Source organism: Cucumis melo, chromosome 11 (assembly GCF_025177605.1).
Source record: "Cucumis melo cultivar AY chromosome 11, USDA_Cmelo_AY_1.0, whole genome shotgun sequence".
NCBI classification, from domain to species: Eukaryota; Viridiplantae; Streptophyta; class Magnoliopsida; order Cucurbitales; family Cucurbitaceae; genus Cucumis; species Cucumis melo.
The window spans coordinates 18691788-18761287 of record NC_066867.1 but is presented as its reverse complement, the minus strand read 5'-3'; the positions used below and the strand labels follow the sequence as shown (position 1 = coordinate 18761287).

Genomic DNA, 69500 nt, shown 5'->3' with positions numbered 1-69500 from the left:
CTCTAAATGAGCTCCCAACCAATTTAGAGCCTATAACGACAACCCTAATTTAACAAACTTGCTCTTAACCTTCTTAAACGAGGAAGGAGAAACTTAAACTTACTTGGATCTAGCATCAAGCTTTACTCTTTCTCTTTAGCTTAAACTCGCCAATACCCTTAATTTCTTGGATTTCTCTTGACCAAACACCCCTAGCTGGAGCTTGCCCAAACTACCCTCTTGCTTGACTCCAACACTTGCAAACAAATCTCGACTTCTCTCTACTTCTTCTATCTACTTTGCTCTTGAAGTGGAAATGGTGAGAAATGAGAGAAATGAGGGTCTTTTGTACTTAAAATGCCTCATTGTGTTCAAAAAACGCTAACCTTGCGCAATAAGAATTTCCAGAGATCTGTCAGGCACGCGTTTTTAAGTGATCTCAACCGAGATCTGTACTTTTCTTGGCCGAAGATCATGTTCGAGAACCCTAATTTCACTTTTCTGCCTCTAGTTTCATCCGAACACAACATTTAGATGGCTTGAGATATATCTTTAAAACCTTTCTATTTTTCATCTCGATCTTCCACTACCCCGAGATGGTTTGAGAGCACTTCTTTAAACCTTATTCTTTTTCATCTAGTCTACCACAGCCCCAAGATGGTGTCACACCCCATCTTGAGATTACGATGTGAAGCCCACCGACATACTCTTTCTAATGATACCTGTCAACCTTGTTTAACTTGAACTTAAAACTACCTCTTATAAAGGCATTGCAGAAAACCCTTCAAACTTAAAACATGAAACTTTGGAATAACTCATGCATCCCACCAATGGACAACCTATTTTGAAAAGAAGTCTTGTATAGGCATATGTAATGTACGGGGTCTCAGAAACACAACGGGTACTCATTAGTCTATTATAAACTCTAAGCCAATCTTAAAACTAAATTAATTACAAACCATCATGCATTTCAAGAAATGAGTCATACTCAAAATCTAAATAAAGACTCTAGCAGTGTAGGCAGATCTAATACTAGCACTAGAACCACGATCTCTACCTGTGAGGAATTTAAAACATGGAAAGGGTGAGTTATAAAGCCCCGTGAGTGAAAACTTCTAAAACAAAACATGAAAATGAAAACCTTGTGCAAAATATAAACAAACTTAGCAAAGCAATTTTCTTTTCAAACTTAGCTTTCAACTTTCACTTTCCTTTCTATCTTTCTTGCTATACTTTGAGCTCTTTGTATCTATGGGATAGAACTCTAGGCATGGAAGCCCTATCCCTTGATACATTACCTACAAGATGAAACTCTAAGTGCCAGTAGTACCTTATCTCGCTATAGCTGACGTGAGATGGAAAATCAAGGAGTTCGTAAAGGCCTTCATCTCTTACCTAGTATATGTGATGGAAACTCTAAGCATCTACTGGATACCCTCATCACACAACCTCTGTGCACAGGACAATCTCCCCCATAGGATTGTTATCATATTAAGACATCTCGGTATAGGTGTAGAAATATTTAAGAATCTCATCTTAAAACTTTAACTTACTTAAGTTAGCATGCCTATGAAAAACTCTTGCATTAAACAAGTCTCAAGTCTAGCTTTGTTTTAAATGATCTCTTTTCTCAAATATTTATAGAAACTTAGCATTCGAACACATTCTCACAATCTTATGTTTTAAGAAACATTTCTTAATTTGAATGCTTTAAACCTTTAACTACATTGTGCTTTCTCATAATGAAACTCATGCTTGGTAAATAATTTTATAAATCTAGCACGTTCAAATGCTTAATTAAACTCAAAACATGTTTTAAAACATAAATTCTTAAATCATGCTCAGAAATTCATTTTGAATTCATTTTAGTCACTCACTACTTTTGGCTAGGTCCTTCGCTTATAGATTTGCCCTATTTCGCCTTGCTTTGAAAATAACAAGAAAACTCAAGTAAGTTTTATGTTCCAACTAAAGGAAACTTCTTCAACTTCATACCTTTTGCCTTTTCCACTCAAGAGAACTCTTTTTTGACTAACCTTGATCTCTTTGGACTCTTGGATGGTCTTAGCTCGCTCAAGACCGTTTCTACAAGTTTGCCCTAGCTCAAAATGAGTTCTTGTACAGATTTAGAGTTCAACTCAACATTCAAATCTAGCAACTTGCTCTAGAGCTTCCTAAATAATTAAGATGAGGCTTGAACTTACTTGAATTTAAACTTCAAGCTTTAACTTTTCATCTTTAGCTTAAACTCACCAAACCCTTGCTTTTCTAGAAAATTCTTGATAGGAAACTCTACGCCGAAACTCAATCGAACACCCTGCTTGCCTTGGCTTCAACTCTTCCGAGAGCTCAACCTCTCTTAAACTCTTCTCTTTACTTTGCTCTTGAAGTGAAATGGTGCAAAAATGAGAGAAATCGAGGTTTGTGAGTTTTAAAATGAACTCTACATCTGATCACGCGATAGAAATTTTTGAAAAATATGTATGTCACGTGATTTTAGTTGAGATCGGCTCGGGATCAACCAAGCACAGCCTGGATGGCCTGAGAACCTTAAAAATTTCCTTCTCTAATTCCAATCTGGTTAAACTCGAGCCTGAGATAGCCCAAGATTTTCTTTCTGCCTTTTTTATCTTTTAATTTCAGCTTGCCACAGCCCCGAGATGCTTCAAGATTTGCTCTCTATCTTTTCTGTATTTTCTCTCGGTCAAACAAGGCTCGATTCTCACTTTTGCCCTGAGACTTCTTTGCTCTTAGCCCGGGACTCTTAGCAAAACTCTTAGCTTATCTTCTCAACTTTCTAACAAACAAATGAGATGGAAGATACGGGTATTATAGATGGTCCTACCTTAGCAACAAGATTTGCTCTCTACTTTCCATCTTGTCGAGATTCTTACTCCAAAGCTTAATAGGGCTGAGTCTTAACGCCTCTGTCTTGAGGTTCCACCTTCGGTCACTTGCTTTACTTCAATCTGCCTCAGGGTGTTATCCCGAGATCGTTGACTTAGCCTAAGACTCTCGGACAAATTCTTAGCTTATCTTCTCTACTTTTCAGCAAGCAAATGGGATAGAAGATATGAGTATTACAAAATCTAACCAATAAAAATAGACCATAAAATTCTTTCTAGAGTTTTAAACAACCTTTTGGCTACATCCTCAACTCTAAAATGGCGAAAATACCAATACAATTCTTGAATGTCTTAATAAGGAAGCAATGACATTAAAAGAAGACCAATGTTCTTGCTTTCAACTTCAATGGACATATAGCATAATTTGAGCTGAAAAAATTATAATTGGTCACTAGATTAAAAGGGCGCAAATTTTCAGAATTAAATCTAGGAGAAAAAAAGATAATGGTTTGAAAAATGTAATTTTCCCTCTTTACGACTTTATAATAAGAAGAGATATACAGAGAACTTTCAAAGCATTATACATTGAGGAAGACTCATTGAAAGAAAAATTAGTTTATCTCTATATCTTATAAGCCGTTTTAATTCCCAAACAATAACACAACCACATCAATCTCCAACATCTAGACATATTGGATCATGAAGAAACCTTTAAAGACTATCCATGAGAAAGATTATCCTACATCCTAACATATCAATTCTTCAAGAAGTATCATATAGCGACAAGGATGTTGTGTACAACTTGTTTGAAATTGTGTTCCAGACTTATGTGTAAACTTTATACTTTTCTCTTCATCATGTGTCATTGATTCAAGATCATTGTATGTAAAATGCTCCTTTTGAATCTCTTCATTACATACTTCTAAGCCCTTTATTGTGTGCAAGTTTTTCTATTGCTTACCCAAGAGTAAGTGAAACAATAGGTTCATCTAGGTGATCTAGAGTCGAACACAGGGAATTGATGTCAAAGCGTAGTTCTAAGTTTTACTAGGCGTTTAGGCAGTATAAAAGAATAGCTATACAATATAATAAGTGTAAGTTTAGACTATATACACTATCTACACTAGAGAATCTGTAAAGAAGGTTAAGATGGATGCAAGATGGAATAATGAACTAACTTGCATAAAAGAAGGGTGAAGGAAATCTATACATTACCAGGCGAATAAGCAATAAACAACCCTTGATGCAATATAACTTAATTAACGTGCTTATGATTAAGATGCGCTCCTCTCGAAGTCGTTAAACGCCATACAATGGCCACCTTTCGGGGTTCAAATGACCAAATCGCATTAAACAAGTTGTATCTAGAATGTTGCACTCGTAAGACTTATAGAGCTTCACGTTTAAGGGTGGAACCTCTCGACGCCTAATATCCAAACTTGTTCTCCTTTTGGGATACAAATAATGGAATTTATCTCGCTAAAGGTGGAGTTTGTTTCCAAAATTCTTCTTGCACGCGTTAACTATATCCTTGCTACTTGGCCCTCTCAGGTAGTTGGCAACATGTACTGGCCAAGTGATGAAAATAGTTCAACTAACGTGAAAGAAATACAAGCTGACTTTCTTATTAAGAACTTATCATAAGACTTAAACTACAAATAACACAAAGATGGGTAAACAATAAAGAGATGAATGGATTGAGAAGGTAACCATATACATTGTATTAAAGAATATAGGTATACGACAACTGTACAATATGAACAAATACAAAAATGGAAAGAATAGGGATGCCATTACAAGTTAGAGGGAAAATGGGGATAAGATCTTCCTTACTCAAGCTTAAGCTCTCACTCATAGACTAACTGGAAAAAAGAAAGGAAGACCTTACAGACGGTGGAAAGACTACTCCTTTCCACCACTCTCTAGGGTTAGGCCCTTGTAGGCACAAACTTGGGTCCATTCATACCTCTTTTTCTTGATGGTGATGGGATCCTTTGTATAGGCAAATTTAGGCAGAAACTCTATTCTTCTGAGCATGTCAGCGTTGAAAGCTACCTTTATGCTAGCCACGTCAGCTACATTTACCACTTTTTTCTATTAGCGAACCTTTTCTCACCTACTAATATGGACTTCTCGCCTAATCTTCTCGTGAGCTCCTCTGCGATTCGCCAGCTTCTTCTTTTTGTCATAATCCTACGTTTAGACTCTGAAAATAGGGTGAAACAGGCATGAAAGCTTATGTAAAGTGTATTTCCATATATTTATGAATTTACAACATAAGCTATGCATTTTGACACATTTCTTATGCATTTTGGTCACATTATTCTACCTAAAAGGCTATAATAACTTGTATTTTTACAAGTATCATGTACCTTCAAGGATTTCCCCTAGCTTTAGCCTATTGGGCTTTTGAGACAATATCGAGGCTTTCCAATTTAGATGTTGGGTTTGGAAGAGCTTGGAATTCAAGGACCAACAATCGTGACATGGGAATGTTGGGTTTGGAAGAGTTTGGAATTCAAGGACCAAATGTTTTTCCACTTTCCAGGAAGAGATCGTGATCCAAGAGCCTGACCATTGTCTCTAGTCTACTATGTAAAGTTGTTGATAGTTTTTGCTGCGGTTGGTTAGTACTTAGGTTCACTCTTGTGTTGTATATAAGTTTAGGATTAAGCTCATTTGTTTAGTTTTAGTTTCATTTAGTTTAGAAGTATAATCTGTAATTAATGGTGTTTAACCTTAACTATTTTGAGCTTTATGTAATAAAATTTGTTTAATTTGTGTTATCATGTCAATCCACTGCATAAGTTAATTTACTCAAAGTTGTCTAACATTACAAAAGGTTCAGTAGTCAGGGTCCACTAGTGTTGTTCAGAAGGGGATCGACATCGGTTAACTTCACGTCGTCTCTTGGGTCGAGAGTAGTGACTCGAGAGGGAGTGTGATAAGATTAACTGTTTACTTTTATGGTTTGTTGCCAACGTCCAAGCGGCTAAGGAAGCTCCTATTTGGATCAAAGGACAAGAAAGTTTAAAAAGAGAAAGAAAAAATGTGCTTGGATGTTGAGGAAGCCTTCAAACAGTTTGATTTTACAAACAATGAAGACGTCGTAAAAGTTGCCTTGACCTTCTTTATCAAAACTGTGATGATGATTCTGAAGATGTTTATAAAAGACCATGGTAAGCTCTTATCATGTTTCATGATTATAGTGCTTCTAAATGGAAGGGAATGGAAAGCTGGTCTGACAAAGGTAGATAACGACGGTGTTTGGCTGCAAAAGAATAGGATTTCAGAACATTACTACTTGATTATGTTATCAAGTTCCGTGATTCTGAAGCTTATATATGGAATGAAATGGAAAGTTGGTTTGACAAAGGCAGATAATATTTACATATAATAACATCTAAATGTGTAGGTTAAAGGACGTTGGTTTGACAAAAGCTTACAGTGTTTGTAAAGCTTTGAACATTTCTTTGTTTTATACTTTAATAATTTGTAAGTCTCTTTCTACTCTAGTTTGAAGTTTCTTATTAAATATGATCTTCTTGCTTAAAAACTATTTCCAATTTTAATTTTAGGGTCTCAGATAGACAGCGATGAAATACTATCATTGTTTAGCCTTTTATGTCCTACACGATTGTCTAGAATATATAACAAGATCGTTTAGATTTAATAACACAATCATTTAGATTTGGTTGGAAGATCGTTTAGATTTATTTGAAGTTCATTAAGATGTAGTTACAAGATAATTTTTAATTAGCTACATGATCGTTTAAGCTTTATAAGAAGTTCTTTTCAGTATAATAACACAATCCTTTAGATTTATTAACATGATCGTTTTGATATTATTAGCAGATCCTTTAGATCTAATTACAATATTGTTTATTCAACTAAACAATCTTTTATGGTATACTACAGGTTGTTTAGATTCAACAACACGATCATTTAGTTGTTATTAGAAGATCATTTACATGTAATAACAAGATCGTTTAGATAAAATTTAAGATCGGTTTGACTAAACTACACAATCGTTCAACGTATATTACAAGATCATGTAGATTATTACATGATCGTTTAGGTTATTAAATGATCATTTACAACTATTGTTTATAAAAACATGCTGACAAGTTAATAAAAGTGATTTGACAGTTTAAGAACACGTGAACTAACGTTTTTGCCCCTTTGGTACAAAAGACCCAAATTCTTATCGTTTTCTTCATCTTCGCTCACTTTATTTCAAACCCGTACTGTCGTTGCGCTTTTTCTCTCAAACGTTTCTAATTCCCTTAAACTTTTTCTCTTAAATTCTTAAACGTTTCCACTTCTGTCTTCAATATCAAAGGTATGTTTGTGCAACACTACTTTTTTGTTGATTATTAATATTATGATTGATTTTGTTTTATCATATTATCCTTCATCTTCTTTATATATTAAACATTTTTGTCTTCATTTTCATGTTAAAATAAAATAAAAATAGGTTTTTTAGTCGACTTATGATCTACGCATGTCTGTTTAATGTATCTGTTACATGCAGTTACTTTTTGGATTAAACGATCTATTATTTTACATGAATGATATCTTAACCTAGGCTAAGCAATCATTTAGATGTGTCTAAACGATCAAGCACATATTCTAGGGTTTTGTGGTTTACAGTTTATTTTTAGGGTTTATGATTTAGGGGCTGTTTGGGGGGGCAATTTAACACTGTGGGGTTAGGTTTACTTAACCCTAACCCCTGTTTGGTATTAGGATTATGGAAACCCTAGTTTTAGGGTTTCCATAACACCCGTATTATCCTCAAACCCCCCATTCTCATCTGCCCCCTAAACCCGATTTCTCTTCTTCGTTTTTTCCCTTCAACCCGTGTTAACCCCTCCTTAAATCCGTGTTGTAACTCCCTTCCATCCATCTTCTTCCTCCCAATTTTTGTTCTTTCTTCTTCTCCCCCTACTCCTCCATTGCCGGTTTCATTTTTTAGCTCAAAAATCCATCCCCCTTCGATCGAAAACTCCTTCGCTTCATGACTCTGAATCCATCTCTACATCTCTCAAAGCCTCTCTCAATCTGCAAAAGTCGAACTCGTTTTGTTGAAGAGAAGATGGACGACATGCATAGACGCCAAGTCTATTGAGCCAAGCAAGGAAGAAAACGATCACTCCGAAGATGATGATTCCTCCTATGAGGGTTCCGATTCCGATGAGTTTAATGAGGTGATTCTTTCCCTTAATGCTTAACCCTTCTTCTTGTTCCTCCTCTTTTCTTAACTTTAATCTCTTCTTCAATCTCTCTGTTTTTCATTATCTTCTTCTTCTTCAAACTTTCCACTCAGTTTTTTTTTTTTTTTGGTATATGGTGGTGTTGTTCTTGTTGTAATGGCAATTCGTAAAGATATGGATAATTATAAGCATATTAAAGGAGCTGTGATCTCGTTATTCTTATAAATCAAGATTCCGTTACTCTTGTCTCTGTTTCTAAGCACTGTAATCATAGTGATGAAGATGTTAAGATAGGCTCTTCGTGGTTCACATTCCATATCTCTTCTTCCTATTCATAATGCCAATCCCTTAACCACTCTTGTTTCTTCTAAAATCGATGAACCCAATTTTCATCTTCTGTTAGACCTATTGTCCGATCTTTCGACCAATGCCATCGTCTTGTTTCGCTTGATGTGTTTCGCGGTATCACTGTTGCGGTAAGCATTTTCTTTTTTCTTACCCACGATTGCTTTTGTTTTACTTCTTTGTTTTGATTTTTTTTTTTGTTAATTCTTTTCTACTCCATGTTGGTGTTTTTTAATTGAACGGAATGATTTTGTTTTTGTTTATGTTATCATCGAATGAGATTTCTCATAATAGCATGGGTTGGATGAAAGAACATTGGTCTTATTGTGGACTTGTTTTACTATTTTTTTTATAAAACCCTTATAAAAGGGTTTTATAAAGAAAATACGGATTCCATTTTGGTTGTTGTTACCTGCTTGGTTGGCTTACATTGTGGACATATCATTGTACATTTCAAAGTGAGTGAGATGCTCCAGCTAAGGCTAATTGTTATGAGTTGTTATGTTGTGCAATTGGTAGCTGAGGCTAATTGGGGTTCCATCGTGAAGGGCTCTATGCTTTTGAATATATATGCTTCTGAGTAGCCTGGCTGGGATTCAAGAGGGAAAGGATGCGATTATGGAAGAGGGTGGAATTGTTGCGCTTCTAGAAGCAATTGAAGATGGGTCGGTGAAATGGAAAGAATTTGCAGTGTTGACACTCTTGCAATTGTGTGTTGAGAGTGTGAGAAATCGAGGGTTACTCGTCAGGTGGAATTCCCCCTTTAGTTGCACTTTCTCATACTGGAAGCGTTCGAGCAAAGCATAAGGTGATTACCAGAAACTGATTAGTCGTTAATTATTACACGATTTTTTGTTAGCTGATTCTATAAAATAAACACCTTGATGAAAAATTGTTAATTTTTGCAGAAACGCTTCTGGGGTATCTAAGATAACTAAGACAAGTTGCATCCTCATCAAGTCCTTAACAATTGGACTGAGATTGTTTTTGTTTAGGAGGTAATTGTATTATTAAGAAGTGGTATCGTGTATAGGGAGTGGTTTTTTTATGGTTTGTACAGCGTGGTTGAGAATGTTGGAAGAATGAAGATTGTAGAATGAAGTTAGTGCAGTTAGTAAAGCCAAAAGGCTGACGGTTAGAGAAGAAGTTGTATGATTTTTAACTAGGTTCTGGGATATCCTTTTTAATGACATTCCAATTTACTAAATAGTGTAATATCACTTGGTTTGATTTTCTGGGTTTGATTTGATGAAATTCTGATTGGTGGTTGTGTGTCTTGTATGGGTGAAGAACCCAAATTCTATGGAACTCATCGTCTTTCTTGTAGCTCTATGTGAAGTATATTGAAGTTTTGAAATTTACGTAATTTAATTTTCATATTTTGGTTCATTTTGGTTGATTCTATTCTGCTTATTATTGATTGATTAAAGTTTAAATGATAGTTGATCTTGAAATAGAGAATTGTTGTTGCTAATCTTAATTAATTAAGAGAAAAAAATTGAATTGGTATGCCTAATTAGACTCATTGAAGTCCGTTTATTCTTATTTTTGACCTGAAGTATATTTTTCTTTTTAGTTGATTAATAATGTTTTCATTATATATTTACAAAAAAGAAAAAAGATTTAGGGAGGACTAATAATCAAAATGAATACACATAAGAAAATCAATGAAAATGATCAATATGTGACGAATTATAATGTAATTAGAATGTAATTGAAATTGGTATAATATTAGACTCAAAACGTTCGATTCAAACATGAATTTTGAATTGCAATGCATTCCAATCTCATTACAATGTCCAAACATCCTCTAAATTTTTGTCCAAGAAAAAAAAAAGAAAAATTGCCAAAAAAGACATAATCATTATATGGAAGTCTAAGAAACATTCCTTCAATGTTTGAATGAAGTGTTACCTATCTTGAAAAGATATATATTATTATCTTATCTAAAAAAGAAAAGAAATATACATTATTAGTTTCCATATAAACATGTACAATTTGTCAACAAATTATTTGCAATAAGAGGTGTTTGACGCTTTCGTAAAAAAATATGCAATAATAATTTTTTCTCATATTTAAAATGTCATTTAAGAAAAAATTTACTACATAAAACAAAAAAAAAAAATTAATAACCTAACCCACATAACACTTTTCCCAAATAAATTTTATCATAAATTCCACATAAACCTACCCACCTAACCCTTCGCCCAAACACATCTTATCATAAAATCCACATTAACTCTTCCCACTTAACCCTTCCCCCAAACACATATTATCATAAAACTACATTTCTAAACCCTTCCCCCAAACAAGGGTTATGATAAAACTAGTTTTTTCATAACACTAGTTTTATCATAACACTAACCCTTCCTTAAATCAACCCTTCCCCCAAACACACCCTTAGTGTTTTCTAAACGATTGTGCACATAGCTAAAATATTCTATGTTCATTGTTTTTAGCATGATTGTACCTGTGGAGAAATACTTTCCTGCCACTGTATTGTATCAAGTCCACAAGATTGACAATGTTATTAAGGAGAAACTGACCAAGGAACAGTTGGAAATATTCCATAAAACAATTTTTGGTCAATTGTCGAATGTAGACATGGTCTTCAATGGCGAGTCAATTACCACTTGATCTGTCATTTTCTCTCGAGGGAGATACCTGAATAAGGTAAGCCAATGGAAATGTGTTTTTCTATTTTGGGGAAGAAAATCTACACCTAAAGAGAGTTCAACAACATAACCGATTTGTGGCCAACCAGTGTAATACTTGATAAAAATTATAAAGGTAAGCGGCTACGGGAAGCTCCTATTTGGACCAAAGGACAAGAAGGTCTAGAAGGAGAAGGAAAAAATATGCTTGGAAGTTGAGGAAGCCTTCAAACAGTTTGATTTTACAAACGATGAATATGCTGTGAAGGTTGTTTTGGCTCTCTTTATTGAAACTATGATGGTTGGAAAGGACAAGAAAACACAGTATGATAGGATATGTTTGAAAGATTGATAACCAAGAGATTTTTAAGAATTATGATTGGTCAATCTTTTTCTTCACTCGTTTGCTTCACAGTTTGAAGAAAATTCTACGGGGAAAGAAGGATGCATATAAGTTAAAGAAGGCAAGTAATCCTAAAGCAATCGTATTCTATAACATCAAGGACCACGTGCTTTCCTTTCATGTGATTTTTATTTATTTATATATTTTAGTTAGATGCAAACTAAACATTAACATTAACGTACTAGTTTATCTGCTATATGTGTGGGCTTAGAAACACTCTCAACATTAAGTGAGTACCTAACCACAAAAACAAGAAAGGGAACAATCCCTAGAATATTGAGGTGGAGTTGTACACAAGCTCCATCCTACAAAGTGGTGGACAACAAAATATTCTAGAACAACAAAGTAAGTGTAAATTCTTAGCGATTGTGTATACATGTGGCACGATTGTGCATCATTGATGCATGATCATTTACCGGTTATGCACGATAGTGTACTAGTTGTGCATGATAGTGTACCTTTATGCACATTCGTGTATCACATGGTACACAATCGTGTATCTTGTGGTAAACAATCGTTTTCTTAAGTAATTTTTTTTTCTGTTTTTCTTTTTAGTTTTAGTTTAAGATTAGCTTAATGTATTAACAACTGGTTAATTATATCATTGTAGACTGTTATTGTATCTAAACCGAAGCTATAATCCCAAGAGAAAGCTTTTATGGAGAGCCGAATTCGAGGGGGCAATAACATAGATATTAAAGAGGATGAGTTGAGAGCAGATTATAAAAACAATGACACCGATACTCCTGCTGATAGGATAAATCAATTATCTGATCACAAATGACTTGAATAATATATAATCATCTTCACTTCCACCACTTCAGTCCAATCCAAATGTTGATGGTTCCTTATTCTATGCTACGATCACCATAAACAACAAAAGAATAAAAATGGTTGACCACCATGTATCTGTACCAACCACTAACAAAAAACGTTCCAACAACAATCGAAAGGATGATAGTAAACATGGCAAGTCAGAACACAGTCAAAATCTTATAAACAACTAAAGCATGAGATTAGGGAAATTCATAAGGGCGTGTCTACATTAACTTCCTTAGTTTGTAAGATGGATGACATAATTAGAAAGCAGACATTGAAGTTGTCCGAAATCAAGCAGATGCTCTAGAGTTTGGTTTAAGTAAAATCTGATTTCAAAAAATATTTTGTTTGTTAATTGTTTAGATAAATGATCATATATGTGAGATAAGCAATTTTTTATATTTTCTTACACGATCGCTTATCTCAACTAGACAATCGTTTACTATTTACACACATGATCGTTCAGATGTTGTACACTATCGTTTGCTTACTTTTACATGAATTTTTACTAACATTTTATTTTCTTTTTCTTTTTCTTTAATTATCGGAATCAGAATCAGAATCAAGGGAATGATGATATTAATCACATGGATGAAGGTCATCATGATAATGTTGATCATTAAAATCTGGACAAGAATGATGACTATGACATTAACAAAGAACCTCCAACCGAAACTCAAGAAGAACATATCATCATTGATGAGGGTTAATCTATTCAAGGGTCACATCCGGGCCAGGTGAGAGGCAAGCGAGGGTGTGGTAGCTTTGGTTGGGTCAAGAATCGGGTTCTGACTGGGTTTACGGTTGGCTCTCTGGTCTGAAGGAGTTTTCTAGGCATGTGCTTCTTCTTTATCAAATTTCTAACTTTCTCTCTCCCGATTAATGCAAATACAAACTAAATTCAACTTTAACGACTCTAATAAAATTACAGACCCTTAATAAAATTAATACAACCACAAACATGGGCCAATTACAATAATTAATACAAATAATACTTAATTTAGGGCCAAAACTATAATTTATTCATTTTAGTTCAATCACACAATTTATCAAATAAATCAAAAGACCCACAATTTGCAATTGACTAAAATTAGCATGCTCTAATACCACATAAAGGAACATGAGACACTTACAACGAAAATAATAGGATCTATTTTACCCTAATTGCAACTAAGTAATTAACATGCTTCAAAACTACCGTAATTAAACGAAATTAGGGTTAAAGGAAAACATGCCTTTGCTGCTTCCAAATTCCTCGATATATCCGAACACGAACCTTACCACTAAAGTTTATCCGCTATTCTTCGAACTTAGAACCGGGTTGTGGGACCCGATAGGTGAAGAAAATTGAGAGAGATAGAGAATTGGAGGTGGAGTTTAGAGTTGAGATTTGAAAGAGAAATTTAGTTTATATTTAATTTGTAACTCAAAATTAAAAAAAAAAAAAAAAAAAAAAAAAAAAAAAAAAACCAAAAGTTCCTAAAACAAATAAAATGAAGCTAATTTATAAAAAAAATTACATGCAATACGCATGTAATTTGTTCATAAAATCTCGACACCTAACATTCCACTAACCACTAGTGGAATTTAGTGGGCTAGGTATTTACATCTCATGTAGTCACTTATCCCATTAAGTGTAGTGGGATTATCTAACAAAATATTGGATTTTCCCAATAACTTTAGTCCAAGGGCAATATGGTCATTTGACCATTCAAATAAAAGTCAAACTTTGACTTTTTAAATTAAAAACCAGCATTTTTACTATTTTGTCTGTCTAGACTAATTTTGACTTTTCGAGCATGCATCTGCATTCATTTTTCTGAAATTAAAAAACACATGAATATAAATCTAATCAAAGTTTTTTTCAAAGTTAAAAGTCAACATTTTGACTTTTTTCAACTCTAACCATTTCTATCATTTTCAAGCTTCCGAATATGAAGCTACATTCATATTTTTAATATTTAAATCACAATCAAACATAAATATCTATATCAAAGTGATAACCGACGACTATATCATATATCTTTGTCGGTTTCTTTCTAGTTACCCAATTCGAACAATTCGAATTATTCCATCATATTATTCTAAGTTTATTTCATATTGAATGAATAAGAGCCTTAGCAACATAATAATTAAACAGAACTATTACTCAATTTAATTAGGGAACCTAAAAATACCAGTACATTGGCAAAACAATTACAGAAACTAATTTTCTTATGGCTAAGCATGCTTAAAAAATACAGAGAATTATAGAGAAGAGATACTTACTCTCGTTGATGACTCTAGATCTGCCAATCACCAAAATGGGGACACCACCACTTGGAAACCTTTCTATTATTTGAGAATGAAATTTTGGTTCGTGGAAACCAAAATTGGAATGAGAATTTTACAAGAGAGTTTTCTTCTGAGAGGAATACGCAGAGTAGAGTATGTAAAATCATAGAAGCCCTTTGTCTTTCTACCGTATGTATAACTCCCTCTTCTTCACGAAAGTTGGAGAGAATATAGGAACTTGGAAAAACCACCCAAGTTCCCTATTAATTTAATAATATTAATTAATTAATTAAATCATATTTAATTAATATCTCATTTAAATCATATTTAAATGAATATCTCACATAACTTATAATTTTAATTTAATTAATTTAACTAAATTAAATTAAATTAAACTGTTAATTAATTCTTCAATTAATTAGTTGTTAAATTAAATATATTATATTTAATTTAATCCAAATTTGAATCATATTCAAATATAAATTTCTCTCATAACCTATAGATTTAATGTGTATCATATACATATTAAATTTTAACCTATAGTTTTAGTATGAATCTAATTCGCATTAAATTAATAGTTGAACTTATTCAAATATTTTATTCTCAAATAAATCAATTTTGAATCATATCCAAAATTAAATTTATATAATAAAGTTTGTATTTATAATGTATCACTTTACATTATATTAATTCCCAAAATATACTTAAACATTTCAAATTACAACCAATATAAATAATCTCTTTACCCTTTACGAGCTAGGAAGGGGACTAATGGATCTATAGATCAGAACCTACAACGATATGAGATCAATTGGCTAAACTCATTAACTACATTAATCAATATTCGTTAACTATGTGTACACTCCACTAAAGACTCACAGCTGAACTCCTCTCACTGTAGATATATTTATGTGTCCATGGATATAGACCAATAATAGTAAATTAGTCTTTCACAAGTGTTTGTAACACTAGGTGGTCAAATTATCATTTTACCCCTAGGTTGCTTGTGGTCCTTAAATATACCAACGCTTCTCTGATGAACAACCTATTTATGGTCCAACCACAAACAAAAACCTCTCTCATGCTATAGAGAGGGTAGAGCTCTTTGTTTAAGTCCCGTAGACACCATTTACAGGAACACTCATCTACTTACCTTAAAGTCGGGAAGGAGTGAATTCCATCTTATGTGATTATGTTTCTAGCTCCCCACTCGATCATGTCCCCAAAATAATAAGTATATTGAGTCGAAAATTTGCATACTCTCACCCGTACAACCAAAGAACAATTCCTCGCAAACAAGAGTTCATAATACACTCAGGATCAAGACTAAGTTACTTAGGTCATCCTAATGAAATAGAAACCTAACTAGTTAACGAAGTTACATCTAGTGGTTACTATTTCGTAGTTTGGTCTTATGCAAACTCATTACATAGGATACCTTACTCGCATGTCACCTACAAGAATATGTTGGATCATTGCTTTTGTATCAAATACAAAGTGAGCTGTATCCATAGTGTTACAAGGATAAGGTATCCAGCCTTATCCATATACTATAAACCTTTTAAGCTGATCTCGAATATTGATCCTTATATCTCTCTACATACTGTTTAAGACTCATCAAATAACACTTATTGAAATTATAATAATAACATTTTATTAACAATAATCAACAAATTATATTTAATATCTATGAGTTTTAGGACATAAAATCCAACACATATTAGCTAGTTGGGGAACCTAATAGGCTTATAGGTCATGGGCTCAAACGATCCAAGATTAACTACTTAAACTCTTTTAGACCGAGCTAATCAACTTTCGTTTACTATTAGGTCCTTCTAGTAAAGTCCCGTAGTTGCACACTAGTCACTATAGATATATTTGTGTCCATATGATATAACCATGATCAATAAGTTAATCCTTCACAAGTTATCGTTTTACTTCCGAGATTACATCTTACTCCTTAAGACTCATTGATCCACTGTTGAACAATTGGTTTAAGGTCCAACCTATAAAACCAAATCCCTCCCCAGCCAATGAGAAGGTAAGACCCCTTATTCAAGACTTGGATTCAGTTCTTAAGGGAACAACGTATCTATTAACCCTAAAGGGGGTAGGAATGAATTTTGTCTTGTATCCTATGACCCTAGCCATCCACCCAGTCTTACCCTTGAAAATGGGAGGCTTATTGAGCCAGCACTGTTGAGCTGTCCTCACCTATGCAAATCTAAGGATAATTCTATTTGAACAAAAGTTCATAGTTACTCAGGTTGCATACCTAGGTAATCAATAATCGAAATAGTCAATTTTATAAAGTCAATGGTGTTATAACATAAAAGTGACGATTTCATAATTTTAATCTTATTTAAACTCGTAGGATACACTCACTTCTATGCCTCTATAGGAACGATTCAAGATCACATCGTTCATACTAACTATAAAGCGGGTCGAATCTATAGTGTCCCTAGAATAAGGCACCCAACATTATTCATACACTTCAGACCGTTTGAGCTATATACTCGAACTTGATCCACATTTATGTCTCTACATAAAGTTAAAGTTTACACTAGATAGCCTCGAGACATTAGTTTATTGAATTCAAGATTATAGTATTATATTTTTACTAATAAGTCCTTAATAACAATTTTATTGAATAAAATATAATTTAAACTACAAACTATGAGTTTTAGGACATAAGTTCCAACATTTCTGTCTTTTAACTCAATAGTCCAGCACCGAGATGCCCTTGTCTTAGCTCCAAAATTTGCTCTATGTTTTCCACCTCGCTCGTGATTACTCAAGGCTGACCTAAGATTCTCGGTTTTGTCTTTTCTCTACAGTTTCTATCGGCCAAACAGGATCGAGTCTTAGTACCTCTGCCTCGAGATTCCTCTTCGAGTACTTGCTTTACTTTAATCTGCCCTAGGATGCTATCCCGAGATCCTTGATTTAGCCCGAGACTTTTGAGAAAACTCTTAGCTTATCTTCTCAACTTTCTAGCAAGCAAATAGGATAGGGTTTAGGATTTAAGGTTTAGGGTTTAGGGTTACAGGTATTACAAAATTGATGGTATATTGTTTCGTTGAGATCACCCTGCATAGTTGTAACCCAAATAGAAGGGTTGTAAACGCTTAAGTTGAGGAAAGGGTACAAAGATGTAATTGAACATGCTGAGCAATTCTGCGATATGAGTTAAATAATGCAGTATGCGAGATGCATGCTTATGAGATATGGCTTAAATGTTTGTTAATAAATCTAGATTGTGTTGATTGCCTAACGCGTTGAGATGATTTGATTTGGACTCAATGTTTTATTATTGAAATACAAACTATTTATGTCACATGATTTGGTGAAATGAGTTGCAACGCGTTATGACAGAAATTGACTGATTAAATGTGTTGGTAAAAGACCCTACTCACTAGACGTTTTTGTCTAATCTTTCAAATGTTTTGTTTTATCTCATCAGGTAGCAAAGAACATCCAACTTTTGACTTTCCTTCTTGATCGCCTGTCAAACGAGTCAACATCATCTTGATAGTGGCTACTATTAACTCTCGCAGCATGTAGAAGCTAAGGAAGGAGAGTCAAATTATTGTTTTGAGATTATATATGTTTTCAGTTAAAGGAACTTGTACTTGTGTTAAATGTACTATTTATCAAATATCAATGAAGTATGGTTATTTAAAATAAGTTCTTATCTCGCATTGAGTTGGTGTTGTGTTTATTACTTACCAAGCATTCCGTGTGCTCTCTTGCTAAGAGATTCGTGTTGAATGTCTTGACAGTCACGTCTCCTCTTAGTCGTATAAAGGACTTTTGGAGCGCGGCGTGACATCTCCTTTAACTAGGCTTACAATACAAAGACAAAAGTTATATCCCAACATACTCTGTGTCTTTACTTTTGCCTTTTAGAACTCACAAAAAGGAAAGAAATTGTTCCTTTCAACTTGAGACACTGAAAACGGATTATTCTTCTGAAGTTGGGACCTTAAGTATAAAATTTTATATTAAAACAAAATGAGAAACTAAAAACTGAAGTTTCTAGCTTAAGATAGGTAAGTTGGGTAAGTTAGATGATTTCATATTTAAGACACATTGTCCTTTTAGAGGCAGTTTCGTAAGTTCACCTTATTTCTTCATTTTAGCTCAAAATTTACTCATTTTCACTTTGATTGCTTCCCAAATTATATTTTATTCATATTTTGTCAAGAAACGTTAGCAAATACATTAAATTTAATAAAAAAAATAACTCTAAATAAGAAGTAAAAATGATCCCTTCAAAAGTCTAAAAGAGTGTTAAAGAGAAGTTAAAAAAATGTATAACAGAAAGATGAGGTTAGTTTTGAATGGAAAATAACTTCTTTTTTGGGTAAAAATAGTAAATTCTCAAAGAAACCCTAACCAAGACGAGATGCTTTGAATTCAATTGAGAGACAAAATTGTACATTTAGTGGTAGATTCCTCATCTTAAAGTCGATTTTAGCAAGTGAGGTAAGTTTTAAACCTCTTCAAAATAAAAACGACAATTTTTCCTAAAATAAGGTTATATTCTACTGAAATCCAAAACTCGATGCTTAGATTGCACATTTTGGACTTGATAGCTCATTCTATTCCTACAATTTTCAACACAACTCTCTTTTCTACATTTTTCACACTCCACAATCTCATTTCCGTTTCACTCTCAATTTCTCATGCATTCCAACAACTTTCAAATTTTCGTTCACCCTTGTTACATTTCATCTCCTCAAAAAACATAGCTTCTCCATGATCTAATTTCCTAATCAAAATTTCTAATTTGGTAAAAGAGTGCAATAGAATAAATGAAGTCAAATGGCATCCTCATTCCAACCTTTTCCTCCCTTTCCGAATAATAACCATTTTAAAAGATGGCGGATATTTTAATATAACATATGAACATCAATTGAGTATTAAAAAAATGTCAATAAAAAATATCAATTTGAATAAAACCAAGAAAACGACTCAAGAAATTCATAAAAAGTTATTTCAATATTTCGATTAAATTCTCGACATTTTTTCGACGTCAACATAGAACCAAGGCTCAGACTGAATGAGTAGAGTACCACAATTTTGTTTTGTTGACAAGTAAATCTGGCTGAAACATTTTCATGCGCAACAAAAAGGATACACTTGCACAAACACAGAATGCAAGCAGAATGAAAGAAAGCTCTTATTTAGCAATCAATATAAATGTTCCAAACCTGCACTTAAAGTCATGCCTCCTCTTCCCATATGAAAATCAGGCACCCAGGGTCTGATGTGAAGTTGCTAAAGTTCATTCGATTCTCTTTTTGCGATTGAATATTCCACATTTTTTAACCAATTCAGATACTGACCTTGCTCTTTTTTATGCAGGTGAATGAGAAGGAAGTTGGTCAGGCTTTCTTCAACACCTCTACTGATTAGGTATTCTTTGAGCGCGTCTTGTAACCGAGGATCTAACGAGCTGCCATGGATACAAAAGTTTTAAGTATCTTAGAGAAGGAAGCTTGAAAAACAGGTAAAGCTTAAAATGAATGCCAAAACCAAGCTGAAAAGATAGGAGAATGACATACTAATCATGAATCGTGATGCTTAGCAAACTACAAGAAGCAAAAATAAGCCATTCACGAACAAGTTTTCAGCTATCAACCAGAAAACTAAAGTCAAATTGGTCAATTACGCATTAAGGAAGCTGAGATAATTCATACAAGTCTATGTTTTGTCTATTCAGAACTAAATAATATTGATGACAGCGCTATTGAAGTTTGGAAAGAATCAACTTTCCTCGTACTTGGCTTAGTGAGTTTTAACCTTTAAAAAATAACTCTAAACGAGTGGCGAAACTAATACATTCTCGAAACTGAATTAAAAAACTGCTCGTGAACTAATAAACAAACAAAACATTCAAAATCATGCAACAGAAACAGCCAAATCCAACCATGAATACGAACTTAAGAACACTCAACAAAAAAATGATAAACTTGTCTAGAAAAACATGATTAGAAGAATGGATACCTACTAAATAGTGCAGTCCAGCCACAAAAATGCTCATATCAAGCCAGATTTCATCAAAACATAAATTTACTAACCAACTAGAAGTCATACTTTCACCTCTTATTCAAATTACGGTTTGATTTTATGAAATTATAAGTTTAATGCGAAAAATTAACTCGCCTAACAGTTACAAAGTTTGAGAAAATGAAAAATTAGCAATTGTTAGTATCGAAAAATTAACTCGCATTCAGTAAGAAAAAGAATGAAGCAGCTATCCCCCTCTTTGTATAACCCTCATGTACTTTGAGCTTTGTCTCTCCATTTTTCAATATTAATAATCGTAAGCCTTGTATCCTTTTCAGAAAAAAAAAAGAAAAAGAAAAAAAAAGAATGAAGCAGCTATATTGTGACCATCCAAGCCAATTCACGCCCACTATGACTAATTTCACTGGACAAATGTTAGTAAAACATAGGGTTCTCATTTGTCAAGATAGATTAATATTTTTGTTTCATTCTAGGTAAGTAAGTACTAAGGGATTAGGATTTGTCTTTGTCCTCAATCTTCCAACTTGCAGAAAAGGAAGGAACCAACGTTTTGATAAAGGATACAATCATCATATGGAGGAAAAATATATACATTTTCCTTCCCATGGGAGCGGGAGGTGACCAACTCCACTAGACCATGATGCATAGCATAATATATCTTTGGTTAAATTACTAATTTCAATTCAATAATTTTGAAGTTTCAATCTGGCCCCTGTGGTACGTGCTTAATTGTAATTAGGACCCCATAGTTAGGTTTAAAATTTGGTCTCTATGGTTTCGTTATACCACACAAACCATTCCTACCTTTAAGTTCTACCAATGTGGAATATCATCTATTTATGTGGTAATGAGTTATTTGTTTCCGGACGGCTTATATGTAGCTTAATATTAGAGTTTAGGCTGAGTAAAAAAATAAGTGAAGAAGGGTGAGTATAATGGTTTAGGGCCAATTTTTGACGTTTACCAAATCATAGAGTATCAAACTGAATTTTGTAAAATATACAGACCCAATTGATTATTTCTTGAACACTGTTAGATAAGAAATAGCTATCCAATAAAGGAATGTAAAAGAGGAAGAAGATGAGAAGTTAATAGATCCTCCCATTATACGGCTACAGGTAATTATGGACACTTGAAGACAATGAGGAAAAAAAGGTTCTTGTAAATCATAAATATTATTTAGTTAATTCCTAAAAAATTGTCCTAAAGGAACAATGACTGTTAGGAGGCTTCATATATGATTGAATTGGGAGCAAGGGTCCTGAAGCCAACAATCTGGTCAGGTCACGGTTACAGTTTGAAATCAGTAAACATAGAGAACTCGTGGATTTCTAGCTTCTCAAAGATACAATCAAACACAAATGGCTAAGCTCAATGTTAACTTTTGCGACTATTGGGTTGCCAAATAGTAGTACCTGAACGAAGGGCCTCTATAAACAGAAGGTCCCAAACAATCAGAAGATCGAAGATAATAGGCATTGTAGAGTTTGAAAGGAGACCCACCATGACCGTCCTCTGAAACCCCACAATCAAACTGCAAAAGAGAGCTAACTCCAGGCTTACTCACACAAATCTTCATCAAAATTTCCCTCGGAAAAGCCCCATCATATCCAAATCTGAGAGGACCCAATAGAGCAGAAATCACAACCTCCTCGCCGGAATCCATTTTTCGCCGCAACACCACGTCTTGGGACTTGAGCGAGTCATGTTCCACAGTGAAATGGCTGGAACTACCATTGTTCTCATAGTTCTGCGAATGATAAATGGGAAAAGAAGAAATGGGAAATCAGAGATGGAGATGATGGAGAGGGGGATTGATTAAGAAGGGGATTTAATGGTGGAATCGAAGCGAGGAAACTAAAGAGGACCTGACATGGGGTTGAAGAAAGCTCGTGGGCTATCTCGGATTGCAAGATCTGGAGGAGTCTGAGATCCTGGAAGGTTTTACGAGCTTTGCGAAATAGTTGAGTAGTCCTCACCATTATTCGTTTAAAATTGCGAAAGATTGTCCCTTCGTCTTGTTCTCCCAGTGTTGCCCTCTCTCAGTTTCTAACATCCCTTACTTGGGTTTAAAATTATCATGACCGCCATCTTTTAGTTCTAACTAATCATAATGCCGACCTCTTGGCCTGTAATGCTTACTTAAATATGATTGCTTGTTTGATTGTAAGGAAGTTCGTTCCCTTTTCTAGATGAGTTTTTGTTGTGACCTCCTCTCTCCTGCGCCATTGATTTTTAACCTGTCCCTCGAAAACGTATGTTAGATACTTCCCGCTAATGCCATAAGGACATTTTTCGCATCCAAGGGCTCATTACGTTTGTGCTGAAATTCCCGGTCCAACTATGGATTGTCCCCAAGTCATGGGGGCAGAACTACCATAAATTTAAACAAATATGGTTAGTTTACAAAATATTCAGTTAAATATAATAATATCAAAAATATTTATAGATTCAGAAATTTTCATAGATTTAACCAAATATTTAATGTCCATATAACAAAACTCATGAAATTAGCAACTTTTAAAATATTCTAGGTTTGAAATTAGCAACTTTTAAAATATTCTAGGTTTGTTCTTTCCTTTTATTGTCTTTCTTCTCCTCTTCATCTACCATTTTTCTTCTTTTTCTTTCCATCGTCATTTTTTTTCCTAAACTGTTATTTAGTTCAAGATCGTGTATCAAATATAAAATATCTATTCTTTTCAAACTTTTATTTGGTTGTTCAATATCGTGTATTAAATATAAAATACTTGAAAAAACATTTTAATCCTAGAAAATAACCAAATATAACTACTCAACATTATTAAGCTTATGACTCTCGTAAGTTATTAGACAACCCTCTTGGGTAAGGATGCCCCCATGGGTAAAGTTTGAAGCGTCGATCTCAACTACAAACGACTTCGACTTGTCCACCTTTCAATCGTCAAATGCAGTTTGACATTCGACTGAACATTTCCATGTCGTCCCTTTCTTCAACAACTCGATCAATGGTGCAGCCTTTCTTGAGAATTCTTCAATGAACCGCCAATTGTAATTAGTCAATTCAAAGAAGGAACGTAGTTCTATCATAGAAGTGGGGGCTCTCCACTCCTTAATGGCTTGCAGCTTGTCTTCGTTCATTCAAATCATTCTGCATTTGATGACGTGACCCAGAAAATTAATATGCTGATGAGCAAAAGTGTATTTCTCTTTCTTGACATACAATTGATTTTGCCAGAGCTTGTAAAAGACTAATCGTAGATGGACCTGGTATTCTTCAAGGCTAGAACTAAAAACCACAATGTCATTGAGGTAGACAACCACAAACTAATCTAGATACTTGTGAAATACCTGATTCATTAAGGTCCAAAAGGTTGTGGGGGCGTTGGTTAAGCCAAAGGGCATTACAAGAAATTCTAAGGCCTCATACTTTGTTACACATGTAATCTTTGGTTCATCCCTTTTGTCGTTTTTGTTATATTTAAAAAAAAAAACTCCTTGTTATATTGGATAATTAAATTAAGAATTAAGTAGGATGGCATGCTTAATAAAAATTATTTTAGTTTAATTTTAAACGGTTTGAAATTTTAGTTTATATCTTTATAATTTTCTAATGAGATTAGAAAATAGTGCATGTTTGCCTAATAGGATTTGTTTAGTTAAAAGATAAATTTAAGGAAAAATATCAAGTTGCACCTCGAACTATAGAATTTGTATAAATTTATACCCTAAATATTAATAATTATATTAATTTCAAATTTAGAATTTGGATGAAAGTTGTATCAATTTAAACTCCAAACTAATAATTGCATAAATTTAAACTTCATACTAGAAGTTTATAAAAAAGAAAAATTGGTTGTCCCTTTCTATTTGGGATATTTTTAAATATATTAAAATAAACTAAAATATTTACAACATATATCAAAATTTTGGATTCTATCAATGATAGATACAGATATATTTCTACTATTGTCTATCAATATGACTGATAGAAGATTATCATATATGAAATTTTGCTCGATGTTGTAAATATTGTCAAATTTGTCATTTTTTACAATTCCTCTTTCTATTTATGAGGGGTGGTATTCGAGTAACTCATATTTTAAGTGTGTTTAATTGAAAGATTTGATAATCAAGCAAGATTAAAAATAGATTGTGAAAATGGGTTTTTTTTAAAAAAAATATGACAAAGCACAAAAATATTAACACCATATAAAACAATTTTGAAAAAAGAAAAAGTCCACAAGCCAAAATGTGAAATAACAAAAATACCCCATTGTCACACCTACCTGAAAAAACGATTAAAAATGATTTTGTATCTAGTCTAAATAATCTTATATCCTTATACTCAGTCTAAATAATCTTGTACCCTTATATCTAGTATAAACGATATTGTATCAAATCTAAACAATCTTGGTACATGATCTTGTACTCTTGTATCCAGTCTAAACGATCTTGTATCATTGTATCCAGCCTAAACGATCTTGTACCTCGTCTAAATGATCTTGTACAAAATCTAAACGATCTTACTACACGATCTTGTACCCTTGTACTGAGTCTAAACGATCTTGTACCCTTGTACCGAATTGAAACAATTTTGTACCCAATCTAAATGATCTATTAGTAATAGTGATCTATCTCTATCTAATTGGGATAGACAACTAATTATTTAGATATTGGTAAACAATCGTTTAGATCGTGTACCAACATAGATGAGAGATGAATAAGAAGGAAGAAATTATGAAAGAGGAAATGAAGAAATCACAAACAAAAAGATGTAAGAATACGAAGAAGGAGAAACAATGATACGGAAAAAATTAATAATATGAAAAGGGAAGAAGAAAAAGAAGTGAAGTGAGAACAATATTAAAAAACAATAAGGAGAAAATCTGAAATTTATGGGAAAAAAAGGTTTTAATATTTTGTTAATGTAGTAAACATTTTTGTGTAAATTAATATTTGAAAAAACTTTAATTAAAGTAAATTTAAATCTGGAGAGTACATATTATTAAGGAATTGAATAAAGGTAGGGTGGGTGTTGTTTGATTTTAATTAAAATTAATTGGGATTAGAGTATGGGAAGAAATTAGTTTTATAAGGTGCTTCGTTTTTCACAAAATATATATATATAATAATATACGAAATCTGGAATCATTTTAAATATTTAGGTCGTGGAACACGCTACCTTTAATTAACTTCAATTCTCATTCTTTTTTTCTTATTATTTTATTTTACTCATTTTACTTCGCATTACAATACATGTCAATTTTGTTGATTATTCAATATTCATCTTCAATAATCAATACATAGTTTCTTCCATTTAACCATAATAATAACGTAAACTTACCTATATGGAACAAAAGACCAAACTATTTATACTTCGTATAATAAAGTTCATAAAATTAGCCATTTTTTAAATATTCCAGATGTATAAATTGTAGTCATATCTAAATGATCACAAATATATTATGGGCGCTGTTAACGGCGTGATTGACAGGATAATTTTTTTTGTATTTTACACAGTAGGACTGTAGGTTTTTTCCGTTTTTTGAATTTTTCTATAGAACATAAATATTTTACCGTTTTTTTATATTTTTGAAAAGACCCAAAAATAAAATTATGTGAAATAAATGGAAATATTAAATGTCTATCTGAAATTTAATGCAAAAACCTCATAAACAAACGGGGCCTCCGTATTTGTATGCTATTAGTATTTTTACATTAAATTTAGCCGTATTTAAAACTTTTTTAAGAAAAAAGAAATATATTTAACATATGGTTTCCTAAAATTTTTTAACTTTACATATTGTTATATTCTATAGTTAGGGGTGTTAAAAAAAATAACGTAAAAACTGAACCATTTAGCAAATCGAATCGAAACCGAATTCATGAGGTTCAATTCAGTTTCAAAACATAAAATTGTATTAAAACCAAATCAAATCACTTTATTTAAAAACAAATTAAAGATTATATAACAAACCAGAAAAATATTTACATTATATAGAACAATTTGGAGACGGAAAAAGTCAACCGACCCACAATGAAAAATATAAAAAATGTCCAAGTCAACATGTGATTAATTGACCACACACGTGCGTGTAATTCTTCTTCTAAACGATCATAATATGCGATCGTATAGGAAATGATACATGGTCGTGTAGGTAGTATCAATACAATCGTGTAGTTTTTTTTAACGATGAGAAAAATATTTCAAATCTAAATGATCATGTTAACCACACTAAACGATCGTGTTGACTATGGTAAACGATCATTTAGATCATATCCACACGATCGTGTAGTTTTTTATTTGAGAATGGAAAAATAACTCCAAATCTAAACAATCATGTTGACTATGGTAAACAATCGTGTTTAGATTATATCCATACGATTGTGTAGTTCTTTTTAAACGATGGGAAAATGGCTCTAAATGTAAACGATCGTGTTGATCGAGTTGACTAAGTAAGCGATCATTTAGATCATATCAGAATGATATTTAGAAGAGGAACCGAAAGAAAGAAAGATAAGATGAAGAAATAAAGAAAAAGAAGATGAATAAAAATAGAAGAAAGAAAATCTAGAAGAGGAGCTGAAGAAATCTAGAAGAGAAGATGAATAAATCGCAAAGAAGAAGAAGAAAGAGTAGTGACGAATAGTCCGAAATGTCAAGGGCAAATCTGGAATTTATGAAAAGATTTTACCGACTTCATAGACTTTTCGTTTTTGTTACATGGGTCATAAATATTTTGATGTTTTTTTACATTTATGAAAATTAAACTTATATGGATCGTAAATATTTTGGTGTTCTGTTATATTTATGGTTAATTTACATATATAGAACAAAACGTGAAAATGTTTACATCCCGTACAATAAAAAAAACTCATAAAGCCCTCCGATAACTTTATATTATTACTTCTTCTTCTTCGTAATTTCATTTATTCTCGTTCACGACTTCTTCATTTCATCTTCCAGAATTCTTCCTTCTTTGTCATCTCTCATCTTTTTTCTTTCCTTTTTTCACAATATGATCGTGTACCAAAATCTAAACGATCAGTTGTCTATACCAAATATACAGAGATATATCATTATCTATCTCAAATAGTCTAAACAATTTTGGTACAAGATCACGTATCAATTATCTAAACGATCAATCGTCTATCTTAGATAGATAGAGATAGACCGCTGTCTATCTCAAATAGATAAAAAAAGTAGATTCAAACAATCGTGTATTAAGATTTGAATGATCATGTATCAATATATAAACGATATTTTAGGTTATATTATATGATCGCTTAAATCATAAGCTTTTCGCTGTGTAGTTGATTAATTAGATATTTTTGTTATTTCAGGTTGTAGATTTTTTTCTTTTTAAAATTGTTCTATATAGAATAAATGTTTATAGGTTCTTCTTTTTTCTTCTTAAAAAGCCCTATATATATTTTAAAATAAATTAAAAGTTAGATATATGAATTTATATAAACCGAAACCGCTTCTTTCGCGGATCGGCTGCGGTTCGAAATATGAGACAGGATTTACTATTTAAATAAAAAGTGAAGTTACAGAGGTCGATGTGTGTACTCTCTTCTCTTTGACTTTGTTGGAGTTGAAGAACCATTCATTTTCATGCCTTTGCCTCTTCGACAATAATTTATTTATTTCTTCTCTGACCGCTCCCACGTTGTATCTACTTCCTTCATCTTCTTCCTCTTCTACTCTGCTTTGCTTTCAATTGTTTTTATTGGGTTTTTGTTGCTCCAGCCTTAGGGTTTTCAATTCCAATTTCTCACTCTCTACTTGAATTGAAACAGAGTTTGAAAGAAATGTCTACTTTTTCTTCCCTCTCTACTGCTACAGCACTCTCCAATATCCCCAGAATGCTTCCTCCAATGGGGAATCTTCATCTCCCATCCTCCCAATTTTTCCCCAACTTCAATTTCAATACCAAAACGTCTCTTTTCACTCTATTCACTTCCACCCACAAGCCCCAACTTTGTTACAGATCTCGCCCTAGGGCCTCCGTTCAATGTCTTTTCACTGGCATTGTTGAAGAAATTGGCCATGTTAAAAACTTGGGTATTGGTGAAAATGGGGGATATGATTTGGAAATTAATGCAAAAACTGTTCTTGAAGGTGTTAACCTTGGAGATAGCATTGCTGTCAATGGAACTTGTCTTACTGTCACTGCTTTTGACCACCAACTATCTGAATTCAAGGTGGGGTTGGCGCCTGAGACGCTTAGGAAGACTTCATTGGTGGAACTCTCGCCTGGTTCACCTGTGAATTTGGAGAGGGCGGTTCAACCAATCAGCCGAATGGGTGGCCATTTTGTGCAGGGGCATGTGGATGGGACTGGGGAGATAATATCTATGGATCCTGAAGGGGATTCCCTGTGGATTAAGGTGAAGACATCAGAGGCTTTGCTGAATTACATTGTACCAAAGGGATTTATTGCTGTGGATGGGACTAGCTTGACTGTGGTAGATGTTTTTGATGATGAGAAGGCTTTTAACTTCATGTTGGTTGCTTATACTCAGAAAAATGTGGTCATTCCGTTGAAGAAAGTTGGACACTTGGTGAATTTGGAGGTAGATATTCTTGGCAAGTATGTGCAAAGACTCCTCAGTAATGGTGCCATCAATCCCATTGAGTCTACATGATTGCAAAGCCTGGAGGGAAATCAAAAAGGTCTCAGTAGTTGCAATCTCAATCTTCTTCTGCATAAAGTTTTTCTCCTGCCTGGTTATGTTTTTAACCATCATCAAATTTGAGACTGGGAATGAGTAAATGATCTGATGTTCTACTGTCTTATTGTCTTGTTGTCTCTGTTGTATTAAAACACGGTTAGACGAGGTGACTACTTGTATTATGAATTTCAACCCTTTTCTCAGGGAAGTAAGGCTTAATACGTTTTCAAAGGATTAGGTATGAATAAAGGGTTCGATGTTCTTCATAGAATCCAAACTAGAACCAAACTGTATTAAAATATAAAGGATCAAAGCTTAGGATATGAACCAAGAGATGTGATGAGCTTATGCTCTCCCTTTCTTGAGATCACTCAAGTCCTATATCTACCGATCCAGTTATCGTCTTTGTTTCTTTTGAAACACGACTAGACAAGGATACTACTCTCTGTAATATGAATTTTAACAATTTTTTTCAGCTAGATAATGCTTTTACTCTTTCCATATTTTGCTGTTACATACTTCCAGGAAATCTGGAAATCTGAGTAGAATAATCTAACACCGAGCAGTCAATTTTCGATATTAAATTAAGGTGATTAGATCATGGTAGATAAAGAACCAGCTGAGACTCCGAGTGTTGAATCAGATGAATCGAGTCAGGTCAATCAGTTAGATCAACAGCTCAAAGGAGAGAACTTTTTCAATCAAATAAAGACGATTGATCCCATGTTACCATCTTTAGTGCCTAAACTAAATGTAAGCAATGTTCGATATTGTGGTGAAAGATCTCTTATCATAAGGTGAACGAACTTGTACGACACACACAATAAATGCTTGAAAGAACGATCTTCAAGCGAATATTTCAGAGCGATCGTTAAAACTTACATTCTATTTGTTTATGGTTGTTAAGCAAATATTTGCATGAAACTTAGAAAACAATTTGTACTGAAAGTGAATAGTTCAGAGTGAGGTTCCATTGCTTGTCACATGCTTGATATATCAATAACAGCGATTTTTGGTGGTAGAATGTTGGTGTTGCATTGAATCCCCTATTTAATTGGTCGTTGGAGGAAAGAGGAAGGGTAGTAAGAGATATTTTTTCCACTTGAGAAAAATATCAACAACAAATTGGGTTGGGTTATTTATGTGAGGGTGTGAAGAGGACAGATATTTGCAGCCAATCTACAAGTACTACAGGGTTCACACGAAATAATTTGATCACTAATCCAAGGATGGAGTGACAATTAGTACGATACGGTGTTAGGGAATGAGAGGTTGATATATATACATATATTTCATTCTATAGTTACTCTAGTCTGAATTGTTATGAACATTCTAAGATTTAGGCTTGGATTATGAATGAATCAGTTTAAATTGTGTTGGAATTCAGTAGGGAAGTTTTGTTTGTAGTTTTAATTACTTGTTCATTGTAGAGGATAAAGCTACTAATAGAATGCAATTGATGTTGAGAGGCACGTTTGTTTTACATCAAAATAAAAAGGGTGCCAACGTGGCATCTATCTACAATAAAATGCTATGAATTAATCAAAGGCTGACAAATTTGAAGTGTAAACAAAGACAATGGAAAATCTTTATGGCATATGTAACCATTGAAGGCAGATTTTACCTATCAAAACAAAGACAATGGAAAATTTATTTTTTTGGGTCCTTTTAAGTTTTAAACATGCTTTTCATTTATTCTTTTCAAGTCATAGTTTTTAAAATGTTACCGTTTTTATCCTGAGATTTAAATTTAGTTTCAATTGATACTTAAGTTTTAATTGATACTTAGGTTTTAATATTTACAATTTTAACTTAGATTTTTTACTAAATACATATTTTTTCTGTTTTTAGTGTTAACATCTATTAATTAATCAAGAAATTATAACTAAATAAATTTTACTATTTCTCATCGGTATTAAAATTAAAACAAAAATTTCATTCTATAGTTATTTTAAATTAAACTTTAATGTAAAAGAAAAATAAAGAAATGAAATAGGAAGGGTAAAGAGTGTAAATTGAAACAAAATTAAATATGAATGGACAAAGTAGAGCATCTTAAAAATTAAAGATACTAAATTAAAACCAAAACAGAGAAATTAAAACTAAATCCATACCTAAGGGAAAAAAATTCCCCTACTTTAATTTAGTGCAACTCCAATTTGTTTATCAACATAAGACTTAAAAGGAGGGGAAAAAAAAAAAAAGGTGAAACAACATAAAAAAGGTGAAACACGTGTCACATTATAAATATTCCACGAGAAGAGGGAAATGCTTACAAGTAATTGCTCTCCATCATTACCCTTAAAGAAATCACTTTTTGTATGTTTTTTTTATCTCTCCCTCAAACAAAAATAAAACTAAAAGAACATTTAAAAAAAAAAAATAATAATAAGTTTTAATCTTGTTTTCTAGTATTGGAGAGATATAAAATATGCCTTTTTTTTTTTCCTTAAACAACTGTGGTCTTGAAAAACAAGTGAAAAGACATTATTGCTTGTTTTTTTTTTTTTTTCTAATACAAGTAAATTCATTAAGAAACAAAATAAAATAAAAAAAGTATTTGTAGAAATGTGACAGAAGGTTAAGTCAATAATGGGAAAGTTGCATGCCTAAGATGATAGATGCTTAATAATTTATTTAGATCCATAAAATACGGTTTAGATCACAATAACAATGAATTGTCTAATTGAATATGAATTGATTACAAAATTATGCCAATAATTGAATCTTGAAAAATATATAGTTTTTAAAAAGACACCGACCAGACCCCATATACCCATACAAGATGATTATAAAACAAAATAGCCATGTGAGGGTATGATCGTCAAATCAGTTACCAAACTCCCGGAATTGGTCCACTACGGAGGCTCCGCCGTGGCTTCTACATATGTAGGCGGCGATGATGGGGATGGGGATGGGGATGGGGATGGGCAGGTAGTGAAGGAGATGGATTTACGCGGTTGGATCCGAACCATACGCGTGTAGAAGAGTAATTGGATGCGTAAAGAAATGATTGGACCAATCAGAGTAAGGCCTGAGGACTAACTCCTAACCGCTCACCTCGAAAAAATCAACTTCCTTATGCCGCAAAAGCCTTAATTTTGTAGCCATATTTACGAAATTACACCTCTTTTTGTTGGCAGTCATTTTCTTCTCTTTCCATACTCTCATTTTACTAATTTACCCTTCACTCTACTCTCAACATATTTATTATAATTAATTTTAATTCTAGGCACCTTTCTTTTATATAAATATATATATATATATATATATATATATATATATATATATATATATTTTTAAAATTTTTTTTTCTGGTTTAACAAATATGTAAAATATCCTTATAGCTGCCTCCCTTATGTTAGTGGTTATAATAGTAGTTTAAAACTTTTGTGTTTAATAGGTTATTGACATATTTTAAATATTTAAAAATTAAGAAGGTGTCTGACTCACTAATTACTAAGGAAATGATTTGTTATTTTATGGTTAATGGTACCTCAAACTTTTAATTCTTTGTCTAGAAGGTGAATTTAGAAAAATGTTAATTAGGTCAATGAACCGTACGATATTAGAAGAATTTACTACACACAAAACTAAAAGTTAAAAAACTCAATATACGCATTTAGAAGTTTAGAGATTTATCAGACATAACATTCGAAACTTTAGAGTTTATTAGAAAGTTTTTTAATTTGAGGAAGTAAATAAGTAGGAATATGAATGTTTGTAAGTTATAATTGTAATTTAAGAGCAATAACAATAATGATGAAGAAAAGAGAAAAGAAGTTTTGGCCTAAGGCCGAAGCATCACCTGAAAATACCATAAACAACAAAAAGGTCAATAATGATAATGGTAATGCAGCTGAATTGAGAGTTTTCACAAACACAACATTCATTAATATTTCCAAATTCATAAAGTTGATATGGAAATAAAATAATAATAATAAAGAAAGAAGAAGAAGAAGAAGAAGAAGAAGAAGAAGAAGAAGAAGAAGAAGAAGGAAAGGATTATATTGGAATCATGTGAAACATAAGAAAAGATAATAAGTATATTTTTGAATTTCAAAATTGGTAAAGAGGTGAAAAGAAATGGAGGGTATTTAGGTCATAAAAAAAAAGAAAGAAAAAGAAAAGAAAATGAAGGATCAAAAACGTGATTTGAGCAGATAGAAGAGGCGGACAATTGCCGCGCCAATTATTAGTGAATTACAAAAATTCCACTCTCCACATATTAATATTAATATTAATATTAATATTAATATTCATATTCATATTCATATTCATATTCATATTCATATTCATATTATTTAGTTTATTTATACGCCGTCGCTGCTTGCCTCCTCAAACAAAATTGCCTTCTACTTTTCTCTTACGCTCTAATTTCTAATTTTCCCTCAAAACACTTTCTCTAATACATACTTTTTCAATATGAAGAAATCGGGTTTCATCGCCGCCTCCGTTGCCGCCGCATCCGCCTCCGCCGCCGTCGCCTCCCCTTCTTCCTCTACCCTTGTTTGCAACTCAAAAGTTCAATTCCCTCGCCAGGTTTACCATTTTCCCTCTTTAAAAAATCAATCCTTTAAGAATTTGAACCCTCGATTTTTTTGTTTGATCCTGTAAATTTCTTGTCTTTTGAGATTTGGGATGTTTTAATTACGCAGGAGGGAAAGGAAGGAGAGAACTCTTCTTCATCGTCTTCCACCGATAAATTTGCTCCTAAATTTGATGGATTGAGATTTATTGAAACTCTTGTAACGGCTCATAGATGAACTGCGCCGGCGACGGCGACGTTCGTGGTTGCATTTGCGGAGAAGGGACCCACCGTGGCCGCAACTTTGTATGTTGCCTACCTTTATTGTTAATTCTTCTTCTTCTTCTTCTTCTTCTTCTTCTTCTTCTTCTTTTTTAATTTTTGTTGTCAAAAGAAATGATAGATGCTAGGAAATATTGTTGGAAGTCTCTTATTTTGGACATTAAAGAATAATAATTTTTAGTTTATATTTTTCATTATTTTAATGAAAAATTAGCAAAAGATGGAATGAAGAAAAACGTGTGTTGGGGTTTGGTTTTTGGGGTTGGGGAATAATTATGTTCAAAAAATAACTTTAGAAGAAAGGACAAAGAGAAGGGGTGACGTGTACATGTAATATAAAGAAAAATAGGACTTTTAAATAAGCAAAAGAAAAGTTTGAGATTTTGAACATGGGTAAATTACATGTTGTTATGAATGAATTTTAAATTGTTTTTCTTTCCTTTTAGAGTTTTTCTTAAAACAATTAAAATTTATTGAGTTTTTAAGAAAACAAATGCGAACACATACAAGAAGTATAGATAGGGGCCACGAATATTGATGAAATAATGAACAAAATAATAGAAAATTGAGGGTGTGAAAGTTTGAGAGTAGAAAGTAGGACAAGGATATGATATATTACATGACGTGTCTTTTAATTTTTTTTTTTTTTTTTTTTTTTCCTTTTGTATGTCTGCCTTTAAATTTTCTTCTCTATTTGCGAATTTATTGATAAAAACTAACAAATATTTGAAAAAAGAAGTTCAAATTTCAACTATTATGAAACATTTTTTAAGTTTTGAAAAAAGCTTGTATGGAAAAAGATAGAGATATTTTCAAAAGAACTCATTTTAATAGGATAAAAAGTAAAGAATTTTGAAAAGTAGGAAACTTTACCAAAATTTAAAAAATGGGTATTGATATATTGTTAGGAATCCCAAGGAGGTAGCCGAGGGAATAGATGTTTGGTCCACAGTATCCAAACACAGATATGACACATTTTTAGGATGTTTGGTTTAAAGGTCACCAACTCTGATCAAAAGTAGTTTTTCAATTTGGTTTATTTTTTTTATGTGACTAATACTAATAACAATTTTGTCTTCCCTAAGTTAAAAAGGTGCTAAGTATACACACTCCAATATTCTTTTAAGCATTTGTGGTTTACAATATTTGTCTACCAATATAATTTTTTTTTTCTTATTTTGAAAACATGGTTTCGTCCCAAATTTAGAACCATGCAAATAACAGGAATTTTATATTTCCATTGTTTTTCACTTAATAATTAATAAATATATAAAATGTCACACTTTAAATTTTATAAAAGAAAAAAAAAAAAAAGAAAAGTTCACTTTCTTAAAGCTTTATTTAAGTAAACTAGAAGAGAAATAGGAGAGAGTTTGGAAGAGTACAAGGACAAAAGCATACAATGCAGTTTAAATTTAGTTACCAATTAAATCCTATATTCATTTTTTTAAATATCATCTAGTTATTCAATCATGGTTTGTTACGTGACAATCTCTTCTTACTATTCTTTTAGAACATATTATCTCTTTTCGGATGAGATTAAAGTGAAATGAAAGAAAGGTTATATTTCAAAAGAAAAAAAAAAGAAAAAAGAAAAAAGAAAGGGAATCTCCCCTGCTTTGAGTCACATATACCAAGACAATAAGAAAATTCATTGGATGGACATAAAAGGATGGTATAATGATGAAGGGAATTTGGAAGTAAAGCCACCGAGAGGTTAGAAAAGAGAAAATATCAATTTATATCCTCGAAATTTTTGAGTTGTATCAGTTTAAACCACAAATTTTGAAAGTTATATCAATTTAAACCTCAAATTAATAGTTATGTCAATTTAAACCTTGAATTTTCATAAATACGTTAATTTAAACTCTAAATTTTCATAGATATATCAATTTAATTTTAACTTTTAAAGTAAAACATATTAGAGAGTTTTAAATTCATGGCTTAAATTGATACATTTATAGAAATTCAAAATCAAAACTGATAAAATTATTGGTTTAAATTTTAATTCGATACAACTTCCAAAGTTTTATATAAATTTCAAAATTCAAAGGTACAAATAGAAATTTTCTAAAAAAGAAAACAAAGAGCACTGTCCTCTAGCACACACATCAGCGTCTACATCATTACATCAGCATCTACATCATTTTTCATTTTCATCCAATGACATATCTCAATGACATCTACTTCTTTATTTGATCTTCAAGATTAGAGATTCAAATTGAAAATATCATATCTACGAGAAAATGAATTTGAGTAGATTTGAGAGAAACAGGTGGAGCTCATGAGGTTTAAGAAGGCTTGTATTGTTTAAGTTTGTTTGGTTAATCCAATAAAACAAGAGTTAGACAACTATCTTCAAATTTCAAATGTAAATTAATGCATGATCAAATGATAAATTACAAGGTTAATGTTTTGATATCCTAAAAGTGTAATGAAAAGATTTAAATCAAGCCGCTTCGTAAGGCAATCATGTTAGGATAGATCTACCTATAAAAGTATAAAAGAATTTCATGCACCTCAAGTGTTTCAAGTAACATCGTTTTCGATTAGCAAAAACTGCTTGCATGTCTTACTTTACGGGTGATGGACCGCCCCATCCGAATACGTCGAGCAGTGAGAGCTTCTAACAATACTTCCAGAGCATCTTCCAGTGCTTCACCCTGTTTTCCGAAATCAACAGAGCTGAACTTTGGAACAATTTGAAGCTCAGAGAGTAGGCTAGCTGCCGCTGCAGCAGTGCAGGTACGGTCCCATGATGGTTGAGGCCTTCACATTCAGACGAGCTCTTATGAGTCAATATTCTATAAAAGAATCATGCTTTCCCCCCAAGACTCATGAAAACCCAGTCCATATATTGGATAACTGACTCAAATTCTTACCTGAGTTTATGCATTGCAGAGGACCCCGTAGACAATGATATGCATGGAATGTCCTCCCCCCAAACCAGTATAGCTTGCTCCTACATAATTACAACAATCATCACATCAGAATATAGTTTTTAGAGTAGTTTCCAGAAGTTTGGTCTACCACAGTCTGAATATCAACCACACGATGAACCTAAGCTATCAATCAAGCATCCAAATCTGAAAAAAGAGCCAAAAGAACATTATGAAGGTTCAAACCAAATTGACGTTTTTCTTTTGTTGATTTCACAGCCTCCTAAAGGACCTTGATACTTGGAACAAGGACCTATTGTTGGGATGTTCATTTCACCGTGGTGATGGAGATATTTGAATATAAGAGCCGACAAAAGCTGATTGAGGCCCATTTCTGTTGGGTAGTTGGTAGAACACCAGAATTGTCTATTTATATTGATATGAAATGGTAATTACACGAATTGAAAGACTCCTCGTGAATCAATGGAGTATTGATCACAATGACAGAATTCACAATAAAATGTTCAAACAATTACAATCAGAAAAGTAAAGACTCGAGAACAATTGTATAAGACCCTGGACCCTCTGCTTCTCCTTTCTCTCTAGGAGTCGGCAACCTTCCTCTACAAAATTTCCATCCCTTATCCCCGTAACCTCCCTCCTTTTTATCTCTTTCTTCCAACTTCCGGTCCCACCAGAGTGGTCCATCCCTTTACCAACCTCCCCTCCATTCCCACGTGCGTTGATATTTTTCTTCTTCTACTATATTCAAATATTAGCGGTGGACTAACAGTATGCCATCTAAAAGTACGGAGTATATATTTATAATTACTTTCCTGGACAAAATCTCCAGAAACCAAGATCCTACTGTGGGCCAACTTCATAAGATCACTCTTTCAGGGATCATGGAGTAAAAGAAATTTGAGAATCCTTCTTAATATTGCTGACAGATGGGGGAGCTAGATGGCCGGCCTCATTTTGGAGTACTAAAAAATATCTGTCCTCGTATGTCATGTGGCTTATATTGTTAAAAATTGGTAAGTTTGGTTTCGCATTTGCTTGGGGTGGATTTTCCTATCTGACCATGTTTCTGTTAAATAAAATGAAACAAATTAAGACATAATCCTAAAAGTACTAATTCAAAGTGCTGTCCTTCTATATCATGTGGCTTATATTATTCAGTCATTTTGTCAAGGGAAAAACATTGGCTTTCCTACAGTAATTATCCAGTAGATAACCTAGAAGAGATAAAACAAAAATGCTACATAACATTACCTTAAGTCGGTTGAACATTGCAGCAGAGTTGCTCCAAGTACCGTCAATCAAAATAAAATTCAGAATTCCATCTCCATCAGTCTATGAGCAGAATCAACAAGAACATTATGACCTTGATCAACTGAAAGAACAGAAAATTGTACAAAAACTGAAGCATAGCCAAAAATACAAAGTATGTTATTTGAAACTGTACGAATCGAATAGCTGAGCCTAGAAGTTGATAGAACACCAACTTCGGATGATTCTTATTCAGTGAAAATGCCGAGAGCTATATTACAAGGAATTGGTTTATCACCAAGTCTCGAACAAGAACAAAGACAAATAGCGGAGAACAAAATGGAAACCGTAACCCCTCGAGGAATAGACAACCACCTCACACAATTTTCACACCTTCACTTCCCAACTCCCTCGCTTTTTAAACCTATCCCTCTTTCTAACTAACTGTGGGTCCCAGCCTTAGCAGCTATACTTCCCATTACACATGAACTTCCTTTGCTTCCTCTCCTTCTGTACTGCCATATAAAAACCTTTATCTCATTCTCCAAATCACCTTGTCCTCAAGGTGAAAATGTGAAATTCTGGAAAGTGCTGCTGAAAATCATCACAAACCTCCCAAGTAGCTTAATGAGGAGGTAATCATTTCCAACTAATCAGTACTTCCCACACTCCCATCGTAGATTTTCCCGGTATCCATAAACCTCCTCCGGTTTGGTCACCCACTCATGAGTTTCCGACAAGGCACCATTTGCTGCACCTCCAGATGCTTCCAAGACTCCCTTCAGCTGTGAGACATGAAATGCTGAATGTATAGAAGCTGATGGAGGTAATTCCGATTTATATGCCACTGGTCCAATTCTTTCCAGCACCCGATATGGCCCAAAAAATTTAAGAGACAGTTTTTCGTTCCTCTGTTTCCGCAATGACGGGTGAGTCTTCAAAAATACCAAATCTCCCACCTGAAAACTCCACATGCCCCGTTATCTGCGGATTTCTTCATTTTTTCCTGAGCTACCCGTAAATGTTCCTTCAATACCCTTAAGGTCACATTCCTTTCCCTGAGTGGTTGATCAAGAGTAGAATTAAGAGTATTGAATCTCCATAATAAATCAACGGAGGTGGTAATCATCCATACACTGCTTGGAATGGGGTAATGCCGATAGAAATCTGGTATGTGGTATGTATTATACCGGTACTCATCCCCAATGCAACCATGATAACCTCTCCTTTGGTCTTTCTCCATAAAAGCAATGGAGGTATGCCTCAACGCTCTGGTTCACCACTTCAATCTGGCCATCTAATTGTGGGTGATAGGCTGATCTTCGATTCAGTTGTGGACTGAACAATCCAAAAATTTCACGCCAAAAGTTGCTAACAAAGACCTTGTACGATCAGATACTCATACTACGGATGCTTCAGGGCCGAAAAATGAGCATATTTACTATGTCTATCCACCACCAACAGTATAATATCAAATCCTCCAGCCTTTGGTAACCCATCAATCCATCAAACGTCACTCCATATGGCATCTGGAATTTCCAATGGCATCAACAAACCCACCGGACATAACGCCAAAGTCTTGTTACATTGACAAACTACAAATTCTTTACAATATTTCTTTACATCTCCCCTTCATTCCCTCCCAGTACAGCTCCCCCGTCAAACGTTTATAAGTTCTCAAATAACCTGAATTTCCACCAAAAACCAAATCATGATATGTATGTAACAGAGTAGGCAGCAAAGCTCAAGATTTGGACATTACCACTCTACCTTTGTACTTCAACACCCCCTAATGTAGAGAGAAATCAGCCGCACTCTCTTCATCCTTCTTCAGCTTATCGATGATTTCCTCAATCACGAACCATTCTCCACCTCTTCCCTAATCACTGCCATATCCAACAGAGCAGGGGTGACAAATGAGTTGAGTGCACCGTTGGAGGTACCTGAGATAATGCATCTGCAACTTTATTCTCCAACCCCGGTTTATATACTACAAATGTGTAACCCTAACCCCTCTCTCACAGAATAGACAACCGCCTCACACAATTTTCATACCTTCACTTCCTGACTCCCTCGCTATTTAAACCTTCCCTTCTTTCTAACTAACAGTGGGTCCCAGCCTTAGCAACTATACTTCCCATTACACATGCACTTCCTTTGCTTCTTCTCCTACCGTACTGCCATATAATAGTAATAGGTGGCCTAACAGAAGTCTTCCATAAATAATGTTCCACAGATATATGAGTATATCCAACCATAAAGGTCACACATTGTGGGAATGTTAATTCTAGCTAACATTGAGTAATGAGTATAGACTTTCATCATGTGTATATCCAATATGTAGTCTATACTTTCATCATTACCATTTAATAATATGTACGAAGTAAAATTCTAGCTTCACAGTGAGTAATGAGTATAATCAAGAAGGAACATTAACTACACTGCTTCAGAAGGTATGTACCAGTTGCTGTGTGTTTTCTTGCTTAGTTGAGAGTTCAGAGCCAAAGGCCTCCTGAATACCTTTAGAAGTTGCATTCTTGTTGGGATAAAGGCAACAAACTTTGCTTTTACCTGAGTAATATTTGGAAAATCACAGTAAACAAAAGAAGAAAATAGTCTACATGCCATACCAACTTTCCTCATGAGTTATTACAGTGTGAAAACCATACGACAGTTTAGGGATGATAACAACTATCCATATAAATCTGTTAGATATCCAAACACAAAAAATATACGGAAATGCTGAAGAAAACTATATTGCAATTTAATGAAGAAATTACAATATAAACAAGAAGGTTGAGACACTTGCACCCTTTCCTTTTGATATCTCTCCCAAGCTCTAGTTAACTCACCAAATCTCTTAACTCCTTCCTTCCCCACTTTATTTATTTACTAATAGACACTCAATATCCTACCAACCTAAGAAACACCGACACACCTAAAATGGACAAGTGTTCTTGTTGGACACGTGTCCTTGGCGTGTCAATTATTATATTATTATATTTTTTATTTAAGGCACGGCAGGACACGACCCGATGCTGGAGACACCTCTAGGACACGGAAACCTCCAAATTTTTAACAAAACAACTAAAAAATGAGGCATTAATCCCAAGCCCAGCCCATCGGTTTAAAACCTATTTTAGGTTGGTACCCATTCGTTTACTTGTTGCTGCTGAGCTCCCACACCCCACAGTGGATTTTATCCACCTACCTTAAACGCAGACACTTGAAGACCCATTAACCCTGCCATTTGATTTCTTTTTCCCCTTTTTCTGTTTTTAGCATTGTTTGCAATATTTTTTTCTTTTATCATCCATTTCTGTTTTTTTTAATTTTCTCTCTTCTGTTTTTTTCCTTTTATTAAATCTATTTTTGTTTTTTTTATTCTCTTCCATTATTTTCATTTTTAAAATTTTTCTATTTTTTCTTTACCATTATTTTTATTTAAATTTTGGACCAACTAGTAGTCAGACAAAAAATTAATTCTATGGTTGTTATTTTGATGTTTTCAAAAGTATTATTTCACAATACATGCATCATATATATTTGTGTCGTGTCGTATCCGAGTAACGTGTCAGTGTCTATGCTTTTTAGCTCATAATTCTCATAGATTCAAAACTTCAGAGTAATATCATAAATGTCTTAAAGAAATACTTATCTTCTTAGACCTAGACTAAGATAAATTTAGCTCTTGCTACAGTAAATAAAGCTATAGGCTTGTTAAAGGTTACACAAGGAGTTAAAGGTTACTCAAGGTGTTAATGATATATAATTAAATTTGTCTTCAACCACAACTAAGCTTTTAGTTGAATTAGTGGTTTAAGATGGTATCAGAGCATGTGGTCTAGGGAGGTCTTGTGTTCGAGCCCTTGTGTTGTCGTTTCCTCCCCAATAAAATTAATTTCCACTTGTTGATCCTTTCAAATATTTTAAGCCCACAAGTGGAGGGAGTGTTAGTGATCTATAATTAAATTTGCCTAGGGGTTTAAGACAAGGAATACAGTTACCTGCCAACTTGAATGCATTCCACATAATTTCTTCATGTTCAGCGATACCGTAGAGGGACAAAGTTGTGGCTTCTACACCAAATACTTGCAATAGCAACTTCCCTGTGTTGTTCTGCCGCAGAAAATCCTGAACAATAACTCTAGATAAACTTCACGTCAAGTTTAGTAGATGAGAATTATAAAGAATCGACCAGCGATAGACAGACCTTTGGATGCATATATAGCCAAAACCGTGCTCCATCCCATAGAGAATAATGCTTGACTCTTGAACACATACAATCCTCAACAGGCAGCCAGCACTAAACAGATTCAAAAGAACACAACAAAGGTAGATAAGTTACATAAAGTAACAATAAGGGTCTGTAGATAGTAAACAACCTATCAATTCTTAATAAATGCATTGGCAAAACTCATTCAACAAACCCGTTTTGTTAATATAGAACCCCAAGATACACAGAAAGACTTAAGATTGATTTATTATACCTTTTGACAAAGATAATCCCGGCTCCCAAGTAAACGACATGCAATTTGTCGAGCAGAAAAGAATTGCAGTTTCTGCTCAGAACTACCTAGAGCCTTATATGTAGCTCGGTGTTTTTTGTCCTCCTGAGTTTTGAAATATCCCTGAAATAAGACCAAAGGTTAACATTAACAAGGCAATCATTTGCACAATGAATAAAATAAGTAGCTAAACATATAGCACCACAGCTTCGTGGTTCATGGAAGGGTTATCTAAACTTGATTCGCATTCCACATGTTTAATAACCAAAAAGGATACTGCAGGAATAGTTCTGCCATTTCAGAAGCAAGGAGAATTACCTTATTTATTTATTATTATTATTATTATTTTTTTGTGATAAGAGATAACTTCATTCAAAAACAGGAGCCGAATGAAACAATCTAGGGGACAAAGTGATGAGGCATCACTTTTCCCAAGAGAGGGATTCCAAAAGACCTTCCAATCTTTAATGATGGAGACTATGCAGTAGTTACAAAAAAATTCCTATGCAGAGCACTAAAAAATGTTAATACATGTTCACAAAATGAACCAAAATTTTGAATTTAAACTCTTTGCAAATTATCCCTTGGGGGCCTTAACCAAAGAATCCTAGTATCGCTACTTTAAAAAGGGCTTCATGAGATTTAGAAGCCAGCTTCTGATGTCTTAAGGATGGCATCAAATCAACAAGAAGTTTGCAAAGGAGTTTCCAACTTTTTGTAGTAAAAATAAATACGGTGGACAAAATGTGGTCTACGGATTCCTCACCAGAGGAGCATTTTTTGCAAACTCATGGAGAAATAGATAAGTACGAAGTGTCTTCTAAAACCTTTCTGCACATTAAGACTCCTAGAAGGGAAGGTCTAAAGGAAGAACTTAAGATTTTTAGGGAAGTTTCCATCACATATCTGCTTGGCTAAATTCAGGTTTAACTTACTTTATCTGTGGGTCAAGTTGAAGATTAGGGGATTTACATGATAATTTCCCCAGTTTTCAAAAGTTCAGGAACATTAATAATCATTCTGACTTACAAAGACAAGCTCCCGGCTTGAGGAAGAATTGAGCTGAACATCTCTAACCAACTTGCCTTTTGTGTTGGAAAAATCCATAAACTTTATTTAGGGAACGAGTTGCAAGATGGGTTATAATCTTCCGACTACCCAAGTCTCCTGCCAATGCTAAGTTAAAAAGTGATCCTTTTTCCATGAAAGACCTGGTTTTACTTTTAGAAACGTCAATCCATCCCAAGGATCACGGCAATTACTACCAGCTGCTGTTGGGCGGACGAACAGTGATTATCTAAACTCTACTTCTAATAATAAGACTCCATGTGACATTCACTTCGTTTAAGAAATTCCAAAACCATTTTGAAAGAGAAGACATGAATCAATCTAAAATTCCAAGTTGCCGTTTACTCCATTAGCAATATCTAGATGAGTTGAATCGCAAGGGATATAGAAACAATAATTGAGTATAGGATTTAATAGACTCTGTTGCAGTATCAACCAAAACGTAACAAAGTAAAAGAAGAGGCGGAAAACATATCCAATGGGTTTGTGGCAAACCTGAAGTTTGCCGCCATTACCACCAAAACTCATTTGGGCATCAACATTTTTCTCCAAGACCTTCAATTCGTCTATAATTTCCGTAACCATGGTGGGAACGGGAGAGGTGGAGCCCCAACCCTGCCACTCCCGCAAGGTGATCGGAGTTTCTGTTGGTTTAGAGGTGGAGGAGTGGGCGTCGGGGTTTCTGGTGATGGAACCCATCTGGGTTTTGATTGAAAAGGCGCGAGACGGGTAGCGATTGAAAGTAGGGGCAAAGGCCCTTAAAGTTGACACCATCATGGACTTGTTTCGTCCAGTTTCTTCACTTCCATTTTAAGCTCACAGTCAGCTTAGCTTAGCCATTTCCTTTGACCTTTCCATTGTCACCATATTGGGCCATCAACTCATCGGGCTATAAAATTTGGATTAGGCTTCCTTCGGGAGGATACATTAGATCTTCGGGAGTCGGACGCGACAACAAAAATAACAAAATATAAGATTTACTTTGTAAATTAAAATTGTTAAAATAGCAAAACAATTAATTTTCAGGACAACTATGCCTTAAATACCCCTAGCTAATTGACAATATAGATTCTTAAATACAATAGTAAGAAAAACCACAAATACTCTATAATTAATACATAATATACACTCCCAAAAAAAGAAATCATCTTCTGCATGTAACCACTCCACTTCTCCAGATATGCGCGGCCTTCCTTTTTTAATCGGCTTGCACCACTGATTGCTTTTCATCGGAACCGTTCCCAGATCTCTTTCCACCGATCTTCAACCTTCTGATCGTTTGTACCATTGTGTTCGTTCTTCAACCTTCCGTTGGATTTCTGAAGTTAAAATTTTGAAAACAATATCCTTTGCTACGTTCTTCATTCAAATTTACGTTTCTGCGGCCATAAACGTTCCGATTGATTGTCAATATGGTATTTTGTTTCCCTTAATTCCGCATTATATTTGGATAATTTTAGGGAATGATTGGTAGTTGCGTGGGCTTTGAAATTTGAATCTTCTAAATGATTTTTCGTTACTTTTTTAATGTTTTTGTTAATAATTAATTATTGTATTATCTTTGCCATTATTTTAGGAGGTATTCACTTTCAAATGTATAATTCCAAAATTTCAAAAATGAAGATTTGAATATCTTTTTCGTTAATTTCTTATTTTTTTATGATAATAAATAATTACTGCATTATATAGTTTTGAATCTATAATAGTTTGAATCTATAATTATTGCATTAAAAATTAAAATTTTAAAGTTATTTTTCATTCATTTGAAGGTAAAGAGCGGAATAATTATGAGATATTGAAATCAAATGAATATATTTAAGGATCTCTAAAAGAATATAATAATTTTTTTATTTAGTTAATAATTGTCATAAGTGGGTGTGTTTATAAATACACTGTAATCGGATATATGATATTTTATTTGATTTTTCAATCTCATGAAATACACTGTATTTGTATCTGGACAGTTCTCATCCGTGGAGGGTTAATTTCGGCCCAAAAAAGTGGAAAAATATTTAAAGCAGTTAGTTTTGCCATAAATAAAAAAATAGCAAACTAATAAAAAAAATATCAGTTTGTTATGTTTTTTTTATTTTCTATTCTTATATTTGCCATTTGCAGGGATTCTCCTAGCTAAAACGTACAGTTTGCTATGTTTTTTTTTTTTATTTTCTATTCTTATATTTGCCATTTGCACGGATTCTCCTAGCTAAAACGTATGAAATGCCAAATTCGTGGGCCTCTGGATTTTTGGCACAACGCAATTTGATATACCGTGTAAATGAAAGAAAAAATTGGAGAAAATATCTAATCTAGCTCCAATTTTACGTAAATATCTTAAATTATCCGTTAAGTTCATAAATAAAATTGACTAATTTTATGAATGGATTTGACTTATCATTCAATTTAAATATTACATGTAAACAGAAGGGAAACTTACATTCCATGTCTTTCTTCTTTTATAATTTTGTAATTTTTTCAATTGTCTTTTTTTTTTTAGATCATCTCGTATTTTCATTGTCTTTCTTCTTTTTTATTATTTTTTACGTCGTTTAATCTTTTCATCGTATTTTTTTTTTCGCTGTGATTTCTTTCTATCATCTTTCTTCTTTTCCTTTTCTTTTTTTACGTAGTTTAAATTTAGATAACCAAATCTAATCGACCGTGTACAAAAAAAATAACTAAATCTAAAAATTTGTGCATAAAAAATCTTGAAAAAAATCTTTTAGATTGGAGTAGCCAAATATAAACGATCTTGTAAAAAAAAATAAATCATCAGTAGACAAATCTAAACGATCGTGTAGCAAAATAATTTAAAAAAATCGTTTAGCCAAATCTAAATGATCGTGTACCAAGTTTTGAAAAAAAAACGTTTAGATTTGGGGACCCGAATCTAAACGATCAAATCTAAATGATCGTGTAACCAAATTTAAACGTAACCAAATTAAACGATCGTGTAACAAAATTAAACGATATAATTAAAAAAAATAAATTGTAGCTATATCTAAACGATCGTGTACCAAACAATAGCCAAATCTAAACGATCGCAAATATATTATACGCACGTTGTTGACAGTGTATTTGACAAGGCAATTTTGGTATTTTACAAGTTGGGCCTTTGACCTTTTTCTATTTTCGACATTGTTCTATACAATGTAAATATACTTTGCCGCTTTTTTATATTTTTGAAAAGACCCCTAAACAAAAATTGATATAATTTTTTATCATAAATATTTTATATTATATTTATTACTTGTATTAAAAATAATGTATTTATACTATTAACTATTTAATAGATTTCTTTTTATTTAATGTAGTTGTAGTCATTTATTATTAATTCTATGTAAATATGGTATATATTGAATACAGTTATGACAATGTTTTCATTCATCTTTCTCTCCTCCCATTTCTTATCCTCCTTATAAATTAATGTACGTTAATATTTCCAATCACTCTCCCCGTCCATTTTTTATTCTTCCAATGAATTTTTTTTCGGTGAGTGCATATTTCTCTCCAATTATCCAATCAATCGCTCTCTCAATCTATTTTCTTACTTCGTTCATCTCCTTTAAGTTTTCGAGTTTTTCGATGAGTGCATATTTGTTTCATCTTATTCATGTTTTTCCAGTGAAGTAAATTTGTTTCATCTTATTCATCTAGGTATTTCAATTTTTTTTCTTACATTAGTAATCAATATTTTGCTGGAAAGCATACGAATGCAGTGAAAAACAAGATTGATAATTTTACTCTAATTGCAACTAAACTTAAATTTAGTGATGAACATGCATTAAGCACAACTCTAATTACAAAAATAGGGTTAAAAGAAACATTTACCTTGCTCCCTGATGCTCCAAATCTTCTCACACGGTTACAAACCCGAAACCACCACTAAAGATGACCAGTTATACTTCAAACTAAGAACCGGGTTGTGGTACCCGTCAAATGAAGGAATTGGAGAGATATGGAATTAAGTTTTTGATAACTCTTTTTCAGCTTGAAAAGAGAACTATTTATAAACTAATTACATGCATAATTGCATGTAATTAGTTGGCTAATATCTCAACACTTTGTATTCCACTAACATTTAGTGGAATTACTCACCATTCCATTTAGTGGGATTTTTGGATATTCCCATTAATTTTGGTCAAGGAAAAAATAGTCATTTGACCATTTTAGTCAAAGTCAAAAATCAACATTTTTTTACTTTTTATCATTTTGTCCGTCTTGACTAATTTCCATTATTTTGAGCTTTCGTATATGAATCTCTAATCACATTTAAACATAAAGCTCTTGCTCAAAACTATAACCAACTATTACATCTCATGTACTTGTCAGTTTCTCTCTCTCTACATAATTCGAACAATTCGAATTATTTCAACATGTTGTTCTAAGTTAATTCCATATGAGCTAGCATGGGAACCTAATGAACCTATAGATCATGGGCTCTAACGATCCGCGATTAACTGGCTAAACCCTTTTAGATCACGCTAATCAACATTTGTTAACTAACGAGTCATTCCACTAAAGTCTCGTAGCTGTACTCCCCTCACTATAGATGTATTTCTGTTCATCTGAATAACCATGATCAGTAAGTAATCCTTCACAGGTTGTTCGCAACCTCAGCTGGGTCAAAATACCGTTTTTACCCCTAAGACTACATCTTCTTCCTTAAGTCCCATTGATCCACTATTGAACATTTGATTTAAGATCCAACCTATAAACTGAATCCCTCTCAGGCCAATGAGAGGTTGGGGCCCCTATGTTCAAGACTTGGATTCAGTTCTTAAGAGAACAACCTATCTACTAACCCTAAAGCGGGTAGAAGTGAATTCCGTCTTGCACCCTATGTTCCTAACTATCCATCCGATCTTATCCCTGAAATGGGAGGCTTATTGGGTTAACACTAATGAGTTGCCTTCACCTATGCAGATCTAAGGATAATCCCGTGTGAACAGAAGTTCACAGTTAACTGAGGATTTAGATTAAGTTACTTAGGTCATCAATAATCAAGATAGTTAGTTTTAAACAATAAACGACGTTATTACGTAAAAGTGACTATTTCATGGTTCTGTCTTATGTAAGCCTTTTACATAGGATGCACCCTCTTTCATTTCTCTACATGAACGATTCATGATTACATCGTTTGTATTATTTACAAAGTGGGTAGCATCCATAGTATCTCTGAATAAAGCGCATAACCTTTAATCATATACTATAGACTATTTAGACTATTTAATCTCTACATGAACGATTCATGATTACATCGTTTGTATTATTTACAAAGTGGGTAGCATCCATAGTATCTCTGAATAAAGCGCATAACCTTTAATCATATACTATAGACTATTTAGACTATTTACTCAAACTCAATCTATGTTAATGTCTCTACATAAAGTTCAAGTTTACTCAAAAATAGTTTTGGGATCTATGTTTATTGGATTTAAGAATATAATATTCAATTTCTCAATAACGACTTTATTGAAAAGAATATGATTACAAACTACGAGTTTTAGGACAATAATTCCAATTTTTTTTTTTAATTTGAGAGTAATGTATTTCGAATTGTAGAATTTTTTACAAAATATAAAGTTGATCTCGATATATATGTTTGTTCATTATATACCAGGGCATATTGTATATAATACGTTACAGTGATACATATGTATATATATATACACACATATATACATGTATATGTATATGTATGTATGTATACATGTACATGTATATATATTATTCTTTTCAGGTATGACCAATATTAGTCTAAGAACAGATGTCGTTTCAAAAGTTACATAAGAGTTCATAAATTATGTGTGTATATATATATATATATATATATATATATATATATATATATATATATATATGTATGTATGTATGTATTATTTTCCAAGTATGACCAACGTTGCAATATATTTTAGTCCATGAACACATGACTTTTTTAAAGTTACACAATAATTCATAAAATTTCTGTTTTATAAATCAACCATTGTATATTGTTCATAATTTTCGTTGAATTGCAGCTGAATATGTTATATTCAGGAGATACTTTTTGGCCTTAAGATCAAATTAATTAATTAATTAAATAAATAAATTAAATTAAATTAATTAAATTAATTAATTAATTAAATAAATTAAATTAAATTAATTAAATTAATTAATTAATTAATTAATTAATATTTTGATAATAAATCTAAATTTTTTATTGATAATTTTATTATTTTGAATAGTCCATAACATAGAGCTCGGAACAATGATTCTAACATCTCTTGAATCACACAAATCGGGAGTTCAAATGAAAAAATATTGTTGAAAGAAGCTTAACGGAAAAATACCTTAGATGATGTCATGGCGGCCAAGTAATCAATTTAAACCAATTAGAGAAAGTCACTTTGAGCAATGAAGGAGTAACACATGTGGTTTTTGTTTTTTGTTTTTGTTCTTTTTTTTATTGGCTTTCAAAAAAATGAATTTAATATTATTATCTATCTTTGTGTCTAACGGCAAGTCTTTAAAAAAATGGTGAAGTTGTTTTATTGGGATCTTATCAAATTATTATTATAATTTTATTTTATCTTTGTGTTTAAGACTAGATTTAAAAAAATGATGAAGTTGTTCTATGGGCCTTAAGCAAATTATTTTAAAAAGGACACGTTATCATATTATTGTTTTTGTTTGTGCATGGCTAATTGAGTTTAAATCTCAACTATTCAATTTTCTTTTATTTATATCCAGTGACTCAAAATGATTTTGGATTTTAATATATTTCTTCTCTTTTTAAATACTTCATTTTTCCTAAATTTTTTATGATCTTTGTTTATCTTTACAATCCTGAAAAAAATGTAAAGCCACCATCGTTATTCTCTCTAAAACTTCTAAAATTCATTCTTTTTATCTTGTCCTTGATAGAATTCTTATTATATTGTGAGGATTATTTATTGTGAGCTCAAAATTGTATACTCACTCTTTTAGTGAGTTTTTTTTCTTTTTGTATAATTTAAAACTTCAACATATTGTGACAGTTGGATCCTAACCGAAAAAGGAGCAACTAGCTGTTCGGTTCTAATTTATGGAAAGAAACAATAGAAGGTTTTCGATCAAAATTCCAAGAGGTGCTTGGGAAAGTGGATGTAAGTCGAGTTTGACCGAACCATTATAAAATTACGGTGTCTTCTTCTAACTCTTTTATAATTATTTTTGCATTTAATTTAGTTACATTTTCTTGTTGGTTGAGTTTGATTTCGTACTCTATTACAAAACTTTTTATCAATCTTGTTACTTAACATAATTTAGCTAAAGTTTTTTTATTTAATTTAAAAATTATTTAATTAATTTAATTTAGACTTATTTGTTAAAAAGTTTAATTAAACCCTATTCACCCCTCTAGGGTTGCCATACAGGTCCAATAGTATTTTTTATTATATTTATAGTTTGTTTCTAAATTAACATATTATATTTTTCATATTATTTGTTGAAGTCAATATGAAACTACACATTCAATATACATTAGCATACAAAAAACTCGATATATACAGTATGTGAAACGAATATATTATAGTCATTATAGCAACTACTTTTATTACGTGGTATATCATTGAATCAGATTAATTGGATTTTTAGGATATATCAATTTTATATAGAATATTGTTACAACCGTTTAGTATATAATATAAGGTATATATATGCGAAATAATTAAATATACATATGTATATATGAGAAAGTACCTAAAATATATATCTTACTATCATGTAACTTACTTAAAAATCTATAATTGTTATAATTATATTTGATATAAACATGATATATATTTGAAATTAATAATTAAACCAAATAAGTGCACAAATATAACAAATTTATAATATATCATCTTATATATCAGATAATATATGAGATGTATATTTTCATTTTTCAATATGTTTGTTAACACAAAACTCAAGCAACACAAAAATATAGGAATGAGAAAAAAGGAAAAAATATGTAAAATTCATGTTACAATGACAACAAAAAATGAAAATAAACAGAATTTATATGGGAGGAAAAAAGTAAACCAAATAGTTACAATTAAGAAAACAAATATGTAATATCTCACATTAAATAAATCAAATCTCACACAATTAAATGTATGTATATATACGTACATACTTGTATGTGTATAGATATGTATGTATGTATTATCTCATATTAAATGCTCAAAACTAAAATGAATAATAAATAGTCAAAAAAAATTAACTCAATAAAAAAACTATTTTTATTTTATTTTCTTATTTATGTCATTTCAAATTTCTTTGATTCTTTTAGTAATATTAATTTGAATGATGGGTGTTGTCATTTGAACCTTATTTTTAAGTAAATTTGAAGCTCGATGTCCCTTTTATGAAAAAAAATGGTAATTTTAAGATTCTTATATAATTGAGCCGATATATTTAGACTATATTAGTTAAAACCCCTAAATAAAATTGTCACGTCTACCAAACTAGTGGCTGAAATACAAATAATTGAATTTAGGACTCATTAAAAGTTGACATGTGTCCTAAATTAAAATTGAAAACATAAATGGGCAAATCTTGATGATACAACATGTTTTTATCATGATCGTTGGATCAAGTTAATTATTTTTGTCAAGTTAAATATTATTTATTTGGGCTAAAGTTCAATTGAGCAAAAGATATACTTAATTTAGCCAAAATGTTAAATAAGGCTCAAATTTATATGGTTGGACCTAGGAGGTCTGATCCATGTATCAATCAAGCTCAAGCTCATAAAGTCTACCAAAAAACTCTATAAAAAGAAAAGTTCTTATCATTTGCGAGGTTTAGAAAAATTTACTCGAGAGAGGCTTAGAGAGAATTCTCCTAAACAATCAAAAGAATCTCTAACTCATGAACCATTCCTTGAAGCTCAAGTTCAAGCGCTCCGCTTCCATACATCAAGTGTACACATTCAACAAAGAGAGAATCATGGTATTAAGTACTAGAAATTGAACCATATCGCATCAAATCAACACAAACACAACATAAACACAAGTTTAATTCCACGAAACACGTTTCTCCGAGAACCTCATGCGAACAAGCATAATATTTTCAAAATAAAACTTAACGTACGCTTAAAAAAACCTATGAAACAAAACATTTATAGTAATTATTAGCCCCATTCTACAAAGACTATCCTAAAAAATGTGTATCGTCAAATAGAATTTCATAGAAGTTGGGCAACCAATTTTCAACAACATCAACACACCATAAATACTTTGGATTTGCACTAGTTCAGGGTAAAAAAAAAACTATTTGTCATATACTTTAGACCCACGTATACCTTGTACTTGAAAAATTAACTAAACACATTGCAATGTATTCTTAAAATATAATGTATTAGGAAAAGAAATTGACAAACGTTAAGAATAAAGTCAATTGATTAGTGTAAAATACCTTAGCTATCCAATTTGTTGATGCTTGATCCATTGTCAAATTAAGAGGTAGGCAGGTCGCTCATGACTAAAATCAAGAGCCAGATGAAGTAGTTAATTAGTCCATGTAGAAAGAGAAAAATAGCTTAAAGCATGAGAAGCGTTATAAAACCATTATTGAGACTAAGCTTCAAGAGGTAGGATATAACACTACTTTAGAGCCCTCAATCCAAAAAAAAAAAAACAAATTTGTTGATGAAGAAATTTACGCCTTGGGGAGCTCCAAACTCATGAGAATAATGAATATTTTATTTAAAAAATTTATTTTCATTTCATTTGCGTAATTGGGTTTGGTTGAACATGACAAACAACATTTTAGCACATACCTTGTATGATCTTCCCACACAACCCCATCATAAATGGATGATAAATCTCATATCTTTCCATCAATTGATAATATTGTAGAAATTTCACCTCTTAATCGTTATCTTGCTTTCTTCCTCAAATATATACTCACAATTGAGGCTACACATTGAGCTTTATGTGGCAATCGACACTTCTCTGCATCTACCTTAGGAAGATGAACTCTTATCTTGCTTCAACCTAAACTTTTCAATTTTTAACTAATAAATTGACGAACTCGCACTTATGCTCATACCTTAATCCCCTTTTCATCTTTGTTTCATCTATTTGCAGTTAGATGTCCTCTTGCAATCGTTGAGACTATAGTTGCAACTTTGCCTCATTAGGATCATTTGCAAATAAATTTTTTCCCTCGATCATACACACATGCACTACTACAAAAACACTCTCTTGACGGTTTTAAAATCGTTATTGAATCCAGTGTCAAAAAAGACAAACTTTTTGACGTTTGCTAAAAACGTCAAGAATGGTGAACGTTGATAGTTTATGACTGTCAAGTATTCAACTTTTCATGACAGTTTAGAACCGTCAAGAGTATAAATGTTAATTACAGTTTAGAACTGTCAAGAATGTGAGTATGCATGACAGAAACCGTCAAGAATATGAATATTTATGACCTTTTAAAACCGTCAAGAAAGCTATTGTTCATGACATTTCAAAACCATCAAGAAATTTTCCATTTTTTTAATTGTAATTTATTTATATTTTTGCTCTTGTATTATGCTCCCATTGGTCCTGTATAGTGGTCCAACAATTGTTCCATAAATATATATAAACGACAATATTCATCAAATATAAAACCTTTCACCATATCATTTTCAAAACTTTGCAAATATTAGAACTTTCATATATAAAAATAACATAGATAACATTTTTACAAAGAAACTGAGTACACAAAATCTATCGAATTTTCCTAAAGGGACAAATACAAGCAAAATAGAAACTAAATCTTGGTAATATATTTTTACAAAGAAACTAAATACAACAAGGTATTGTCGTGAATAACGAAATTACAAGTCTTGTCACTAACCAAACATCAATCACTTTCTTGGTAGCTTCATCACTACAGTAGATCGATCGGATTTTGGTGCAAGATCTAATAAAAACACAATAGTTTTCAAGAGTTACAAAGTAGGTTCAACACTTTACAAGTGATTAAAATGATCAAAGTGAAGCTTGAGAACCAAAAACTAAAGGGAGTAATACAATCCACCAACTAAATAAAACACATCATGTAATATAGTTCATGTAAAAGAGGTTCCTAAAAAGTGTTTAAGTGACACTCTTGCTCTCCAAACAAACTAAATGACCCAGCTTGATCCCTCTTCAGTATTTTAAGCATTATATCTTCATTTCAAATTCAAATTGTAAACAAAAATAGAAATAAAAAAAGAAGATTCAACCATAACACAAATGAAAGCTCCAAACATATACCTCAAAATAGCTAAATGAGTAATGTTAGCATTGCATAACTAAACAAACACACGTTTTTCTACACAATTAAAATTATAATGCGGGAGGATAAGACAAAATGGAATTGCAAATCTAAGGTGGTCAAACCTCTAATACTTCGAACTGTAAATTTCTTTCAACCAATCAAACAAAAAGTCAATACCAAAAATATGCATAAATCACAACAATATCTACTTTACAACCAAAATTTGTGTAGTACAAAGATTTTTTTTTTTAAATGCTGACAGATATTAAGTTAATAATGTTCATAAATGGAATATGCCAAGAATAGATAAGGAATGAGAATCAATAAGCATAAGCCACTAATAGCAATCGTGAAATTATTTGTTCTATTGAGAAAAATCTCATTTGACATAGCACACATTCACATAAGCACTCGTGCATACAATCATATATACTAGAAGATTAGTAGTTAAGGTCAACCAACCCCAAATTCAGTACACAAACATCAAAAAAATCTAAATTGAATACAGAATAACCAACAAGAAAATTCATAAATTAAATCTTACCGAAATTTTGTCTGGGTATTTTTCTCTAATCCGAGCTGCCTTAGCATGTCTCTTTTCTGCCAAAAAAAAAAAAGCATATATGATTTTGATTTGAAAAAGAGATTATAAAAATACAGGATTCCATAGAAAGCTCAAGAATATACCAAAATCATGCTCTTGCTTGAACGAGCTCATAGACATTAGTCACAAAAAAACGAGAAAAAAGTAATTGAACCAACGATCAGTTGTAATCGATATAAAATCCATCACAAAACTAATGTAAAATAATTTCTTGTACTTTGGTTCCAATAGAAGCATAACGTGAAGAAATTTACAACTTTACTTAGAATGGAACAACATAAAGTAAATATTATCCACAGGGAATGAACAAGTAATGTCAGATCCATAAAACTGGTATTCTGCTCCCATATCAAACAAAGCTATATCACCATCTTCCAATGTCGGTACTAAGATAGATATATTTTCGACTTAGTATGCTTCACAAAAGATTCAATAAAGAAGTTAAAATCATTAGTGTCTACTTGGAGAGGTCCTTTATCCAAATTATGCTCAGTGTTTTTAAAGGCTCAAGGAGCTCTAAGGTGCAATGGTCCTCTGGAGCCTAGGCGCAAGGCGCACAAAAAGGCACGGGCTTTTTTTCATGCGGCGCACTATATATATATATATATATATATATATATATATATATATATATATATATATATATATATATATATATATATATATATACATACAAAATTGAAAGGACAAACAATGAATAAAATATAAGTAAATAACCAATGTAGAAATGAGATTTAACTCTAATGTATAAAATATTATAGTATTAGTTTTCTACCCAAAAAACAAAACACAATAGAAAACTAGTCAGAATTCAACAACAATCAAAATAAAAGTTCATTTAGAATTCAACAACAATCAAAAGAAAAGTTCATTCCTAAAGATCAAACTCATCATCACTAAATTGATCCTCATCTTCATTCACTCCTTCGTTGGACTTATAGCCATCGGTATCTTCTTCTTCCTGATCAGAGTCATCCAAATTTATTTGTTTGGGTGTGGGTTGTGTGGTAGACGAGGATGAACATGAAACATTAGTCGCTCCTGAGGCCCTAGCTCTAGAATAGAAGGTTGGTTCTTTTGCTCCGGCAGCTCTTGAAACATCACCCCACGTTAAAATATCATCGTCAAATACCAGCTCATCCTCCTCCTCAGAATCATCATCCAATCTTCCAATCAACCATTCGTTACTATCATCAATATCTCTTAAAGAGATGGGATCGACGATATCTCGAAGGTTGTATCGACGTTTTAATGCTCTATTGTATTTGATGAACACTAAATCATTCAAACGACTTTGAGCAAGCCTATTTCGTTTCTTGCTATGAAGCTACAAAATTAGAAAAGTCATTGTCACTGCCAGTGAATCAACAAAATTACATTCGCATGTAAAGGAGAGGAAAGCTAACCTGCTCAAACACACTCCAATTACGTTCGCATCCAGAAGCACTACAAGTAAGACCTAAAATGCGAATAGCAAACTTTTGCAAGTTTGGAGTTGATTGTCCAAAATTATCTCACCATTCCACTACAGGCAAAAAATATATATTAATAAAATAATTATTGTTGAGTAATCGACTAACCGATTAGTTGAAATTTACCTGGAGATATTTTGTCCCTTTGTCTGATTGCTAAAGGTTGTCCAAACAATGCTTCAGCTCTCTTATACTTGCTTAGTTCTGCAAGTATTTTGTCTTGGACGTCTAATGAAGCAACCATTTTTGTTATGCATGAGTAGAGCCCGTTAACTATTTCATCATCCTCTTGGATGCTAGGATTCGAATAATAGAATGACGGGTTTAAATAATACCCCGCTGCATGCAGAGGACGATGCAACTGAAGCTCCCATCTTCTATAAATTATGGTGAAAATGTCCTTGTATTTTTCTTCATTATTATTGAACGACTTAGCAATAGCTTCTTTAGCTCTATCCATGGCCTCATAAATATATCCCATAGGTGGCTTCTTTTCACCATCAACCAATCTAAGAACTCGAACTAGTGGGCCAGATACTTTAAGAGTAAACACAATTGTAGTCCAAAAACTAGCCAACAAAATAGTCTGAACTACTCGCCTTCCTTGTTGCTCCTTGCTCCATTTGCTATCCTTCCATTCATCTGAAGTAAACATCTTCCTTAAGTTGTTCTTTTGATGATATGTATACTCGATAATGTAATGCAAGCAGTAGCAAAGCGAGTCTTAGCTGGTCTAACTAACTCCTTTTGGTGAGTAAATCGTCGCATCATGTTTAATAATCCAGGACGAACATAGATGAAGTTGCTAATCTCCATGCCTCTTTTCAATGCTTTGCGAATATTGGAGATCTTGTATATATCCTCCAACATCAAATCTAAGCAATGAGCAGCACATGGAGACCATATTAATTGTGGTTGCTTTGATTCTAACAATCTCCCTATTAACAAAGGAAATAAGTATACATTTAGCATAGAACTCACTAAATCTAACAATCTCCATGTTAGCATAATAGTTTACATTCTTACCTGCCATCACATTTGCTGAGGCACTATCAGTAACTACTTGTACAACATTTGCTTCTCCAATGCGCTCTACAAAATTGTCAAGTAGCTCGAACATCTTCTTTCCATCCTTCACATAAGATGAAGCATCGATGGACTCAATAAACATGGTGCCCTTAGGACTATTAACTAAAAAGTTAATCAATGTCCTATTTCTTCTATCGGTCCACCCATCAGCCATAACAGTGCATCCAACCTTAGCCCACTCTGCTTTAAGGCTCCTCATCAACTCATTTGTTGCTTCTAATTCTTTCTTCAAACATGGGACTCTCAACTCATGATATGTTGGTGGTTTCAATCCAAGACCAAATTGCCCAATTGACTCAATCATAGGGGCAAAACTATCATATGTGCAAGCATTCAAAGGCACTCCTGCATCATAAAACCATCGAGCAATTCTTTGGATGGTGTGCTCCCTCATTTCCTTCTTGTACGCCGCATTCAACGAAGTTTATTTTCCTTTGTCGTTCTTTCTATTTTGAACCACCGTTTCTGGATTGGGAGTATAAAAAATGCATCCATTGGACCCTTTTGTCTTGGCTTCTTCAAGCTCGAGCCACTTGATGTTGCTCTGTTATTTACACTAATACTCCCTTCATCTTCATTCTCGATATCGTAATCTTGTACATCAATATCCACAATCAAATTTCTTTGTTCTTTGATCTCCTTTTTCTTGGACATGTAATCTTTAATTTCTTCCTTCACATGATCTGGACATTTTCTACAAGCTGTGGCATTTCTATAACCACCAACGAGGTGTTGTTTCAATCGATACACCCCTCTTTTTGTTACTTTCGAACAAAATCCACAAACAAACGTATTTATATCTTGGTCATTTTGCAATCGACCATATTTCCATGCTGGATCTTTTTTAGAACTTTCATCAGCCATGTTTTTTAATAGTAATGGCAGCAAAAGAAGCACCAAAAAAGAAGATTGGATGGCAAAAAACAGAGTAATGGCAGCACCAAAGGAAAAGAACCAAAGGAAAAAGAAAAAGAAGAAGAAGAAGAATGGATTTTTTTAATAAGATTGGATGGAAAAAGAAAAAGAAGCACCAAAAAACAGAGTAATGGCAGCACAGAAGCAGCACCAAAGGATTTTTTTTAATAAGATTGGATGGAAAAAGAAGAAGAAGAAGGTGGTCGATTCGGTGCTGGTGGCCCTTGCCGGCGCCGCCGCCAGTGACAGAATTTCCGCAGAAAGGGGCAGAAATTCTACAAAAAGAAATAGCAGTCGAGCGTCTCATTGTCAGCCGCAGAGAGGGTCTTCAAGTCGAGCCGTCGTTTCGTTTCTTCAAAGCCAAGTTACACGTAATAGGTAAATATATTAAGTAAAAGTTAAATAGGTTTAAATTTTTTTGTTTTTTTTAATTACGGCCCAACCCACATAATAAAGCCCGCGCCCAGTGTTTTTAAAGGCTCAAGGCGCACTAAGGCGCAATGGTCCTCTGGGGCCTAGGCGCAAGGCGCACAAAAAGGCGCGGGCTTCTTTTCATGAGGCGCACTATATAAAAAATATATATATATATATATATATATATACACATACAAAATTGAAAGGAACAACAATGTATAAAATATAAGTAAATAACCAATATAGAAATGAGATTTAACTCTAATGTATAAAATATTATAATATTAGTTTTCTACCCAAAAAACAAAACACAATAGAAGTTCATTCCTAAAGATCAAACTCATCATCACTAAATTGATCCTCATCTTCATTCACTCCTTCGTTGGACTTATAGCCATCGGTATCTTCTTCTTCCTGATCAGAGTCATCCAAATTTATTTGTTTGGGTGTGGGTTGTGTGGTAGACGAGGATGAACATGAAACATTAGTCGCTCCTGAGGCCCTAGCTCTAGAATAGAAGGTTGGTTCTTTTGCTCCGGCAGCTCTTGAAACATCACCCCACGTTAAAATATCATCGTCAAATACCAGCTCATCCTCCTCCTCAGAATCATCATCCAATCTTCCAATCAACCATTCGTTACTATCATCAATATCTCTTAAAGAGATGGGATCGACGATATCTCGAAGGTTGTATCGACGTTTTAATGCTCTATTGTATTTGATGAACACTAAATCATTCAAACGACTTTGAGCAAGCCTATTTCGTTTCTTGCTATGAAGCTACAAAATTAGAAAAGTCATTGTCACTGCCAGTGAATCAACAAAATTACATTCGCATGTAAAGGAGAGGAAAGCTAACCTGCTCAAACACACTCCAATTACGTTCGCATCCAGAAGCACTACAAGTAAGACCTAAAATGCGAATAGCAAACTTTTGCAAGTTTGGAGTTGATTGTCCAAAATTATCTCACCATTCCACTACAGGCAAAAAATATATATTAATAAAATAATTATTGTTGAGTAATCGACTAACCGATTAGTTGAAATTTACCTGGAGATATTTTGTCCCTTTGTCTGATTGCTAAAGGTTGTCCAAACAATGCTTCAGCTCTCTTATACTTGCTTAGTTCTGCAAGTATTTTGTCTTGGACGTCTAATGAAGCAACCATTTTTGTTATGCATGAGTAGAGCCCGTTAACTATTTCATCATCCTCTTGGATGCTAGGATTCGAATAATAGAATGACGGGTTTAAATAATACCCCGCTGCATGCAGAGGACGATGCAACTGAAGCTCCCATCTTCTATCAATTATGGTGAAAATGTCCTTGTATTTTTCTTCATTATTATTGAACGACTTAGCAATAGCTTCTTTAGCTCTATCCATGGCCTCATAAATATATCCCATAGGTGGCTTCTTTTCACCATCAACCAATCTAAGAACTCGAACTAGTGGGCCAGATACTTTAAGAGTAAACACAATTGTAGTCCAAAAACTAGCCAACAAAATAGTCTGAACTACTCGCCTTCCTTGTTGCTCTTTGCTCCATTTGCTATCCTTCCATTCATCTGAAGTAAACATCTTCCTTAAGTTGTTCTTTTGATGATGTATACTCGATAATGTAATGCAAGCAGTAGCAAAGCGAGTCTTAGCTGGTCTAACTAACTCCTTTTGTTTAGTAAATCGTCGCATCATGTTTAATAATCCAGGACGAACATAGATGAAGTTGCTAATCTCCATGCCTCTTTTCAATGCTTTGCGAATATTGGAGATCTTGTATATATCCTCCAACATCAAATCTAAGCAATGAGCAGCACATGGAGACCATATCAATTGTGGTCGCTTTGCTTCTAACAATCTCCCTATTAACAAAGAAAATAAGTATACATTTAGCATAGAACTCACTAAATCTAACAATCTCCCTAATAGCATAATAGTTTACATTCTTACCTGCCATCACATTTGCTGAGGCACTATCAGTAACTACTTGTACAACATTTGCTTCTCCAATGCGCTCTACAAAATTGTCAAGTAGCTCGAACATCTTCTTTCCATCCTTCACATAAGATGAAGCATCGATGGACTCAATAAACATGGTGCCCTTAGGACTATTAACTAAAAAGTTAATCAATGTCCTATTTCTTCTGTCGGTCCACCCATCAGCCATAACAGTGCATCCAACCTTAGCCCACTCTGCTTTATGGCTGCTCATCAACTCATTTGTTGCTTCTAATTCTTTCTTCAAACATGGGACTCTCAACTCATGATATGTTGGTGGTTTCAATCCAGGACCAAATTGCCCAATTGACTCAATCATAGGGGCAAAACTATCATATGTGCAAGCATTCAAAGGCACTCCTGCATCATAAAACCATCGAGCAATTCTTTGGATGGTGTGCTCCCTCATTTCCTTCTTGTACGCCGCATTCAACGAAGTTTGTTTTCCTTTGTCATTCTTTCTATTTTGAACCACACTTTCTGGATTGGGAGTAAAAAATGCATCCATTGGACCCTTTTGTCTTGGCTTCTTCAAGCTCGAGCCACTTGATGTTGCTCTGTTATTTACACTAATACTCCCTTCATCTTCATCCTCCATACCGTAATCTTGTACATCAATGTCCACAATCAAATTTCTTTGTTCTTTGATCTCCTTTTTCTTGGACATGTAATCTCTAATTTCTTCCTTTACATGATCCGGACATTTTTTACAAGCTATGGCATTTCTATAACCACCAACGAGGTGTTGTTTCAATCGATACACCCCTCCTTTTGTTACTTTCGAACAAAATCCACAGACAAACGTATTTATATCTTGTTCATTTTGCAATCGACCATATTTCCATACTGGATCTTTTTTAGAACTTTCATCAGCCATGTTTTTTAATAGTAATCTAATGGCAGCAAAAGAAGCACCAAAAAAGAAGATTGGATGGCAAAAAACAGAGTAATGGGAGGTTGGCAGCACAACAGTAATGGCAGCAGTCAGCACCAAAGGAAAAAGAAAAAGAAGAAGAAGAAGAAGAATGGATTTTTTTTAATGGCAGCAGTCAGCACCAAAGGAAAAGAACCAAAGGAAAAAGAAAAAGAAGAAAAAGAAGAATGGATTTTTTTTAATGGCAGCAGTCAGCACGAAAGGAAAAGAACCAAAGGAAAAGAACCAAAGGAAAAAAAAAAAAAAGAAGAAGAAGAAGAATGGATTTTTTTAATGGCAGCAGTCAGCACCAAAGGAAAAAGAAAAAGAAGAAGAAGAATGGATTTTTTTTAATGACAGCAGTCAGCACCAAAGGAAAATGAAAAAGAAGAAAAAGAAAAAGAAGAAGAAGAAAACAGAGCAGCACACCTTAGGATTTTTTTTATTAAGATTTTTAATGGCAGTCGATCTTTAAGAAGAAGAAGAAAACAAAGCAGCAGTCGATCGTTTCGTTGTCTTCATCTTCAAGTCGAGCCGAGCCGTCGTTTCGTTTCTTCACAGCCACGTTACACGTACTAGGTAAATATATTAGGTAAATATATTAAGTAAAAGTTAAATAGGTTTAAAATAGGTAAATATTTGTTTTTTTTAATTAAGCCCAGCCCACGTTATAAAGCCCGCGCCTGTGGGCTTTTTGCGCCAACGGCGCCTTGAGGAAGGCGCGCGCCTCAGCCGCGCCTTTCCATCGGCGCCTCGCCTACCCACAGAGAAGCGCTGGGGGTGCGCCTTGCGCCTAGGCGCGCCCCTCAACGCGCCTTTCAAAACACTGCCCGCGCCTGTGGGCTTTTTGCGCCTATTGCGCCTGGAGGAAGGCGCGCGCCTCAACCGTGCCTTTCCATCGGCGCCTCGCCTCTCCACAGATAAGCGCGGGGGTTGCGCCTTGTGCCTAGGCGCGCGCCTTTTAAAACACTGATTATGCTATTACAAATCCTTAAGAGATACTTCAAGAGTTTTATGGGTTATATATGAGGAAAAAAACAGAAACAAGAGGAAGAAATGTAAATAAATTTGACCTTGAGTAGTAGTGATGAGCCTGTAAACTTAGGCTAAGAACATAGCCACACCATAGCCACATCATCTGCTGTACAAAAATGATGTAAAAAGTCAATGAAATAATAGTTTTGATTACAAAGATTTTTCTTTTAAAATTTACTAGCTAGCAAGAAATTGAAGAATGAACAGGAGAACATGCCTGATAAAATCTAGAGAGGCTAAAATCTTTACAAGCATAGTAATATGAAAAATTTCCAAATTCAGCCATCCACATGTAGGAGCAACACATACACACGACGCACATTGTAAATTTCTCTTGCATTAAAGTAATGGTATACATCAGAAAAATTATCTATCGAGGAATAAAAAAAATTGAAGTTACCACTTGTACTTTGTAAACAACTTCACATTAAGACTTACAATATTAGAGATGAAAATAAAACAAAGCCTAAATAAGAAACGTGCTTCACTAAATTCAAATCTGCTGGTTGATGTGAACAACAACTACATATAAACCATCACTTGTCAAATGGATGCAAATTTGTTGAAACTTATTACAAACATACACACATGTTGGTAGAAAACTTATTTCAATTATAGCACAAGCCAATTTCAAGACTAAGACCCATAATTTCCCAATTTTCTTCTTTTGAAAACCTAAAACAGTAAAATTTCTAAAAATTAAACTAAAACAAAAAATCATTACCTTCCACCACAACTCCATAGCCTCCATCACAGTCCTTGTACGATGAATGTAAAAGTAAAAGCATTCGGTAAGAAATGATAGTCAAGGAATATATATTTAAAAGTATAAAATTAAAATCAATCATTTTTGATTTTTAGGAAGTTTCAACATTTTGTTTAGATATTAAAAAAAAATGCATCGATTCAGATAGCCCAAACGTGACAACCAAAAATTCAACGAATGAAAATAAATAAAAAATATAAAATAATATAAAAATGAATGAAAGAAGAACTCAAAATAATAATGGCCTAAGGCCTTGCAAATTCAACAAGATCCACCAGCAATTTACACAAATAATCTGCTCCTTCCTACCACTGTATTACCAATTCCAAATAAGAACAAATGATTTCAGAAATAAACCAGAAGAATCAGCCACGAAAAAAGAAAAAAAATCATGTAGAACACTCGGAGAAAACAGAGATGTAAATTAAATTACATTTTCAACCATCAGTGTATATATATGAATTTATTACTCGATCGACATGTATATTCAGTATTAACACACGAAGAACTAACCGATAGAGTTCGACGACGAATCTAACTTCCAAAAAATGAATCAAGTGATACGAAATCAACTTCGGCAGTGAGTAATAGCACTGTTTGGGGTTCGGCGAGCAGGGGAGTGGCGTTCGACGTTCGACGAGCAGAGGAGCAGGGGAGCGGCGTTCACGTTCGTGTTCGACGTTCGGCGTTGTTCTGCGACGTTCAGGTCGGTGGCGTTCTGAAAGGGTGAGTTTGGGATCGTTTGGGTTGTGAGAAAGGAAGACGGAAATTGGGGTTTTGTGTGGAGGGAAAGGGAAAAAGTAAAAAAGAAAAGGAAAAATTAGGTTTTTTTTAAAAGAAAAATAAGTTTTTTAAAAAAATTATTTAGTAATTCTTGACGTTTGAAAAGTATCTTACTTGAAGTTTAAAAACTGTCAAAAATTTTGAAAAATTACTCCCCTCCGCTTTTTCATAAAAAATTTTGACGTTTTAAAATGTCAAGAATTTAATCGATATTACTTGACGTTTTTAAAAACGTCAAGGATAAGTACATATCATTTGATGTTTAAAAAATGTCAAGAATTTAATAGATAATACTTGACAATTTTAAAACTCAAGAAAAAATGCATATTACTTGACATTTCAAAACCGTCAAGAAAGCTGAAAATTGACTACCCTCCGCCTTTTCATAAAAATTCTTGACAACTTTTCTTTTAAATCACCCATTTATTGACGGTTTTTTCAAAATCTGTCAAGATATTAAATTACAAAACCGTGAGAAAGACTCTTTTTCTAGTAGTGATGAAGAACGATTAAAAACGATTTTGTATCCAGTCTAAACGTTCTTGTACTTAACTAAACGATCTTGTATCCTTGTATCCAGTCTAAACAATCTTGTACCTAGTCTAAGTGATTTTGTACCCACTCTAAACAATCTTGTACCATCTAAGTGATCTTGTACCCAATCTAAATGATCTTGCACCTATTTAAATGATCTTGTACCCAATCTTGTACCCACTCTAAACGATATATCTTGCACTTATCTAAATCATATTGTACCTAGTATAAACGATCTTGTACCAAACTTAAATTATCTATTAGTGACAATAGTCTATCTCTAGTTTATCTTTGTCTATTCTTGGATAGACAACCGATCGTCTAGATATTGGTACACGATCATTCACAATTGTTTAGATCCTATACCAATATCGTTTAGATCTTGTACCAAGAAGAAAAAAAGAAGATGAGAAATGAAGAAGAAGAAAGAAATTCTAGAAAAGGAAATGAAGAAATCACAGACAAGAAGTGAGAATATGAAAAAGAAGTAATAATATGAAGAAATTAATAATATGAAGTGGAGAAGAATAAATCGCACAGAAGAAAAAAAAGAAGTGAAGTGAACAAAATGATCTTGCAATATTAAAAAACAACAAAGGACAAATTTGAAATTTTTGAAAAATAATGATATCTTCATAAGCTTTAATCTTTTATTAAACGGATCGTAAATATTTTTTAATTTTGTTATATTTATGTAAAATGACCCTCAAGTAATGTAATATTTTTCATACTACCATTCCTCCTTTGATTTTAGAATTTTACGATTTATTTATTTAGTTACTAATATTTCTTTTTAGATTTAAAATTTGGACTTGAATTGCAAAATTTAACCCGGATAGATTGCATTTAATGCATGGTAAATATATTGGTTTCCATATGAGTTTTGTTTTGTTTTTGTGTGTATAATATGTATACACACTAAGACAAAATGATTATACCTCATATAAACAACGTACTATAGTCATTTGGAATTTAAAACAAAACAACTTTGAATTTCCTTTTTATTTGGACCAACTTAGTGGGTTTTTTTAGAAATAAAACAAAGAATATTTACACAATATAAAACAACTTTGAAAACGAAAAAAATTCACGGACCCATAATAGGAAATACAAAAAATACCACAGTTAACACGCGATTAATCGACCATACGCAGGCGAGTAATATTCTACTAAATGATCATCATACACGATTGTGTAGAAAAGAATATGCGATCCTGTATGTCATGATACACGATTGTGTAGATTAGTATAAACGATGGGGATAATGGTCCAAATTTAAACGATTAGATAATAAACTCTAAACGATGGCGAAAAGTTTTAGATATAAACAATCGTTTAGAGTAGCTTGAAGGATCGTCGGATATTTATGCACAATCGTTTATGTAGATATAAACAATCTTTTTTAGAAGCCCTTCATTATGCATAAATATAACAAAAGTGGATATAAACAATCGTTTTTATATTTCATTATGCACTATCGTTCATGTAGATATAAACGATCGTTTATGCATTCCATCCAATTGAATCTCTTCGTACGTTAAGCCAACCAAACAATTAAAGCTTCAGACATCTACCAAAATTCCAATAATTGAGTAATTCTCTTAGACATTGCATCGATTCCATTGATCTCCATAAAAAACAATGATAGAAATAGACATTGTATTCTGTAAAAAAGAAAAAGTATATTATAGTGATAAAAAGAAATAGATACACATCTATTACTGAATAAAAAAAATAAAGTGAACAAAACGATAGTATATAATAAACACAATACAAGAATAGACGATCATACAGTGAAATAATATACATTAAACGATCATATTGACCATGATAAACAATTATTTGACTATGGTAAACAATCGTATTAAATGCAGTAAACGATCGTGTTAACTTAGATAAACGATCGTTTGACCATGGTGATCGTATTGAATACAGTAAACGATCATGTTGATATTGATAAACGATCATGTTGATATTGATAAACGATTGTATAGTTCAATGCAAATAATCGTGAAAAACTTCAAGCTATCGATCTTCATAATGGAATATAGAATTCTTACAGTAATATTTAGATCTTCTAAACATTTGAAATGAAAACAAAATTTAGAATTCTTACTACAAACAAAAACAAAAACGACCTTCATAATGAAATATAGAATTCTTAACGAAATTTTATAATCGTCTAAACAATCTAGAAAAAATGATATTTAGAATTCTTACCGAAAACAAACTCACTGCAACAACAGTTTTGATAGAAGAATATAAGCAATTTTGATATTGTCGAAGATGAGAAAGAATGTTCAAGAGGATAAATATCTAAAGGAGCACATGAATAACTCGGAAAGAAAGTGAATACATCGAAAAGATGAAAAAGAGAGATCTGAAAAATCATCCCATAATAAAAACCAATAAAGACAAATATAGAATTTATAAAAAAGTAATCAAACTTCACGGGTTTCTTTAAATTTTTATACGAGCTGTAAATATTTACCACTTTTATTTTACTTATGTAAATTTACCTCAACTTAATTTGCAGAAAAAAAGAAAGAGAAAAGCAAAATTTGATCCACGGAAGGATGACATAACTAAACAATTGATCCACAAATGTTTAATTTTAAAATGAAAATTTAAAAAATATTTTCTATCCAAAAAAATGTCTAGATCTAAAATATTAAATAAAATATCTCCAATTTGATCCAATCCAATCCTTAAAACTTGAGTTTGGGTGGTAAGGTTATAGCCTATTTTTTTCTTCTTAATTTTAAATACATAAGTTTATGTATACCAAATGTCTATATTATTGAATACAAACTTTAGGAAAGACAAATATTATAACAATTCTAAAAAAAACATTAAACATCCACCAATTAATCATGTAAAAAGTAGTCAAAATTTAAACAAAAGAAAAATATGTGTATATATATTTATTAATATATATGTAATTTAGTTGAATTGAGTCAACCTGCAAGAAAAATAGCAAAATTTAAATACCAAATTAAAAATACTAAAAAGATATAAAATTAGGAAAATGGCAAAATTATTATTATTATTATTATTTGTTACCAATTATCTATGTACGAAAAAATCCCTATACAATAAAAACCAATTAATTAGAAAATATCAAAATACAAAAATAACCCCACAACTCGTTAATTTGAAAACAAAATCTAAAATCAAAATCTTAACCGACAAAAAGATTTCATTAACTATAAAAAAGGGATCATTTCAAAAATATAAAAAAGCGACAAAATATTTACACTCCTAGAGGTCTACTGTGTAAAATATCAAAAATACCTTATCAACCACGCCGTCAACAACTCGCGTAATATATTTGCGATCGTTTAGATTTTGTTATTGTTTGATACGTGATCGTTTAGATATGACTACCATTTATTTTTCAATTCCATCGTTTAATTTGGTTACGTTTAAATCTAATCGTTTAGATTTGGGGACCCAAATCTAAATGATTTTTTTTCCAAAATTTGGTCCACGATTTTTTTAATTCTTTTGGTACGATCGTTTAGATTTCTTTATACGATCGTTAATATTTGTTAATATTTTTTACACCATCGTTTATTTTTTTTACACGATCATTTACATTTGACACTCCAATCTAAATGTTTTTTTTTCAAGATTTTTTATAAACGATCTTTTATTTTTTTTAAATGATTTTTCCTAATTGATTGATTTTTTTTCAAGATTCTTTATACACAATCTTTTGTATTTTTACAAGATCATTTACTCTTTTACATGATCGTTTACATTTGGTACTCTAATCTAAATGTTTTTTTTTTCAAGATTCTTTATACACAATCTTTTATTTTTTTACACGATTGTTTATTTTTTATAAAATCGTTTACATTTGGCTACTCCAATCTAAATGATTTTTCTTTTCAAGATTCTTTGTACACGATCTTTTAGATTTTGTAAAAAGAGAAAAAAACGA

At 32.7% G+C, this 69500-nt stretch overlaps 5 protein-coding genes and 3 long non-coding RNA genes across 16 annotated transcripts; 3 read left to right on the top strand and 5 right to left on the bottom strand.

The window, feature by feature from the left end:
- Positions 1-19521: 19521 nt before the first annotated feature.
- Positions 19522-22828, bottom strand: LOC103490527 (uncharacterized). Of its 2 annotated transcripts, none has more exons than XM_008450069.3 (3): positions 22441-22828; positions 22076-22322; positions 19522-19997 (listed from the first exon to the last, which is right to left on the bottom strand). In XM_008450069.3, exons 1-3 carry the CDS (start codon positions 22552-22554, stop codon positions 19990-19992), a joined length of 369 nt encoding a protein of 122 aa, XP_008448291.2. In that variant the 5' UTR covers positions 22555-22828; the 3' UTR covers positions 19522-19989. The 2 variants fall into 2 exon arrangements, with proteins under 2 accessions (XP_008448291.2, XP_008448290.2); XM_008450068.3 differs by having other exon boundaries at positions 21988-22322; positions 22441-22816.
- A 5240-nt stretch (positions 22829-28068) lies between these two features.
- LOC127151665 (riboflavin synthase-like) lies at positions 28069-29734 on the top strand. The gene has a single exon (XM_051091534.1). The coding sequence runs from the start codon at positions 28370-28372 to the stop codon at positions 29204-29206; it is 837 nt and encodes a 278-aa protein (XP_050947491.1). The 5' UTR covers positions 28069-28369; the 3' UTR covers positions 29207-29734.
- Positions 29735-33334: 3600 nt separating this feature from the next.
- Positions 33335-34279, top strand: LOC127151663 (uncharacterized). The gene is made up of 2 exons (XR_007824722.1): positions 33335-33775; positions 33892-34279. It is a non-coding gene; the product is annotated as an uncharacterized LOC127151663 (long non-coding RNA).
- A 2110-nt stretch (positions 34280-36389) lies between these two features.
- Positions 36390-44636, bottom strand: LOC103490622 (uncharacterized). The gene is made up of 8 exons (XM_051091533.1): positions 44266-44636; positions 42685-42825; positions 42408-42500; positions 42202-42328; positions 40656-40765; positions 38198-38278; positions 36926-37005; positions 36390-36812 (listed from the first exon to the last, which is right to left on the bottom strand). The coding sequence occupies exons 1-8, from the start codon at positions 44545-44547 to the stop codon at positions 36593-36595; spliced, it is 1134 nt and encodes a 377-aa protein (XP_050947490.1). The 5' UTR covers positions 44548-44636; the 3' UTR covers positions 36390-36592.
- On the top strand, positions 36648-37391 carry LOC127151664 (uncharacterized). Its single transcript, XR_007824723.1, has 2 exons — positions 36648-36788; positions 37202-37391. It is a non-coding gene; the product is annotated as an uncharacterized LOC127151664 (long non-coding RNA).
- A 9773-nt stretch (positions 44637-54409) lies between the features above and the next one.
- LOC127151662 (uncharacterized) lies at positions 54410-65018 on the bottom strand. The gene is made up of 5 exons (XR_007824721.1): positions 64751-65018; positions 64196-64229; positions 63510-63574; positions 55577-55632; positions 54410-54690 (listed from the first exon to the last, which is right to left on the bottom strand). It is a non-coding gene; the product is annotated as an uncharacterized LOC127151662 (long non-coding RNA).
- On the bottom strand, positions 56461-62648 carry LOC103490621 (uncharacterized). 8 transcript variants are annotated; one of them, XR_007824720.1, is made up of 4 exons: positions 61476-62648; positions 60578-61387; positions 60386-60504; positions 56462-56963 (listed from the first exon to the last, which is right to left on the bottom strand). XR_007824720.1 is itself a non-coding variant. In XM_051091531.1 (3 exons), exons 1-3 carry the CDS (start codon positions 62398-62400, stop codon positions 57151-57153), a joined length of 1746 nt encoding a protein of 581 aa, XP_050947488.1. In that variant the 5' UTR covers positions 62401-62648; the 3' UTR covers positions 56462-57150. The 8 variants fall into 8 exon arrangements, 3 of the variants coding, with proteins under 3 accessions (XP_050947488.1, XP_050947487.1, XP_050947486.1); XR_007824719.1 differs by lacking the exon at positions 60386-60504 and adding an exon at positions 57043-57161; XR_007824718.1 differs by lacking the exon at positions 56462-56963 and adding an exon at positions 59744-60306.
- LOC127151661 (uncharacterized) lies at positions 57154-59701 on the bottom strand. The gene is made up of 2 exons (XM_051091532.1): positions 58135-59701; positions 57154-58046 (listed from the first exon to the last, which is right to left on the bottom strand). The coding sequence occupies exons 1-2, from the start codon at positions 58589-58591 to the stop codon at positions 57769-57771; spliced, it is 735 nt and encodes a 244-aa protein (XP_050947489.1). The 5' UTR covers positions 58592-59701; the 3' UTR covers positions 57154-57768.
- Positions 65019-69500: the final 4482 nt, after the last annotated feature.

Bases quoted from the DNA above. Each gene is read 5' to 3' on its own strand.
- LOC103490527 (XM_008450068.3), bottom strand. From the start codon at position 22,554: ATGGTGAGGACTACTCAACTATTTCGCAAAGCTCGTAAAACCTTCCAG. The intron at 22,323-22,440 runs GTCCTCTTTAGT...TATCATTCGCAG, and splicing joins TTTCTTCAACCCCATGTCAG to AACTATGAGAACAATGGTAG. The intron at 19,998-21,987 runs GTACTACTATTT...TATCCATGGCAG, and splicing joins TATAGAGGCCCTTCGTTCAG to CTCGTTAGATCCTCGGTTAC.
- LOC127151665 (XM_051091534.1), top strand. From the start codon at position 28,370: ATGTCTACTTTTTCTTCCCTCTCTACTGCTACAGCACTCTCCAATATC.
- LOC103490622 (XM_051091533.1), bottom strand. From the start codon at position 44,547: ATGATGGTGTCAACTTTAAGGGCCTTTGCCCCTACTTTCAATCGCTAC. The intron at 42,826-44,265 runs GTTTGCCACAAA...GTCTTATTTCAG, and splicing joins GTAATGGCGGCAAACTTCAG to GGATATTTCAAAACTCAGGA. The intron at 42,329-42,407 runs GTCTGTCTATCG...GTTATTGTTCAG, and splicing joins GGCTATATATGCATCCAAAG to GATTTTCTGCGGCAGAACAA.
- LOC127151661 (XM_051091532.1), bottom strand. From the start codon at position 58,591: ATGAGGGAGCACACCATCCAAAGAATTGCTCGATGGTTTTATGATGCA. The intron at 58,047-58,134 runs GTAAGAATGTAA...CTTTGTTAATAG, and splicing joins CTCAGCAAATGTGATGGCAG to GGAGATTGTTAGAATCAAAG.
- LOC103490621 (XM_051091529.1), bottom strand. From the start codon at position 62,400: ATGGCTGATGAAAGTTCTAAAAAAGATCCAGTATGGAAATATGGTCGA. The intron at 61,388-61,475 runs GTAAGAATGTAA...CTTTGTTAATAG, and splicing joins CTCAGCAAATGTGATGGCAG to GGAGATTGTTAGAAGCAAAG.